We start from the raw sequence: 72,089 nt of genomic DNA on the forward strand, positions 1-72,089 counted from the left end.
GATGCAGTTTTGATCCCTGGGCTGGGAAGATCCCCTGGAGGAGGGTAGGGCAATGCACTCTAGTATTCTTCCCTGGAAAATCTCATGGACAGAGGAGTCTGGTGGGAGGCAAAGAGACACAACTGAAGTGACTTAACACACACATAAATACACACACACATCCACACACACATCCCTTCTCTCAACTTCTCCTTATTACACTTAGCTTTACTATCTTAATGTCCTTTCAAACACTTTTTCTTTTTCTTTTTCCTTCTGGAATCTAAGGCCACCCTTTCCCACAGGCTTCCCAGGGTTTATCTTCACCCTTCTTGGTCTATTTTCTACCAAACTTGCTTGTAGAACTCATGATTATGCCTCTCTGTTCAATGTGATTCCCCCTTTATTTTATTTTTAAATACTTTGTCTGTGTTTATGGTATTTTGTATGGAATTGTGTTTATAAAAATGTTCTTTTAGTGTGTTCTTTTAAAAGTAATTATAGTAGATGGAAAACTGTCTAAGCTTGCCATTTTGTACTTTGTTATAAAATTATACTACTTCAATACAAATCTAAATTTCTTAGTGTTCCAAACATGCTTCTTTATTTTTTAACCCAGGTATAAAATATATCACAAACCATTTCTTTGATAGGAAGCCTTTCAACATTTTATTTGATATTTCACTTGGAAAGGGAACAGCTCATATATTTTCCTTTTCAAAAAAGATCCTATAGATCCTAGAGCAGTTTAAAATTTTATACTTTAAAATAAGTTGCAAATATCCATTGCTGCTTATGCATACTAAAGAAAGTTAGAAGACTGTGCTTACACATTTTGCACATTAGCTGCATATGGGATACAGAATTGGTTTGTTGTCTCCATCTTCCTTCTTCAGCTTTTTGTCTGTGTAGATTTCATCATCTGCCATTGGTTTAGCCACCTGGTCATCCTTCTTTATGTTTATTATATATAATTGCTTTAGCTTCTGTTACAGATTGAAAAATGTTTTCTTTTTCTAGAAAAATTAATTTATTTATTTTAATTGGAGGCTAATTACTTTACAATATTGTAGTGGTTTTTGCCATACATTGACATGAATCAGCCATGAGTGTACATGTGTCCCCCATGCTGAATCCTCCTCCCACCTCCCTTCCCATCCCATCTCTCAGGGTTGTCGCAGTGCACTGGCCCTGAGCACCCCATCTCATGCATCTAACATAGACTGGTGATCTATTTCACATATGATAATATACATGTTTCAATGCTATTCTCTCAAATCATTCCATCCTCACCTTCTCCCACAGATTCCAAAAATCTGTTCTTTATCTCTGTGTCTCTTTTGCTGTCTTGCATATAGGGTCATCATTACCATCTTTCTAAATTCCATATATACACATTAATATACTGTGTTGAAGTTTTTCTTTCTGACTTACTTCACTCTGTATGATAGGCTCCAGTTTCATCCACCTCATTAGAACTGATTCAAATGCATTCTTTTTAATAGCTGAGTAATATATTGTGTATATGTACCACAACATTCTTATCCATTCATCTGCCAGTGGACATCTAGGTTGCTTTCATGTCCTAGCTATTGTAAATAGTGCTGCAGTGAACACTGGGGTACACATGTCTTTTTCAGTTCTGTTTTCCTCGGTGTGTATGCCCAGCAGTGGGATTGCTGGGTTGTGTGGCAGTTCTGTTTCCACTTTTTTAAGGAATCATCACACTGTTCTCCATAGTGGTTGTACTAGTTTGCATTCCCACCAACATGGTAAGAGGATTCCTTTTCCTCTGCACCCTTTCTAACATTTATTGTTTGTAGACTTTTTGATAGCATCCATTCTGACTGGTGTGATATGGTACCTCATTGTGGATTTGATTTGAATTTCTCTGATAATAAGTGATGTCGAACATCTTTTCACATGTTCGTTAGCCATTTATATGTCTTCTTTGGAGAAATGTCTGTTTAATTCTTTGGCCCATTTTATGATTGGGTTGTTTATTTTTCTGGAATTGAGCTGCAGGAGCTGCTTGTATATTTTTGACATTAATTCTTTGTCAGTTGCTTCATTTGCTATTATTTTCTCCCATTCTGAAGGCTGTCTTTTCACCTTGCTTATAGTTTCCTTTGTTGTGCAAAAGCTTTTAAGTTTAATTAGGTCCCATTTATTTATTTTTCTTTTATATCCATTACTCTGGAAGATGGGTGATAGAGGATCCTGCTGTGATTTATGTCAGAGAGTGTTTTGCCTATGATTTCCTCTAGGAGTTTTATAGTTTCTGGCCTTACATTTAGATCTTTAATCCATTTTGAGTTTATATTTGTGTATGGTGTTAGAAAGTGTCCTAGTTTCATTCTTTTACAAGTGGTTGACCAGTTTTCCCAGCACACTTGTTAAAGAGATTGTCTTTTCTTCATTGTATATTCTTGTTTCCTTTGTCAAAGATAAGGTGTCCATAGGTGCATGGATTTATCTCTGGGCTTTCTATTTTGATCCACTGATCTATATTTCTGTCTTTGTGCCAGTACCACACTGTCTTGATGACTATAGCTTTGTAGTATAGTCTGAAGTCAGGCAGGTTGATTCCTCCAGTTCTAGTCTTCTTTCTCAAGATTGCTTTGGCTATTCGAGGTTTTTGTATTTCCATAAAAATTGTGAAATTATTTCTTCTAGTTCTGTGAAAAATACCATTGGTAGCTTGATAAAGATTGCATTGAATCTATAGATTGCTTTTGGTATTATACTCATTTTCACTATATTTATTCTTCTTATCTATGAACATGGTGTATTTATTTCTCCATATATTTGTGTCATCTTTGATTTCATTCAGCAGTGTTTTACAGTTTCCTATATATAGGTCTGTTTTTTTCTTTAGGTAGATTTAAAGTATTTTATTCTTTTTGTTGCAATGGTGAATAGAATGGTTTCCTTAATTTCTCTTTCTGTTTTCTCATTGTTAGTGTATAGGAATGCAAGGGATTACTGTGTTAATCCCTTGTGGCTAAAACTTCCAAAACTATGTTGAATAGTAGCAGTGAGAGTGGGCACCCTTGTCTTGTTCCTGACTTTAGGGTAAATGCTTTCAGTTTTTCACCATTGAGGATAATGAATGCTGTGCGTTTGTCATATATGGCTTTTACTGTGTTGGGCTATTATTCCTCCTTTTGGAGGTTTTTTTTAATCATAAATGAATGTTGAATTTTGTCAAAGGCTTTCTCTGCATCTATTGAGATAATCATATGGTTTTTATCTATCAATTTGTTAATGTGGTGTATCACCTTGATTGATTTGCGAATATTAAAGAATCCTTGCATTCTTGGGATAAAACCCACTTGGTCATGATGTATGAACTTTTTAATATGTTGTTAGATTCTGTTTGGTAGAATTTAGTTGAGGATTTTTGCATCTAGGTTCATCAGTGATATTGGCCTATAGTTTTCTTTTTTTGTGGCATCTTTGTCTAGTTTTGGTATTAGGGTGATGGTGGCCTCATAGAATGTGTTAGGAAGTTTAACTTCCTCTACAATTTTCTGGAAGAGTTTGACTGGATAGGTGTTAGCTCGTCTCTAAATTTTTGGTAGAATTCACATGTGAAGCCATCTGGTCCTGGGCTTTTGTTTGTTGGAAGATTTTTTATTACAGTTTCAATTTCTGTGCTTGTGATAGGTCTGTTAAGATTTTCTATTTCTTCCTGGTTCAGTTTTGGAAGGTTATACTTTTCTAAGAATTCGTCCATTTCTTCCAAGTTGTCCATTCTATTGTCATACAGTTGCTGATGGTAGTCTCTTGTGATCCTTTGTATTTCTGTGTTGTCTGTTGTTATTTCTCCATTTTCATTTCTAATTTTGTTGATTTGATTCTTCTCTCTTTTTTTCTTGATGAGTCTGGCTAATGGTTTGTCTCATTTATCTTCTCAAAGAACCAGCTTTTAGTTTTGTTGATTTTTGCTATAGTCACCTTTGTTTCTTTTTCATTTATTTCTGCCCTAATTTTTTATGATTTCTTTTCTTCTACTAACCCTGGGTTTATTCATGTCTTCTTTTGCTAGTTGCTTTAGGTGTCAAGTTAGGTTATTTATTTGATTTTTCTCTTGTATCTTGAGGTAAGCTTGTATTGCTATGAACCTTCCCTTTAGCACTGCTTTTCCTGAATCCCACAGGTTTTGGGTTGTTGTGTTTTCATTTTCATTTGTTTCTATGCATATTTTGACTTCTTTTTTTATTTCTTCTGTGATTTGCTGCTTATTTAGAAGCATGTTGTTTAGCATCCATAGTTTTTTTTTTTTCCTGTTGAAATCTGATCTTACTGCATTGTGATCAGACAAGATGCTTGAAATGATTTCAGTATTTTTTTTTTTTTAATTTACCAAGAGTAGATTTATGGCCCAGGATGTGATCTATCCTGGAGAACATTCTGTGTGCACTTGAGAAAAAAAGTGAAGTTCATTGCTTTGGGGTGAAATGTCCTATAGATATCAATTAGGTCTAACTGGTCAATTGTGTCAATTAAAGTGTGTTTCCTTACTAATTTTCTATTCAGTTGTTCTAGTCCTAGGTGTGAGTGGGGTATTAATGTCTCCCACTATTGTGTTACTGTTAATATCCCCGTTTATACTCATTAGTATTTGCCTTACATATTGCAGTGTTTCTATGTTGGATGCATATATATTTATAATTGTTATATCTCCTTCTGGGATTGATCTTTTGATCATTATGTAGTGTCCTTCTTTGTCTCTTTTCACAGCCTTTATTTCAAAGTCTATTTTATCTGATATGAGTATTGCTTCTGCTGCTTTCTTTTGGTCTCCATTTGCATGAAATATCTTTTTCCAGCCCTTCACTTTCAGTCTGTATGTGTTCCTTAGTCTGAGGTGGGTCTCTTGTAGACAGCATTTATAGGGATCTTGTTTTTGTAACTGTTCAGCCAGTCTTTGTCTTTTGGTTGGGATATTCAACCCATTTACATTTAAGGTAATTATTGATAAGTATGATCCCATTGCCATTTACTTTTTATTTTGGGTTCAAGTTTATAAACCTTTTCTGTGTTTCCTGTCTAGAGAAGAGCCTTTAGCATTTGTTGAAAAGCTGGTTTGGTGGTGCTGAATTCTCTTAGCTTATGCTTGTCTGTAAAGCTTTTGATTTCTCCTTTATTTTTTTAAATATAAATTTATTTATTTTAATTGGAGGTTAAATACTTACAATATTGTATTGGTTTTGCCATACATCATGAATCCACCACAGGTATACACATGTTCCCATCCTGAATCCTTGCTGGGTACAGTAATCTGGGTTGTAGATTTTTCTCTTTCTTCACTTTAAGTATGTCCTGCCATTCCCTTCTGGCCTGAAGAGTTTCTATTGAAAGATCAGCTGTTATACTTATGGGAATCCCCTTGTGTGTTATTCATTGTTTTTCCCTTGCTGCTTTTAATATTTGCTCTTTGTATTGATCTTTGTTAATTTGTTTTATATGTAAAACATTTGGGATGTTTCATCTTGGGTTTATCCTGTTTGTGACTCTCTCACCTTCTTGGACTGGGGTAGCTATTTCCTTCCCCATTTTAGGGACCTTTTCAACTATTATCTCCTCAAGTATATTCTCATGGCCTTTTTTTGGTCTTCTTCTTCCGGGACTCCTATGATTCGAATGTTGGGGTGTTTAACATTGTCCCAGAAGTCTCTGAGGTTGTCCTCATTTCTTTTGATTCTTTTTTCTTTTTTCCTCTCTGCTTCATTTTTTCCCACCATTCTATCTTCCACCTCACTTATCCTATCTTCTCCCTCAGGTATTCTACTGTTGGTTCCCCCCAGAGTGCTTTTGATCTCAGTTATTGCATTATTCATTATATATTGACTCTTTTTTAAAAATTTCTTCTAGGCCCTTGTTAAACATTTCTTGCATCTTCTCAATCCCTGTCTCTAGTCTATTTATCTGTAACTCCATTTCTTATCAAGATTTTGATCATCTTTACTATTATTATTCTGAATTATTTTTCAGGTAGACTCCCTATCTCCTCCTCTTTTGTTTGGTTTGGTGGGAATTTATCATGTTCCTTTACCTTCTGAATATTTCTCTGCCTTTTCAGTTTGTTTAGATTGCTGTGTTTGGAGTGGCCTTTCTGTAGGCTGGAAATTTGTGGTTCCTCTTTATTGTGATGGCTGCTCCCTGTGGGTGGGGTTGGACTAGTGACTTGTCAAGGTTTCCTAGTTAGGAAGCTTGTGCCTGTGTTCTGGTGGGTGGAGCTGGATCTCTTCTCTCTGGAGTGCAATGAAGTGTCCAGTAGTGAGTTTTGGGGTGTCTATTGGTTTGGTGTGATTTTGGGCAGCCTGTATTTTAATACTCAGGGCTATGTTCCTGCTTTGCTGGAGAATTAGTGTGGTTTGTCTTGCTCTGGAACTTGTTGGTTCTTGGGTGGAGCTTGGTTTCAGTGTAGGTATGGAGGCTTTTGGATGAGCTCTTGTCAATTAATGTTCCCTGGAGTCAGTTTTCTGGTGTTCTCAAGTTTTGAATTTAAGCCTCCTGCCTCTGGCTTTCAGTCTTATTTTTTCAGTAGCCTCAAGACTTCTCCATCCATACAGCACAGATGATATACATCTAGGTCAATCATGAAAAGATTCTCCACACTGAGGGACACCCAGGGAGGTTCACAGAGTTGCACAGAGAAGAGAAGAGGGAGGAAGGAGATAGAGGTGACCTGGAGGAGAAGCGGGGGGGGGGGTCAAAAGGGGAGAAACAAATCTAGCCAGTAATCAGCTACCTAAGTATTCTCCACAGCCCAGAACACCCAGAGAGAGTCACAGAGTTATGTAGAGAAGAGGAGAGTGAGGGAGGAGATAGAGGTGACCTGGGGGAGAAAAGGGAGAATCAAAAGGACAGAGAGCAATCAAGCCAGCAATCACACCCCCTACGTAAAAATGGGTACTGAAGATTAGATTCTTTTTTTTTTTTTTGAAGATTAGATTCTTAAAGGTACAAAATTGATAACAAATACCAAAAAGCAAAGATAAAAAGTCTAAAGTAAAAATACAAAACAAAATCAATTTCAAAAATTATAAAAATACATATATATGAAATTTGCTTTAAAATAGGATCTATTTTTTGCAAGGTGATAGTAGGTTTTAAAAATGAAAATTAAAGGAGTATTAAAGAACTTAAAAATTTAAAAAAATGATAATAGTAAAAATATATCTAAGAATTTCTTTGGAGCTGTTGAGGGCATTGTGGGGTCAGTTCAGTTTCAGATAGTTTCTTGTTCCATCTGATACTTCTTCTCAAGGTCTATAGGCCCCTTCCAATGTTTAGTCAATGTTAACCACAGGGTTTTAATCTGTTGCACCTGTCACCTCCAGAGCAGTTCCCTCTTCTTTGTTTATTTTGGCTTCCACTGTTTGCAAGTCTCTTCAGTGTCCAATTTCTGCCCTGATATAAGGGGGTCAAGATGATCACTTATTTAGGCTCACTTGCTCAGCTGTGTTGTGGGGAGGGAGGAACACTGCAAACAAATATCACTGGAGTGTGTGGGGAGTTCTCGCAGTTTATGGACTACACTGAGTTTGCCCCAGATCACAGCAGCATGTGCTTTCCTGGTCTACACTGCTCAGGCTCCAGGTTGCTCTGCAGGGGTAATGTTCAAAATGGGCCCCGTGTTTCATGCACTTCCCAGGTCTAAGCTGCTCAGGTTCAGGTTCTTGGGTAGTCCATAAAGGCACAGACTTGGTTGGGCATGCTGTTGTACCCGTCCCAGGTCCAACCCACCCAAGTGACCATGAAAGCACTGTCCCAGGTGAGCTATTTGTCTTAATCACCTCCCTGGTCCCAGACACTTGGTTTCCTGGGTGCACCGCAAGAGCGCTCTCTCAGGAGTGCTGTGTGTCTCCTCTGGGGAGCTGATCTCTGACTGTGACCCTCCTGGAAGATATCAACTGTCCAGGTTCCCAGGAAGAATTGGTTAGCAACTGGGAGCCTGCTCACAGTTTGGTGGAGGATGCCATCTCTGGGGCTGAAATTGCCCCTTGCCTTCTGGCTCTGGCTGTTGCATGCCTGCTGCTCTGCCTCTGGCCGGGGGATGCCTGGTCTGCAGCCAGCTAGCTCTCCTCTGGTATTCGTTCAGTCCCTTGTTCTGTGAGTGGGCCAGGCTGTGCCTCATGTTAGAGCTTTGCATGGGAAAATTCTCTCTCTCTCCCTTTTTTTTAAATCTCTCTGGCTATCCCACATTTTGGGTTGCTATCTCGCATTAGCTCCCTCAGATTGTCCTCAGGGCATTTAGGCCTGGTCCTTGCCCTAAACATGCAATCCACCTCTCCCTGTCCAACCCTGCTCACTGGTGGTAGACGTGAGCATCTGGGCTACTTCTCCACTGGGAGTTGCAGTTAGGAGTGTATTCTGTGTTTGTTTGTTTGTTTTTTCTCCTGTTTATGCTGCCCTCTGAGATTCCAAGACTCCCCACAGACCTGCTGATGAGAGGGTTTCCTGCTGTTTGGAAACTTTTTCTTCACGACTCTCCCCAGGACAGGTCTCTGTTCCTAACCATTTGTCTCTCTTTCTGTCTTTTATATTTTGTCCTATCTCCTTTCAAGAGAATGGGCTGCCTTTCTGGGTGCCTGGTGTCCTCTGCCAGCGTTCAGAAGTTGTTTTGTGGAAGTTGTTCAGCATTTAAATGATCTTTTGATGAATTAGTTGGGGAGAAAGTGGTTTCCCCATCCTATTCCTCCACCATCTTCAAAAAAGGTTTTCTTGTATACTCGGACATATATATGTGTGTATATATATATATATATATATATATATATGGATCTATAGAAATTCATTTGAATCAGATTTATTTATTTATCAAGCACTCTGAGGGTGCCTAGATCTATTAAGAGTCTTTTACAAACATTAATATTAATTCTTACAATAGGACTATGGGTAGGTACTACTATTAGCCCCACTTTAAATATGAAGAAAGTAAAATGAAGATAAGTTCACTAGCTGAAAGACAAACTAGTAATGGCAGAGTTGAGACTTGAACTCAGGCTGTCCGATTCCACAGTCCAAGTTTTCAACCACTATGCTATGTTGTTTTTAAAAGACCTTTCCTTGAAATAAATCAATAAAAATCCCAGGAAAAAGTCTCTGAAGCAATGGAAATTCCATGTGCTATGAAATTTTATGTTTTCCATGCATGACTAATCTCTTTCTCTTACAATCCAGAACATTACTTTTATTTTATTTTTAGAGAGAAATGATTTGTTTAGAGTTCACATCAATCATTCACTGCTAGTGTGACAATAACTGTCTTTCAAAAGTCACAAAATACAAGGCTGATGCAGTCACCACCATGACATTTGTACACCATAGATTCACATGTCTTCTTCAACTGCCATCAAAAGAAATAATAAGCATATAGGAATCTTACATATTCTCTTTTATTCTTTAGTTAATTGATAATATCACTGGTTACAAGAACCCACATATCCTCTCTAAATGCAAAGGACCTAGGAAATGTAATCTTCTGTGTACCCAGAATGAAGTGAGAACTAAAGAATGTCCAATGAAGCCTCCTTCTTTTCATCAAAGAGCTCAGTCACTCTTCCTATCACATCGCAAATTGAAACACCCTCTTCCCATGAAAAACAAACAAAAACACACTAAGCTAAGACTTGTTTTTCTTTTCTTATTAAGGAAGGTCACATATGATCGCTCTGATCCTTTCCTGAGTGATAGAGATCAATTTCCATCTCTTTATCAGGTGGCCAGCAAGGATAGCAGCAGCTGCTGCTGCTGCTAAGTCACTTCAGTCGTGTCCGACTCTGTGTGACCCCATAAACGGAAGCCCACCAGGCTCCCCTGTCCCTGGGATTCTCCAGAGCATTGCTTTTAAAAGTCATGAGTGTTGGGGCATATGACTATCTTAATTATAAGTGATTTACCCACTTTATTTTATCAAAACCTATCCTTTTCTGTATTGAATAGTACACATTTTAAATAGTAAGAACTCCTATTATAAAGTACTTACCATAAATGGCTATCATTAAAAAGACAACAAATAGAAAGTGTTGACAAGAATGTGGAGAAAAGGAAATCCTTGTGAAGTGCTTGTGGGTTTGTAATTGGTGCAACAACTGTGAAAAAATGTATGAAATTTCTACAAAGATTAAAAATAGAACTTCCATAGACCCAGTAATTCCATTCTGGGTATTTAACTGAAGAAAACAACAACACTAATTAGAAATAATATATGGACACCAATGTTGATTGTAGCATTATTTACAATATCCAAGATATAAAAGCCATCTATGTTTTCATGGGTAGATGAATGGATAAAGAAAATGTGGCCAATACATACAATAGAACATTGTTATTGTCGCTCTTTAGTTGCTAAGTTGTAACCAACTCTTTTATGACCCATGGACTGCAGCCTGCAAGACTTCTCTGTCCATGGAATTTCCTAGGTAGGAATACTGGAGTGGGTTGCCATGTCCTTCTCCAGGGGATCTTCCTAAGCCAGGGAACAAACCCAGGAATACTGCATTGCAAGGAGATTCTTAACTGCTGAACCACCAGGGAAACCCCTACAATGGAATATTGTTGTTCCAACTCTTAGCAACTCCATGGACTGTAGCACACCAGGCTACCCTGTTCATCATCTCCCGGAGCTTGCTCAAACTCATGTCCATTGAGTTGGTGATGCCATCCAACCATCTCATCATCTGTCATCCCCTTCTCTTTGTGCCTTCAATATTTCCCAGCATCAGATCTTTTCCAGTGAATCAGCTATTAACATCAGGTGGCCAAAGTATTGGAGCTTCAGCTTCAACATCAGTCCCTCCAATGAATATTCAGGATTAATTTCCTTTAAGATTGACTGGCAGTATCTTCTTGCAGTCCAAGGGACTCTCAAGAGTCTTCTCCAGCACCGCAGTTAAATAGCATCAATTCATTGGTGCTCAGCCTTCTTTTTGGTCCAGTTCTCACATCCATATATGACTACTGGAAAAACCATAGCTTTGACTAGCTGGACCTTTGTCAACATAGCAATGTCTCTGCTTTTTAATATGCTATCTAGTTTCATCATAACTTTTCTTTCAAGGAGCAAATGTCTTTTAATTTCATGGCTACAGTCACCATCTTGTGATTTTGGAGCCCAAGAAAATAAAATCTGCCACTGTTTCCATTGTTTCCCCATCTATTTGCTAGGAAATGATGGGACCAGATGTCGTGATCTTAGTTTTTTGAATTTTGAGTTTTCAGCCAGCTTTTTCACTCTCTTCTTTCACCTTCATCAAGGGGCTCTTCAGTTCCTCTTTGCTTTCTGCCATAAGGGCAGTGTCTTCTACATAACTGAGATTATTGATATTTCTCCTGGCAACCTTGATTCTGGCTTGTGCTTCATCCAGGCTGGCATTATGTATAACGTACTATACATATAAGTCAAATAAGCAGGGTGACTATATACAGCCTTGAGGTACTCATTTCCCAATTTTTAGCCAGTTAGTTGTTCCATGTTAGGTTCTAACTGTTGCTTCTTGACTTGCATACAGGTTTAGCAGGAGGCAGGTCAGGTGTTCTCGTATTCCCACCTCTTTAATAATTTTTGACAGTTTGTTGCAAGCCACACAGTCAAAGGCTTTGGCATAGTCAATAAAGCAAAATTAGATGTTTTTCTGGAATTCTTTTGCTTTTTCTAGGATCCAATGGATGTTGGCAATTTGATCTCTCACCCTCTCCCTTTTCTAAATCCAGCTTGAACATCTGAATGTTCTTAGTTCCCATACTGATGAAGACTCCCTTTGAGAATTTTGAGCATTACTTTGCTAGCATGTGAAATGAGTTCAGTTGTGTGGTAGTTTGGGCATTCTTTGGTATTTACCTTCTTTGGGATTTGAGTGAAAACTGACCTTTCCCAGTCCTGTGACCATTGTTGAATTTTCCAAATTTGCTGGCATACTGAGTGCAGCATTTTCATGGCATCATCTTTCAGGATTTGAAATAGCTCAGCTTAAATTCCATCACCTCCACTAGGTTTGTTTGTAGTGATGCTTTCTAAGGCCCACTTGACTTTTCACTCCAAGCTGCATGGCTCTAGGTGAGAGATCATACCATCGTGGTTATCTGGGTCATTAAGTTCTCTTTTTTTGTATAATTCTTCTGTTTCTTGCCACCTCTTCTTAATATCTTCTGCTTCTGCTAGGTCCATACCATCTCTGTCCTTTATTGTGCCCATCTTTGCATGAAATGTTCCCTTGGTATCTCTAATTTCCTTGAAGACATCTCAGCCTTTACCATTCTATCATTTTCCTCTATTTCTTTGCATTGTTTACTGCAGAAGGCTTTCTTATCTCTTCTTGCTATTCTTTGGAACTCTGCATTCAAGTGGGTATATCTTTTCTTTTCTCCTTTGCATTTCACATCTCTGCTTTTCTCAGATATTTGTAAGGCCTCCTCAGACAACCATTTTGCCATTTTGCATTTTTTCCCCTTGGGAATGGTTTTGATCACCACTTCCTGTACAGTGTTATGAACCTCCCTCCATATTTCATTAGGCAGTCTGTCCATCAGATCGAATCCCTTGAATCTATTTGTTACTGCCACCATATAATTGTAAGGGATTTGAGTTAGGTCTTACCTGAATGGCCTAGTCATTTTACCTACTTTCTTCAACTTATGTCTGAATTTGGCAAGAAAGAGTTCATAATCTGAGTGACAGTCAGTTCCCAGTTTTGTTTTTGCTGACTGTATAGAGCTTCTCCATTTTCAGTTGCAAAGAATAGAATCAATCTCATTTTGGTACTGACCACTTGGGGATATTCATGTGTAGAGTTGTCTCTTGTGTTGTTGGAAAAGGGTGTTTGCTATGACTAGTGCATTCTTTTGGCAAAGCTCTGTTAGCCTTTGCTCTGCTTCATTTTGTACTCCAAGGCCAAACTTGCTTGTTATTCCAGGTATCTTTTGACTTCCTACTTTTGCATTCCAGTCCCCTATAATGAAAAGGACTTTTTTGTTGTTGTTGTTGTTGTTATTTCTAGGTCTTGTAGGTCTTCATAGAACCATTTAACTTCAGCTTCTTTGTCATTAGTGGTTGGGCATAGGCTTAGATTACTATGATATTGAGTGGTTTGCCTTGGAAGTAAACTGAGATCATTCTGTCATTTTTGAGATTGCACCCAAGTACTGCATTTCAGACTCTCCTGTTGACTAGGAGGGCTACTCCATTTCTACTAATGGAGTCTTGCCCTCAGTAGTAGATGCAATGATCACCTGAATTAAATTAGCCCATTCTGGTCCATTTTAGTTCAGTTCAGTTCACTCAGTTGCATCCAAGTCTTTGTGAGCTCAGGGACTGCAGCACAACAGGGTTCCCTGTCCATCACTAACTCCTGGAACTTGCTCAAACTCAAGTTCACTGATTCCTGAAATGTCGATGTTCACTCTTGCCATCTTCTGTTTGACTACTTCCATTACCTTGATTCATGGACCTAACATTCCAGGTTCCTGTGCAATAATGTTCTTTACAGCATCAGACTTTATTTTCACCACCAGACACATCCACAACTATGTATTGTTTCTGCCTTGGCTTAACCTCTTCATTCCTTCTGATGCTATTTCTCTGCTGTTTTCCAGTAGCATGTTGGGCCAATACTGACCTGGGGAGTTCCTCTTTAAATGCCATTTCCTTTTGCTTTTCATACTATTCATGCAGTTCTCAAGACAAGCATGCTGAAGTGCTTTGCCATTCCCTTCTCCAGTGTACCACGTTTTGTCAGAATGCTTTACCATGATCCATGTGTCTTATGTGGCCCTACATTGCATGGCTCATAGTTTCACTGAGTTAGTCATGGCTGTGATCCATGTGATAAGTTTGGTTAGTTTTCTGTGATTGTGCTTTTCATTCTGTCTGCCCTCTGATGGATGAAGATAAGAGGCTTGTGGAAGCTTCCTGATGGGAGGGACTGGCTCTGGGAAAATCTAGATCTTGCTCTGGTGTGCAAGTCAATGCTCAGTAAGTCTTTAATCCAATTATCTGCTGATGAGTGGGGCTGTGTTTCCCTCCTTGTAGCTTGGCCTGAGTCCAAACTATGGTAGATGTAATGGTGACTTCCTTCAAAAGGACAATGGGATATTACTAATCCATAAAAAAATGGAAATCTTGATATCTTCAACAATAGGAATGAATCTCAAGAGTATTATGTGAAGTGAAATAGACAGACAGAGGAAGATAAATACTGCATATTCTCACTTATATTTGCAATCTATAAAAACAAAACAGCAACAGATTCATGTATGCAGAAAGCAAAGAGGTTGCCCTTAAGGGAAAGGAAGTTGGGTGTGGGCAAAATAGGTGAAGGGAATTGAGAGTTACAAGCTTCCAGATATATGATAAAGAAGTCATGGTAATGTAATATACAATATAAGGAATATGGTTTATAATAATGTTTATAATATAATAATAACTTTGTATAGGTTTCCCTGGTTGTTCAGCTGGTAAAGAATCCACCTGCAATGCAAGAGACCTGGGTCAATCCGTGGGTTGTGAAGATCCCCTGGAGAAGGGAAAGACTACCTACTCCGGGATTCTGGCCTGGAGAATCCCATGGACTATATAGAGTCAGACACAACTGAGAGAATTTCACTTCACTTTTGTATTGGAATGAAGAGTTACTAGACTTATAGAGGTGATCATTGCATAATATATGCAAATATCATATCATTATGTAGTATGCCTGACATTAACATAGTATTATTGTCAACTATATTTCAGTAAAAGACAAGAAATTTTAAATAAAAATATATTTTATATATAATAATAGTTTTAAGAGCAAAAAGCTTGAGAGCATCTCCCCTAAATAAGACAGTGGGGGCTCATAAACTATAAGAATTTGATATTTTTGCAGTCAAAAAGCTACCTTAACAACATGACCAAGATATCACTTAGTAATGCATAGATGCCTAAGTAAGGGTTTAAATAGATAGTATATGGTTAAAATATCATGAACATGCTACATATTAAGTATAGAGAAATCTAGTCAATAGCTAAAATAATTCTCTCAGTGATTAGTAAATCTGCTTAACGAAATCTAAATTGAAAGGGGCCAATGATAATTCCTACTTTTGTTATAATCATGAAGAGAATATCCCAATTATTCTTAAATCAGTACAAAAGTACTGGTAGTCCCAGAACATTTTCCTTGTTTTGCTGACCTAGACAATATTGAGTGATTTCATAAGTGATAATTTCACTACAATTGGAGATAAGAAGTAAAGGCTGAGTTGGCTTATCTCATCCTCACTTCTCTCTAACTACTCTTTCACACTTGCCCTTTCTAACTCTTCCAAGCCTTCCCCACCTCCTGGTCTACAAATCTATACTGGATTATTTGGAATATATAATATTATTCCTCTTTTCAACACAATGCAGTTCTCTGTAATGAAACCAACACCATCAAAATCTGTTTCTATATTCAAATCAGAGAAAGTTTAATTTAAAAATATTACTTCAGAGATGCTTAGGTCCAGTAGAGTATTCTGGGAACTAGAAAGGAAATATAAGAGATTTTAAAAGATCACCCTTAGAAAGATCAGATGAATCTGATGAAAAAGTAGGAAATGATAAATTTCTGGGAAAAATATCTATTGAGTTTTTTTTCTCTTTAGGTATCCTAAGATGAGAAAAAATTCTGAAAGGTGAATAAAGTTATATAGTGAAAATGGTACTCAAATCAGGAAAATAGTCAAAGATTATAAACTTCTTTTAAGTTGTGAACCTACAAGATTGCTTGCAGAAGTTACTTTGAAATAGTAATAATCAATTGGGTTCACCTTTAAGGGGAAAAGTATTCTTTAATGTATTTGTAAGGTTGGTGTTAGAAGAAAAAAGGTCAGTGGTTAACAAAATTATGAACCTAGTGTTACATCTTATCTCATGTTTTAATATAAAGGAAGACATTTTGTTTGGCCTCTTCTGATACAAAAAAAAAAAAAAAAAAAAAAAAAAAAAAAAAAAAACTTTGATTCTCCTTGGTGCTGGTTTTTCTTTTCAAAAGGATACTGCCTAGTGAAATTCTTAAATTTCTTTTTCCTCACCTTATTCTTTGAAATGTTCTTTATATGTTAGAAATGCTCCTCTAATATTCTAAATCTGTTATTTTAAACATCCCAATTATGATTGTAATCTGTAGTTTTATTGCAATAAAATTTAATTTCTAAAGAAGGGGACTCACAAATTTGTAAAGTTTAAGATGCTGGCAAGAGCCTTAGTTTGCTAACACTTTTTGAAAACTCATTTTATTATATTACTGCTATTATGTAATTCTAGGGAAAATCCAAATCCCAGGTTTGGACTTTCCGCCAGCAATGCAGGAAACCACAGTTCGATTCCTGGGTTGGGAAGATTCCCTGGAGAAAGATAGGCTACCCACTGCAGTATTCTTGGGCTTCTCTGATGGCTCAGCTGGTAAAGAATCTGCTTGCAATGTGAGAGACCTGGGTTCGATCCCTAGATTTCCTATGGACCCTGCCTTATGAAAAAGTTTAGGGCTTCCCTAGTAGCTCAGTGGGTAAAGCAATTGCAGCTCAGTCTGCCTGCAATGCAGGAGACCTGGGTTCATTCCCTGATTCGGAAAGATCCCCTGGGGAAGGAAATGATAACCCACTCCCGTATCCTTGCCTGGAAATTTCCATGGACAGAAAAGCCTGGCAGGCTATAGTCCATGGGGACACAAAGAGCTGGACACGACTGAGCGACTAACGTACACACAGGGAAAATCCAAAATTTAGGGAAGTTGTTGGGATTAAACTTTATTTAAAATTCTGGGAAAATATATTACATATAGTCAGAAATTTTAATCCTTTCAATAAGGCAACGTTAGTAAGTGCTCTCACGTTTAAGCTATTCTAAACATCATACTGAAGTCAATTCTAAGGACCTGTCTAAGACATTTTCATTAAGTGGGACTAGAGCAGATTCCAGATTTTTATTTAGAAGAGAATTTGACATAAATGACCCACAAATTCACTTTAAGAGGAAATAATGGCAGATAGAGGCCAGTGATTCTCTGAAGGAGAGCAATATATCTGCAGCATTTTAAGGGTTTTCAAGCTATACTCACCTTGGCTTCTACCATTCTGAGACAGATAGAATCTAGGGTGGTCACCCACCTGACATTCATGGCTTTGTGGAAAATCCTTCCTTTGAGGCTGGGTGAAACCTGGTATTTGATTTTGACCAATGACAGAAGTGTTTGTATTTCACTTCCGTGATTATTGTACATTATATAAGACTCTATTTTGCTAGCCAGCTGGCTCCATGCACTCTTGCTATCCTAGAAGTAGTAAGCAATCATGTTGGGAGGACCACAGGGCAAGGAATGGACGGTGATGTGTAGGTGATGGCTAGCAAGAAGCCTAGGCTCTTAGCCCTTAAGGAAATATATATTACAAACCACCTAGTCTTCTTGAAAGTTTGCAGTCAGGACTCCAGATGAGAACAGAACCCAGAAGATACCTTGATGGTAGCCTGATGAGACCCTCAGCTGAGGACCCACTAACCTATTCTTGTACCTCTGATCCAGGGAAACTTTGATGTAATGAGTGTGCTGTTTTAATCCTTTAACTTTGTGGTAGTTTGTTACTTCACACTAGATTACTAGTATATATATACGTACAACCCCATCTTAATTTAAAAATATTTCTTAGTGAAAGTTTGGGTACAGTCCTTGAAAATGTTTTATTTAAATACACCCAATAGATTCTTATTATAAAAAAGTAATGCTCCACATATCGTTCGAAAACTTGTAAAATGATTGCCCCTTCCTCATGAATAGACAGTGAGGCTAGAGTGGATTTTAATACATTATGCTTCCCTAAAGCACTTTATTACCATATCAAATTCTTATATTTTTGCTACCAGAATTTTTTGTATCTCCCAATGCAATATATTGCTCTAGGGGTTTGAGATCACATTTAGACAGAGAAAGAGGAGAGAGAATCAAAATAAGGAATGAACTTTGGCTAATGAGATTAAGCCATCATAAAATGTATAAAATTTGTACATAAAATTTATCCTGTTCAAACTGGATCAACTGAACTGTATGAGAAGCAGTGAAGTAAAATTTGTTCACTCATGTCCGACTGTTTGCGACCCCACAGACTGTAGCCCACCAGGCTCCTCTGTCTGTGGAATTCTCCACGTAAGAATCCTGGAGTGGCTTGCCATTTCCTTCTCCAGGAGATCTTCCTGACCTAGGGATTGAACCCAGGCATCCTGCATTGCAGGTAGATTCTTTACCATCTGAGCCACCAGGGAAGCCCATATGAGTGGGTATGTGTGTACTGTTGTCATTAAGAAAAAAAAAAAAAGAATTTCTGTCAACTAAGGAGTTTATTTCAAAGGGAGTATATTTCCTTTTGGAAATTAGTAACTTTGATTAGGAATCAGGATGCTATAAATTTTATTCTTCCACGAAAACAGAATTTTGTATGCACAACTGTCATAAAAGAGGAATCAGATTGCTTTAAAACTAGTGATAAATATTCATGGGAATAATCTAGACAGATAAGAAAATAACTAGCTTTGTATGTAAGCTTATTTATCCCTTTATTTTAGAAGGGATTATTTTAGTATTGTGTTTAGAATAGTTAAAATATCTTGAACCAGAGTTGAAGAAAGAAAATACAAAGTTAGTAAGCATTAGAATTGCGGACTGTGTTGAATCTCTCTTGAGCTCTGAAGGTAATCCAGACCCTCAAACAATGCCACTCTTTCCAGGAGGCCGGATGTTCTGTGAACAGCCTCTTTTTAGTTTCAAGTTTTAACAAATATGGAATTTAATAATTTTGTTTAATCACCCAGTTGAATTTTTTTTCTTTTCATCTTCCAAACTTTGTAACTGAGGCTCCTTAAAGTTCACCTCCAGGTTCAGTCCATGACTCCTGGGAAATGTAAGAAAGACTTGAGCAATACTTCAAGGGCATGAGATGCATGGGCCTGTCTACGCTGATTTTTTGGCTTCATGCCCTAATTTCAGGCTGCTTTGGATAGAGTTCTAGCTCTGTATTTATTAGGTTGATAATCTTATGGACTTTCTTAACCTTTCCAGCTATATTTTTCTGCTCTCCAAAATGGAGATTATGATGACTCTCACTTCATAGTAACGCTCTGAGAATTAAATGAGACACTCCATATAAAGTACCTAGAACAAATATACTCTACAGTGTCAATAAAAGTTGGTAATGATGTTTTTTTTCCCCCGACAACTAGGTTCTTTTGTTACCTTTTCCTAGGGCCAAATATGCTTCTCAGTTCAGCCTTTTTCTGCTTTGGTTCCCTGGCTGTATGTTTCCTTTGGTTAAACATCCTGTTTCCTAACATTCTGCTATTGAGTCTTCCTAGATGGTCTGCCCTTCCTTTAATTCCCTAAGGTTGTATTCAGTTTCAGTCCCTTGCCATGGGTCTTTGGATATGTCTCTGCCATTCTCTGTACATATATTTTAGCCTCAATATTGTCCCTATTTGACTTTATTGTAGCAGACAATTTATTAGATTGGATGTCAAGTATCCTCAGTTTTAATGCTGTCTATGCCACTAATAAATTGCATATTTTTAAATGATTGATTCTTAATCTTGACTAGATATTAGAGCTGCCTATTGCTGTTTGTTTTTGTTTAGTCACTCAGTTGTGTCCAACTCTTTGTGAACCTGTGTACTATAGCCTGTCAGGTTCCTCTGTCCATTGGACTTCCCAGGCAAGAATACTAAAGTGGGCTGCCATTTCCTTCTCCAGGGGCTCTTCCCAACCCAGGGATCAAACCCATGTCTCCTGCATTGGCAGGTAGATTCTTTACTGCTGAGCCACCTGCTGCTGCTGCTAAGTCACTTCAGTCCTGACTGACTCTGTGCGACCCAATAGACGGCAGCCCACTAGGCTCTGCCGTCCCTGGGATTCTCCAGGTAAGAACACTGGCGTGGGTTGCCATTTCCTTCTCCAATGCATGAAAGTGAAAAGTGAAAGTGAAGTCGCTCAGTTGTGTCCGACTCTTAGCGACCCCATGGACTGCAGCCCACCAGGCTCTTCTGTCCATGAGATTTTCCAGGCAAGAGTACTGGAGTGGGGTGCCATTGCCTTCTCCTGAGCCACCAGGGACGCCCAAATGAAAGTAATTAATGGTTGACATGAGGATGAGCTCCAAGCCTAGAATGATGATCATTCCAGGCAAACCGAGCCAGAAATGCAGTCGGTTTAATACTCATAAATCAAGCAGTATACTATACCCTGTTTATAAAATGAGGGAGAAAATTAAATGATCATTTAAATAGATGCAGTAAAAGTGTTTTTTAAGATTCAAAGCTTATTTTGAATAAAAGTCTTAGTGGCCAAAGATAAGAAGGGGACATCTCTGATCTGATCAAAGGAACTGTGGTGAGCTGAGTTGGGGCCCCAGAGATATTTACACCCTAACCCCAGCCTGTGACTGTGTTATCTCATATGGAAAGGGGACTTCATAGATGTGGTTAAGGACCTTGAGATGGGAAGATGGTCCTCTATTGTGCACGTGAGCCAATATAACCCAAGGATCCCTATTGAGGGAGCTTGAGAGGAGGAGTGGCTGCATATGCAGGGCTGGGATGGTGTCAGAGACTGGAAGGTGCTGCTCCTGGGGTTGAATAGATTTTGCTAAATATTAAAAACATGGCAGTCATTAACCCAAAAATTATGGTTAGTAACTTTGGAGTGTGCCTAAGCTTATAAGAGTTTTGTTTTGTTGTTCATTTTTAAGCATACCTATGAGAGATACTGATTCATAGCCAGAATTAAAAACTACTTCTTTATTCATTTAAAATTTATTCAACCAACTTTCATTGACATCATAAAGCTAGTAGGACTTGAATGTACAATATCTAATACCACACAATCCTTACCTTCATCCTGCCTAGAGAGATAACAAGTTGGGGCTTTGTCTATTTTCTAGTAAAATTTTTGGCATATAGTAGATGCTTAAAATAATATTCACCAAAGATTTATAATAGCTCCATTTTCTCATCTATAAAATGATTTTAGATTCAGTTCAGTTCAGTAGCTCAGTCATGTCTGATTCTTTGGGACCCCATGAATTGCAGCACGCCAGGCCTCCCTGTCCATCACCAACTCCCCAAGTTCACTCATACTCACGTCCATCGAGTCAGGGATGCCATCCAGCCATCTCATCCTCTGTTGCCCCCTTCTCCTCCTGCCCCCAATCCTTCCCAGCATCAGAGTCTTTTCCAATGAGACAACTCTTTGCATAAGGTGGCCAAAGTACTGGAGTTTCAGCTTTAGCATCATTCCTTCCAAAGAAATCCCAGGGCTGATCTCCTTTAGAATGGACTGGTTGGATGTCCTTGCAGTCCAAGGGACTCTCAAGAGTCTTCTCCAACACCACAGTTCAAAAGCATCAATTCTTCGGCACTTAGCTTTCTTCACAGTCCAACTCTCACATCCATACATGACTACTGGAAAAACCATAGCCTTGACTAGACAGATCTTTGTTGGCAAAATAATGTCTCTGCTTTTGAATATGCTATCTAGGTTGGTCATAACTGATTAGTATGTCTCAAACACAAGTTTTAGGTATACTAATAAATGCTTATAATAGAATGGTGTTTTAATGAAAAGAACAAGCAAAACAACAAATCAGGAAAATAAAACTTTGAGAAATATAAATGCTGGCACTAGTGATAAAGAGCCTGCCTGCCAATGCAAGAGATATAAGAGACACGAGTTTGATCCCTGCGTTGGGAAGATCCCCTGGAGGAGGAAGTGGCAACCCAATCCAGTATTCTTGCCTGGAAAATCCCTTGGATAGAGGAGTCTGGCAAGCTATAGTCCATAGGGTCACAAAGAGTTGGACATGACTGAGGTGACAACATTAATTCATTTTTAAGAAAGTCACAGTGTATGTGAACATATTAAAAGTTCTAAGGAATCAGATAAGATTAAATAAATCTGTTCAATATTTCATAAGGTTCCCAAGTCCAGAAAACCTTTTAATAGTTAAATATCCTACAGGATAATATTTTATAAATTATTATTATCATTATTTTGCATGTACATTGAACATTTATTACAACTAATTGTCAATGTGGTAAGACAGTGCTCATGTGGACTGAATATTGGTCACAATCTCAGCAAAGCTTAATCCGCCCAGCAGATACAAATTAAAGTTGTAAACTGTGAAAACATTTACATACATGGAAGTATGTCTAAAAATGACATTGAAACAACTGTATATCCTTTAAAAATATTGTGCCCACTAATGCCATTTTACTTCATTCAACTCACACTTTCATGAGAGGTGGTGTCTGCTTTTATGTTTAGGACTTCCAGTAACTAGGCAGTGCCATGGAAGGGAAGGAAGCTGCCCTAAAGTTTGCTGCACTTCTAAGTGGAGGGAAGCAACAGGGGAGTAAAATAAACTTGGCTGTAACAAGCACCCCAGAAGGAATATTCATGCTTTAAACAATGACTTATTCAACACTTTGTGAAAAGAGCAACACATTTTCCATAAGATACTGTTTTTAAGAAGCCCTGGTAAGTTAACATTTCCATTTTATTTGGGAGGCATCAAAAATATCCAACTAAGTGACTAAATGGTTATGACCACAAAAAATTTATCTCAGGAATCAAATGTTGCTTGGCCTTAAAAATAGCATGTTTACTATTATGAAACAGCTGATCTCTGTTCCTCGTACCAGGAATGCCTATGAAATATTTTTTAGTGTAAAACAGCATCATTCCATTAGTCTTTTGTGTATTCCTTTTGTTTTTAGGTGTTTACTTTCTAATAAGGGTCTTTGATATAATTTAAGTTTTAACATAGAGTGAAATTTTCATTCATTTAATATGTGACTATGTCAATTCCCTTTATTTGCATATATACTGAAATGCAGTGGTCTTTGCTTTCATAAAACCAGGTTTCACAAGATTTTTTTGCCAAAGAGAATAATAAATGTATATTGCCTGATTGTGTCATACTCATAGATACACATAATCGAGGTAGTGATAATAACCTATTCAAGAGAAACAGACCTATAAACTTCAAAACAGCCAGAAAAAGTAACTTTTTTTTTCTTGCATTCATTCTAATTCATGCTTAAGTCCCTTGTTATCACCTGATTAACCAAAGTTCCCTTTAGTTAATTTAGTTAATAATAATTGTGTAGGCCTGAATGAAGCAGCTTTGCAAAACAGTAATACCGACAAGACATCATCTTACACCATTAGCTAACATGGGCATGAAGGCAATGACCATCTACAGCGTGTGAAATCCCACAAGAAGTCTTCAACAGGGAAGGAGAGTTATGTCAGTCCAATTTCTTCAAGAACAGTACGTGGGGTTTCAGCTTCCTCCTGTAGTAGATCAGCCTGCTAAATTGCTTTAAAGACATTCTTCTTGGATATTTCCTGAACTTCTCCTCCCCAAAGAAACTCATCCAAAATAAAATAAGCCTTCTCAAAATTAAAAATGGTATCAGGGTCACACACACTGCCAAAATACTTGCCAAGTAATTCCACATAAAGATGAACTATTTCCAGGGTAATTAGTTCATTGTCCTGATCCTCAATAGCATAGGAAAAATACAGACTGGCATATCTTTTGTAAACAATCTTCAGATCTCACCACTCAAGAAAGCTGCACATTTTAGGTTTCCGTGCTAAAATGGTTTGAAGAAGTTCTCTTGTGATCTTTTCTTCTATTTGTCTGATAATGGGACACCCCATCTCTGCAATCTAAGCTTTCCCTAACCACTAAAGAGCAACATAAACTGCATGGCAGCCGCGGGATGCGGGCGGGGCAGGGCTTGGCCGCTGGCGGCAGGGGCGACTTGAGGGGCAGCCCCTATCGCTGAGCTGAGGAAGAGAAGCCATTTTGCTGTCGCTTCATAGATTATTTTTGGGAAATACAGAGTACTTAAAGTCACTTGTATTTTTAGATGACTGTGTTTCTAAGTCTTCAGGAAAGACCTTTGTACTGTTGGAAAGGTCAGCTATTAGAATGCTTGGTGCTCCCATTGCTACATCTGAAGGAATAGCCCTTAACCAACTGAATGTACAATGAATAAGCTGGTATGTTAAATATGTGACAATAACCCTTCTGTGCTGATTGACTAGATAAGAATAGGCATGTGACTCAAGGGGTTCCCTGTCATAATCCATTTGGTCAATTAGTTTCATTCTCTAAGGAATTTGAGTTAAAGAATATTGGGTAAATATTTACAGCTGAAACACAGAGATCATTACATAAAGCGGAGTTGGCCAAGTGGTGCAGAGCATGTTTAAAAATCATAGTTGACTGTTTATGGAGCATGCCATGTCCAAGTGACTAGAACTCCCCACTCCCTAGCTTATATCATTTACTTTATTCATTTAAAGTAGATTTCTGACCTCCATATACATTTGTTTGCATTCCATGAAGCGGAGGACATCTGAGATGGCTGGGCTGCCATATGCAGCCTTTTGAAATTAAAGAAGTGGTTAAACATTGGTATTTGGGCTGGCTTTCTGGTCATTCACCTGAACACCAGAAGAAAGAAAAAGGCAGTTGCCAGGAAAAGACATTAAAATGAAATGAGCTTAATTTTGTATGAAGGATATATTGGCTCTCTTTGCTTTTGGTCAGATCAAAAGCAGTTATCCACTTTATCAGAGAATTAAAAACCCTTCAGGCAAGGTTCTAACTGTTGGTACCTTACTTGAGTCCAACTCCCATGCTTTTTCCAGGGAAATGCTGAACTCCGGTGTGATACCTGAGTGGCATGAGGTTGGGCACTGCTGAGAGCAAGTGAGAGAGAGAGAGACAGAGACAAAGAAACAGAGAGAGACAGACTGGGGGGTAACATGATAGTCACCGCTACTTGTTCACATAGAAAAGTCATTCTTCCTCAAGTGCCTCAGGTTCCCATTTTTTAAATTAATATGACCTGCTCAGAAACAGCCAGCACATCATGTTGTTTCTCCTCTGCCAATGACAGCTTGCAGTCCAGAGCCTGGTGAAAAGAGTTGAACTCTGCATGCTACAAGTACTCATTTTCTTTGAATTACTCCTTTAACTTGACCAAACAGGCTTTGGGTACCAATTGTTGCATTTCCTTTTTTTTCTTATAATAGCTAAATTTGCTCACTCCCTTTAGGCACTTTCTTTTTCCTTTTTTTTTTTTTTTAAATTTGGTGAAGGAACAGTGGTTATAATTTCAAATGAAGTTATTCAGTGGCACTTTTGTTGACTCTTGACCGAATCTTTTTTAGAAATAAAAGGTGGCATTGAAAGTACACTTCCACTTCATCAACCACAGGTTACTCAATCCTAAAAAGGCTTTTTGAAATGCGGCTACTTCTTGGGGAAGCTAATTTTCTATATTTTGGTTAATTCTGAGAATGAAAGAATGGTATTATTCAAGGTATTCATTTCAGAAATGCCACAAAACAAATACTTCTTAAATCTTTACTTTTGGCATTATTGTTAAGGACCGAGTGAAGAAAAGCCAATAAGCAGAGTTTCTGATTGCAAAGAGAGAAAATCATACCTCTTCTACATAGACTGTTCAAGGTATCACTACTGTAAGGAGGACTTCAGCCAGAGGCAAAACCCAAAATATATAAATCCTTTCCCAACCTGAATTATAAAAATATTCCTGTATTACTTGCTTCAGAGATTATCAAAAAAGTTTTTAATATACATTTATTTATTTTAATTGGAGGTTAATTACTTTACAATATTGTATTGGTTTTGCCATACATCAACATGAATCCTCCACAGGTATACACGTGTTCCCCATCCTGAACCCTCCTCCCACCTCCTCCCCATACCATCCCTCTGGGTCATCCCAGTGCACCAGCCCCAAGCATCCAGTATCATGCATCGAACCTGGACTGGTGATTCATTTCATATATGATATTATACATGTTTCAATGCCTATCTCCCAAATCATCCCACTCTCTCCCTCTCCCAAAGAGTCCAAAAGTCTGTTCTATACATCTGTGTATCTTTTGCTATCTTGCATACAGGGTTATTGTTACCATCTTTCTAAATTCCATATATATGTATTAGTATACTGTATTGGTGTTTTTCTTTCTGGTTTACTTCACTCTGTATAATAGGCTCCAGTTTCATTCACCTCATTAGAACTGATTCAAATATATTCTTTTTTTAATGGCTGAGTAATACTCCATTGTGTATATGTACCACAGCTTTCTTACCCATTCATCTGCTGAGGGCCATCTAGGTTGTTTCCATGTCCTGGCTATTATAAACAGTGCTACAATGAACCTTGGGGTACACGTGTCTCTTTCAATTCTGGTTTCCTCAGTGTGTATGCCCAGCAGTGGGATTGCTGGGACATAAGGCAGTTCTATTTCCAGTTTTTTAAGGAATCTCCACACTGTTCTCCATAGTGGCTGTACTAGTTTGCATTCCACCAACAGTGTAAGAGGGTTCCCTTTTCTCCACACCTTCTCCAGCATTTATTGCTTGTAGACTTTTGGATTGCAGCCATTCTGACTGGCATGCAATGGTATCTCATTGTGGTTTTGATTTGCATTTCTCTGATAATGAGTGATGTTGAGCATCTTTTCATGTGTTTGTTAGCCATCTGTATGTCTTCTTTGGGTAAATGTCTGTTTAGTTCTTTGGCCCATTTTTTGACTGGGTCATTTATTTTTCTGGAATTGAGCTGCAGGAGTTGCTTGTATATTTTTGAGATTAGTTGTTTGTCAGTTGCTTCATTAGCTATTATTTTCTCCCATTCAGAAAGCTGTCTTTTCACCTTGCTTATAGTTTCCTTTGTTGTGCAGAAGCTTTTAAGTTTAATTAGGTCCCATTTGTTTATTTTTGCTTTTGTTTCCAATATTCTGAGAGGGGGTCATGGAGGATCCTGCTGTGATGTATGTCAGAGAGTGTTTTGCCTATGTTCTCCTCTAGGATTTTTATAGTTTCTGGTCTTACATTTAGATCTTTAACCCATTTTGAGTATACTTTTGTGTATGGTGTTAGAAAGTGTTCTAGTTTCATTCTTTTGCAAGTGGTTGACCAGTTTTCCCAGCACCACTTGTTAAAGAGATTGTCTTTAACCTATTGTATATTCTTGCCTCCTTTGTCAAAGATAAGGTGTCCATAGGTACATGGATTTATCTCTGGGCTTTCTATTTTGTTTCATTGATCTATATTTCTGTCTTTGTGCCAGTACCATACTGTCTTGATGACTGTGGCTTTGCAGTAGAGCCTGAATTCAGGCAGGTTGATTCCTCCAGTTCCATTCTTCTTTCTCAAGATTGTTTTGACTATTTGAGGTTTTTGGAATTTCCATACAAATTGAGAAATTATTTGTTCTAGCTCTTTGAAAAATACTGCTGGTAGCTTGATAGGGATTGCATAGAATCTACAGATTGCTTTGGGTAGTATACTCATTTTCACTATACTGATTCTTCCGATCCATGAACATGGTATATTTCTCCATCTATTAGTGTCCTCTTTGATTACTTTCACCAGTGTTTTAGAGTTTTCTATATATAGATCTTTAGTTTCTTTAGGTAGATATATTCCTAAGTATTTTATTCTGTTCGGCTAGAATTTTGTTAAGGGTTTTTGCATCTATGTTCATCAGTGATATTGGCCTGTAGTTTTCTTTTTTTTTTGGTGGCATCTTTGTCAGGTTTTGGTATTAGGGTGATGGTGGCCTCATAGAATGAGTTTGGAAGTTTACCTTCCTCTGCAATTTTCTGGAAGAGTTTGAGTAGGATAGATGTTAGCTCTTCTCTAAATATTTGGTAGAATTCAGCTGTGAAGCCATCTGGACCTGGGCTTTTGTTTGCTGGAAGATTTCTGATTACAGTTCCAATTTCTGTGCTTATAATGAGTCTGTTAAGATTTTCTATTTCTTCCTGGCTCAGTTTTGGAAGTTGTACTTTTGTAAGAATTTGTCCATTTCTTCCACGTTGTCCATTTTATTGGCATATAATTGCTGATAGTAGTCTCTTATGATCCTTTGTATTTCTGTGTTGTCTGTTGTGATCTCTCCATGTTCATTTCTAATTTTATTGATTTGATTCTTCTCCCGTTGTTTCTTGATGAGTCTGGCTAATGGTTTGTCAATTTTATTTATCCTTTCAAAGAACCAGCTTTTGGCTTTGTTTATTTTTGCTATGGTCTCTTTTGTTTCTTTTGCATTTATTTCTGCCCTAAATTTTAAGATTTCTTTCCTTCTACTAACTCTGAGGTTCTCCATTTCTTCATTTTCTAGTTGCTTTGGGTGTAGAGTTAGGTTATTTATTTGACTTTTTTCTTGTTTCTTGAGGTATGCCTGTATTGAACTTTCCCCTTAGCACTGCTTTTACAGTGTCCCACAGGTTTTGGGTTGTTGTGTTTTCATTTTCATTCATTTCTATGCATATTTTGATTTCTTTTTTGATTTCTGCTGTGATTTGTTGGTTGTTCAGCAGCGTGTTGTTCAGTCTCCATATGTTGGAATTTTTAATAGTTTTTCTCCTGTAATTGAGATCTAATCTTACTGCATTGTGGTCAGAAAAGATTCATGGAATGATTTCTTTTTTTTTTTTTTTTTGAATTTACCAAGGCTAGATTTATGGCCCAGGATGTGATCTATCCTGGAGAGGGTTCCGTGTGCAATTGAGAAAAAGCTGAAATTCATTGTTTTGGGGTGAAATGTCCTATAGATATCAATTAGGTCTAACTGGTCTATTGTATCATTTAAAGTTCATGTTTCTTTGTTAATTTTTTGTTTAGTTGATCTATCCATAGGTGTGAGTGGGGGTATTAAAGTCTCCCACTATTACTGTGTTATTGTTAATTTCCCCTTTCATACTTGTTAGCATTTGTCTTACATATTGTGGTGCTCCTATGTTGGGTGCATATATATTTATAACTGTTGTATCTTCTTCTTGGATTGATCCTTTGATCATTATGTAGTGTCCTTCTTTGTCTCTTTTCACAGCCTTTGCTTTAAAGTCTATTTTATCTGATATGAGTATTGCTACTCCTGCCTTCTTTTGGTCTCTGTTTGCATGGAATATCTTTTTCCAGCCCTTCACTTTCAGTCTGTATGTGTCCCCTGTTTTGAGGTGGATCTCTTATGGACAACATATATAGGGGTCTTGTTTTTGTATCCATTCAGCCAGTCTTTGTCTTTTGGTTGGGGCATTCAACCCATTTACGTTTAAGGTAATTATTTATAAGTATGATCCCTTTGCCATTTACTTTATTGTTTTGGGTTTGAGTTTATACATCCTTTCTGCATTTCTTGTCTAGAGAATATCCTTTAGCATTTGTTGGAGAGCTGGTTTGGTGGTGCTGAATTCGCTCAGCTTTTGCTTGTCTGTAAGGCTTTTGATTTCTTCTTCATATTTGAATGAGATTGTTGCTGGGTACAGTAATCTGGGCTGTAGGCTATATTCTTTCATCACTTTAAGTATGTCTTGCCATTCCCTCCTGGCCTGAAGAGTTTCTATTGAAAGGTCAGCTGTTATCCTTATGGGAATCCCCTTGTGTGTTATTTGTTGTTTTTCTCTTGCTGCTTTTAATACGTGTTCTTTGTGTCTGATCTTTCTTAATTTGATTAATATGTGTCTTGTAGTGTTTCGCCTTGGGTTTATCCTATTTGGGACTCTCTGGGTGTCTTGGACTTGGGTGATTATTTCCTTCCCCATTTTAGGGAAGTTTTCAACTATTATCTCCTCAAGTATTTTCTCATGGTCTTTCTTTTTATCTTCTTCTTCTGGGACTCCTATGATTTGAATGTTGGGGTGTTTAACACTATCCTGGAGGTCTCTGAGATTGTCCTCATTTCTTTTTATTTCTTTTTCTTTTTTCCTCTCTGATTCATTTATTTTTACCATTCTGTCTTCTATTTCACTAATCCTATCTTCTCCCTCCATTATTCTACTATTTGTTGCCTCCAGAGTGTTTTTGATCTCATTTATTGCTTTATTCATTATATATTGACTCTTTTTTATTTCTTCTAGATCCTTGTTAAACCTTTCTTGCATCTTCTCAATCCTTGTCTCCAGGCTATTTATCTGTGATTCCGTTTTTATTTCAAGATCTTGGATCATTTTCACTATCATTATTTGGAATTCTTTATAAGGTAGATTCCCTATCTCTTCCTCTTTTGTTTGGTTTGGTGGGCATTTATCCTATTCCTTTACCTGCTGGGTATTCCTCTGTCTCTTCATCTTGTTTATATTGCTGAATTTGGGGTGGCCTTTCTGTATTCTGGCAGTCTGTGGAGTTCTCTTTATTATGGAGTTTCCTCACTGTGGGTGGGGTTGTACAGGTGGCTTGTCAAGGTTTCTTAGTTAGGGAAGCTTGTGTTGGAGTTCTGGTGGGTGGAGCTGGAGTTCTGGTGGGTGGAGCTGGATTTCTTCTCTCTGGAGTGCAATGAAGTGTCCAGTAATGAGTTATGAGATGTCAATAGTTTTGGAGTAACTTTGGGCAGCCAGTATATTGGAGCTCAGGGCTGTGTTCCTGTGTTGCTGGAGAATTTGTGTCGTATGTCTTGCTCTGTAACTTGTTGGCCCTTGGGTAGTGCTTAGTTTCAGTGTAGGTATGGAGGCATTTGATGAGCTCCTGTCATTAATGTTCCCTGGATTCAGGAGTTCTCTGGTGTTCTCAAGGTTTGGACTTAAGCCTCCTGCTTCTGGTTTTCAGTCTTATTTTTACAGTAATCTCAAGACTTTTCCTTCAATACAGCACTGTTGATAAAACATCTAGGTTAAAGACGAAAAGTTTCTCCATGGTAAGGGACACCTAGAGAGGTTTACAGAGTTACATGGAGAAGAGAAGAGGGAGGAGAGTGTTAGAGGTGACCCGAATGAGATGACGTAGAATCAATAGAGGAGAAAGCAAGCTAGCCAGTAATCAATTCCTTATGTGCACTCCACAACTGAACTGCTCAGAGATCTTCATGGAGTTATACAGAGAAGAGAAGAGGGAGGAAGGAAATAGAGGTGACCAGGAGGATAAAAGGGGGGGAATGAAAAGGAGAGAGAGAGATCCAGCCAATAATCAGTTCCCTAAGTGTTCTCCACTGTCTGGAACACACAGAGATTCACAGAGTTGGGTAGAGAAAAGAGGTGGGTAGGGAGGAGACAGAGGCGACCTGGTGGAGAAAAAGGAGAGTCCAAAGAGGGAGAGAGCAGTCAAGCCAGTAATCTCGCTCCCAAGTAAAAATGGGTACTGAATATTGGGTTCTTAAAGTACAAAATTGATAACAAATACCAAAAAGCAAAGATTAAAAATCTAGAGTAGAGTTTGGAATTTCAAAAATATAATATTAAAGAAAAGAAGAAAAAAAAAAAAGAAGGTTAAAAAAAACCCAAAGTCACAAATATTATATATATTATATATATATATATATATATATATATATATATATATATATGAAGTTTGCTTTTATTTCCAAAGTAATAGTAGGTTATAAAAGTGAAAATTAAAGGAGTAATAGAGGACTTAAAAATTTTAAAAGTTTAAAAAAAAAGAGTGATCATAAAAATAGTAAAAATATATCTAGGACTTTCTCTGGTGTTGTGGGTAGTGTGGGGTCAGTTCATTTTCAGATAGTTCCTTGTTCCAGTTTATATTTCTCAAGATCTATAAGCCCCTTTCTATGTAGTCGGTACTAACTACAGAGTTTTAATCTATTGTACCTGTCACTTCCAAGGTGGTTCCCTCTGTTTTAGCTTCTTCTGTTTGCTGGTCTCTTCAGTGTCTGATTTCTGCCCTAACACAAGGGGGGCGGTGGTGGACACTTTTTTTAGGCTCACTTGTTCAGTGGCACTGTGGGGAGGCAGGGACGCTGCAAACAAATAACACTAGCATGTGCTCACAGTGTCTCAGCCACACTGGGCCTGCCTCCACTCACGGTGCGTGTGCCCTCCCTGCCCACAGTGCTCAGGCTCTAGGTTGCTCCGCTGGGAATCATCTGAGGCCAGCCCTGGGCTGCATGCACCTCCCAGGTCTAAGCTGCTCAGGTTCAGGCACTCAGGTAGTCCTCAGAGGTGCAGACTCGGTTGGGCCTGTGTTTTGTGCCCTTCCCAGGTCCCAGCAGCTCAGGTACTGAGGTGTTTGGTGAGCATGGTCGCTGCAACTTATTGCCTCCCCTGTCCCTGGTGCTCAGTTTTCTGGGTGTACAACTGGCGCACCTTCTCAGGCGGATGTTGACTGTCCAGAACTCTAAGAAGTCTTAACTAAGCCTGCTTGCAGTTTGGTAGATAATGTCTCTCTGGGGCTGCCATTGCCCCATTCTGGCTCTGGCTGCCTGTCATCGGAGGGGGATGGTCTGCAGCCAGCTATCTCTGTTCAGTCCTTTGTTCTGTGCACAGGCCTGGAGGTATCTTACCTAGGGCTGGCGTTTTGCTTGGTAGTTATCCCACAGTCTGGTTTGCTAGCCCAAGTTAGTTAGCTCAGATTGCCCTCAGGCAGTCAGGCCAGATCCTTACTCTAAGCAATGCAGCCAGCGCCTCCCTGCCCACCCCCCGCTTGCTAGTGGCGGGTGCAGGCATCTGCGCTGCTTCTCCACTGGGGGAGTTACCGTTGAGCTTGTAATCTGTGAGTTTTAATTAATTATTTATCTTTCCTCCCAGTTATGTTGCCCTCTGTGCTTCCAAGGCTCGCCACAGATTTGGCAGTGAGAGTGTTTTCTGGTGTTTGGAAACTTCTCTCTTTTTAAGACTCCCTTCCTGAGACAGAGCTCCATCCCTGCCTCTTTTGTCTCTTTTTTTGTGTTTTATATTTTTTCCTACATCCTTTTGAAGACAATGGGCTGCTTTTCTGGGTGCTTGATGTCCTCTGCCGGCATTCAGAAGTTGTTTTGTGCAATTTACTCAGCGTTTAAATGTTCTTTTGATGAATTTGCGGGGCAGAAAGTGGTCTTCCCCTCCTATTCCTCCACCATCTTCTCAAAATTGTAATATGAGAAAAAATTATCACAAATATTTACAATTCTGCTTTCCATATTACCAAACTAGAGTTCTTTAAACTGTGCCAGTGTCCTTTCTCACCTGTCACTAGACAGCGTTTAAATGCCTCCAAACAGTTGATGGGGAAGCTTCATTTAATAATTCTATTTCTCTGTACTACTGGAAAAAATTACTGTGCCAGAGAACCATATACCATAGCTTTGTCCTTTATAAAATGATTGCGTATGTATCAAAATTGGTTCCAGTTGAACAATTTTATATCTGAATTTTATATCAATCTAGCACCAGCATTAGGACCCTGAGTTTAGTAGTGAACGAAATTTGGGTTCAAATCATGACTTGTAAGTGCTTCCCAGGTAGCTCGGTGGTTAAGAATCTACTTGCCAATGCAGGAGCAATAGGAGACATGGCTTCCATCCCTGGGTTAGGAAGATCCCTGGGAGGAAGAAATGACAACCCACTCCAGTGTTCTTGCCAGGATAATCCCATGGACAGAGGAGCCTGGTGGACTATAGTCCATGGGGTTGCAAAAGAGTCAGACATGACTGAGCATTCACACATGCACATGACATGTAAATTTCTAGTTGTCTGTAGGTGAGTTAACTTGATCTCTCTGCCTCACGTGCCTGTAATGAATGTTGGGTATATATTTATAATGTCTACTATAAGTAGCATTTGTAATTTTTAACTGTATAACAAAATTAGTATGTTTATGAAACATCTGAGTATAAAGGAGAGAAATTCTAGTTTTTTGTAATCTGAAGATAACAATGAGCTGAAAGCAAATAGATTTTTGAGGTTATTTTTCATATCTAATTCATCAAATAGCTTTTTGTGCACTTTTTAAGATCCTTTAACTTATCCAAGGTCATAGGCTATATAAATAAAAATAAAACTGAAATTTAGTACTCAATAGGCAGAGGATTGAACATAGAGTTATTAACTTAAAATATAGGTTATTAGAAAATATTCAGAATTTAGTACATAGAGAGATAATATGAAGAACGCAAAGCAAATTGTGAGCAATCTGAGGCATGAGGACTAGGGTGTATCCAATTATTTACCCCTGACCTATCAAAAGGAAAGAGAGAGAGGAAAAAAAAAAAAAAAAACAAAGAAGGAAGGGAGGGAAAGAAACACAGAGTATGGATAATAAAACAAATTATGAGATCATAAATTTAAGCCTTAATATATCAATATTTACTCCATATTTAAACTGATTAAACTTTGAATAAAAATAAATTAATTAAAGTTCAGATAATGTGGGCAGAAGATTTAAACTGGAATTTCAAGTAACCAAGAAGCATATGAAATGATTTTCATTATCTGCTTAGTCATAAGAGAAATATAAACACACATGAATATCAGATATCATTAAGTAACAGATTGCTAGAATTGAAAACATTCCATTATCAAGTGTTGGAGAATGTGGAGCAATTGGAATTCATCTCAAGTTAATTGATTACTTTGGAAAGGAGAGGAGGAGCAGTACCTGGAATGAATTATGGAAGACCTCCAGTATGCTGATAATATTTTATTTACAGATCTCAGTAGTAATTGTGTGGGTTGTTAATGAAAAGCATTAATCTGTGTACTTATGGTATGCATATTTCTAAAGATATTTGATAGAAATAATCAATTCTTTTTACTGGTAAGCTTAATATTCCCACTAGGAAATCTAGTAAAACTATAATTTACAGATTTATTGCAACATACACTATTGGAAACTTTACACACTATTACAAACTTAAGATTGAGGTTGCAAATTTGAATTCCTTTAAATATTTCTGGAAAGGATAAAATTGTGGTAAATGACTAAAAAAAGTTGAAATGAATATGAAAAGACCTATTCAAGGAATTTATGCTGTTGTTTAATGTAGTAGGTGGTATTGAATTTTATTTTTATGTGCCAGGTAGGTAAATGCCAGAAAAAAATGATTACCTAAAACTCCAAAAAGTTTTGTTACCTTGAACTTCAAAATCTGTTCTGGTTATGTGACCTTTCAAAATTCTATCACGTCCTAATGTTAGAGAAAATAAAATTTGTGAATAACCTCTCAGTACATTTGCAACAATTCTTTCTTATGAATACAATGCCACTCCTTTTTTATCATTCAGATCTTAAACTTAGTCCTTTCATCCAGAATAACCTTATTCTGTCTCCTAAGTGTATAATCCTACTTTTGCATTTGTTCCAAAAACTAATTGTCATAGTGCTGCACTCAATATGCCAGCAAATTTGGAAAACTCAGCAGTGGCCACAGGAAGGGAAAAGGTCAGCTTTCATTCCAATTCCAAAGAGAGGCAATACCAAAGAATGCTCAAACTACTGCACAATTACACTCATCTCACATGCTAGTAAAGTAATGCTCAAAATTCTCCAAGCTAGCCTTCAGCAATACGTGAACCATGAACTCCCTGATATTCAAGCTGGTTTTAGAAAAGGCAGAGGGACCAGAGATCAAATTGCCAACATCTGCTGGATCATCAGAAAAGCAAGAGAGTTCCAGAAATACATCTATTTCTGCTTTATTGACTATGCCAAAGCCTTTGACTGTGGATCACAATAAACTGTGGAAAATTCTGAAAGGGATGGGAATACCAGACCACCTAACCTGCCTCCTGAGAAATCTGTATGCAGGTCAGGAAGCAACAGTTAGAACTGGACATGGAACAACAGACTGCTTCCAAATAGGAAAAGGAGTACATCAAGGCTGTATATTGTCACCCTGCTTAATTAAATTCTATGCAGAGTACATCATGAGAAACGCTGGACTGGAAGAAACACAAGCTGGAATCAAGATTGCTGGGAGAAATATCAATAACCTCAGATATGCAGATGATACCACCCTTATGGCAGAAAGTGAAGAGGAGCTAAAAAGCCTCTTGATGAAAGTGAAAGAGGAGAGTGAAAAAGTTGGCTTAAAGCTCAACATTCAGAAAATGAAGATCATGGTATCTGGTCCCATCACTTCATGGGAAATAGATGGGGAAACAGTGGAAACACTGTCAGACTTTATTTTTCTGGGCTCCAAAATCACTGCAGATGGTGACTGCAGCCATGAAATTAAAAGACGCTTACTCCTTGGAAGAAAATTTATGACCAACCTAGATAGCATATTCAAAAGCAGAGACATTACTTTGCCGACTAAGGTCCGCCTAGTCAAGGCTATGGTTTTTCCCGTGGTCATGTATGGATGTGAGAGCTGGACTGTCAAGAAGGCTGAGCGCTGAAGAATTGATAGTTTTGAACTGTGGTGTTGGAGCAGACTCTTGAGAGTCCCTTGGACTGCAAGGAGATCCAACCAGTCCATTCTGAAGGAGATCAACCCTGGGATTTCTTTGGAAAGAATGATGCTAAAACTGAAGCTCCAGTACTTCGGCCACTTCATGTGAAGAGTTGACTCATTGGAAAACAGTCTGATGCTGGGAGGGATTGGGGGCAGGAGGAGAAGGGGACGACAGAGGATGAGATGGCTGGATGGCATCACGCACTCGATGGACGTGAGTCTGAGTGCACTCCGGGAGATGGTGATGGACAGGGAGGCCTGGCGTGCTGCGATTCATGGGATCACGAGGAGTCGGACATGACTGAGCGATTGAACTGAACTGAACTGAATGCTTTTTATGGGTTCGTTTGTTTTCCCCAAACAGTAAAGTCTTTGAAAACAGGGATTGCATCAACCATGAATACAGTTTTAATCCCTATGATTAGAGTGGGATACATATACATATCCCAAATATATGTATTGAACAGTGAATAAATGAATCACGATGATGTTAACCTCTGGCTATAAATGAGATAGTGGAGTTTCTAAATTGCGAAAGCAGTTTCAGTAAATATCTCCACTGAGACCATATTTACAAATAACAATCAAATTGTTCCTGTTGGTTAGTTGCTAAGTCATTTATGATTCTTTTGTGACTCCATGGATGTTAGCCCAGCATTCTCCTCTGTCCATGGAATTTCCCAGGCAAGTATATTGTAGTGGGTTGCCATTTCTGAAGTAACAGCTTTTACTGGAAGTGAAAATATGAAGTGTTCAAGTCCATGTAATGTAAGTGTAATATAAATATCTTTGAAAACAGCTTTGATAGAGTTACTTTTTCTTTTTCTTTTTTTTAACTTCCAGGATTAACACTTCAGTTTAGTTACTTCTTTCACAGCAAATAGTTTTAACATATATTCAGATTTTTCCAATCAGACTTTTCTCTTCCCAAGTCAGTTTTTGGTACAGAAAGGCACAAACCATCTTTGTTTAGTTTATTAAAAGTGCCAAAATTTCAAAGCATGTTTAGATTGGATAGTTTTTGCAGACTCCTCTCTGCAATACTTTTGTTTCTTTTTCCTGATTATCATAATGTATTTAGTTTATCCCTAAATAATAACTTCTCACATTTTCTTGTTTAGTAAATACATACCATTGTTTTTTAATATACCATAATGGTTAGAGCTCCTAATTACCAGTGAATGTTTTGATATTACATATCACATCCTTAGAATTTAGGTATTTAAGTATCTATTTCCACTTAAAGAGGCCAGTGGGGCTCACATTACATATTTTTGCTCTCTTTCTTTCCATTTTTCCTATATAGGAATACGCACACACTTACATTTCTGTCTGTCTACCTATAATTTCTCCCAAAGAAGGCAAAGTTATTATAAAAACTAAATTTTCCTGAATGTATCATTAAAACTGGAGAGGCCATTCTTGAAAATGTACTCAAGAATGTCCCAAAAGTATGAATGATTGTTCTTCTAGGGAGTGTATTCCTCGGATGCAGCAATAATTTGCCTTCCAACTCTAATTGTTTGTTTGGATTTTATTTCTTTCCATAAATGAGGTAATGAGATTTAGAGACTGAAGGACAGAAATTTAATTGACAATGCAATAAACAGACATCTAAAGTAAGTTTTCACAAAATGACACCACCACTCATTGGAAATTTTAACTATATTCAGAAGAAACGTAAGTGGTTACCTTTTGCAATAGTCTGTGAAATTTAGTACCCTCTGAGAATTCCTTTCAATCAGTATTAAGCAAAAGATTCTTTTAAAAGAAGTGAAGATTAGCAATTATGTTCTGTGATTTCCCAATACTGCTTTAGCACTTCTCCTGTGGGCCAGATGATGTATCTGCACACTTCAGGGTAAATTCACAGAATGTAATACAGACTGGCTAAGTTTCATTAGAGCAGAACAGGGCAGATTTTTTTTGTTTTGAAAGCAAAATATATTTTAGTTTAACACATGCACTATTTTGCCAGAGAAATGCTGTCATTGATGCGGTAGTGCAATTCTAATTCAGATAATATATTTGGTTATATTTTATCTCCAGGTGTTTATATTCCCTGCAACTTAATATTAAAAAGTGATGAGAAGTTTTATACTACTATGATTCAGTGACCACAGAGGCTATTATTACGAAAGCTGTCCAGTTAAAAAAGTACCATGCCCCAGTATGTGGTACAATATCTCTTGAAACAATTACTTGATACAAAACATCTTGCGGTTCCTTGAGATTTGCTAATAAAAAATTTGAGCTATAGAAATAACTGTATTGCAAAAGAGAACAAATTTGCTAATTTATATGTTTCTTTCAAATTTAAAATTTTTAGCATTGTTTTTCTTGGTCTTAGTATGCCACTAAACTTTTCCAATATACATGTATATATAATATACTATTATATTTTGATATGATATTTATTATTTATTACATTAATCTTTAGTGTAGATTCTTTTAAAATCATTTGATTGATTATTTAAATAGAATTTTACTTTAGGGGCCAAATGATTCAGAAAGGAACATGTTGGGCTTCCAGGTGGCGCTAGTGGTAAAGAACCTGCCTGCCTATACAGGAGAGGTAAGAGATTAGGGTTCAATCCATGGGTTGGGAAAATGCCCTGGAGTGGAAAATGGCAATCCACTCCAGCATTCTTGCCTAGAAAATTCAATGAATAGAGGAGCCTGGAGGGCAACAGTCTATTAGGCTTGCAACAAGTCAGACATTACTGAAGCAACTTAGCACAATCATGACTACATCTTATAATAATTTTGTCACACACATCATTTAAGTTTTATTTTTCTTTTATCTCTGTCTCAATTTCAGTTTTCGTATATTTTTTTCTGGAGATCTGCCATCTCTTGAGCCAGATGGCACTTTACCCTTTGGCTTCACTAGATCATTTTTTTTTTTTTTTTTTTTACCCTTGAACAGGGACCATTTTAAATGATTAAATGATGTACACCATTGTCTCATTTTGCTTCAGATTTTCATACCCATCTAGTAACTGGCTCATCTGCAAAGTTGGCCAGAGTTATTCAATAGAGCTCATATGAAATGTGTTGATGATCTTAGTGTCTGTGGGAATGGATACAACCCTTTGGACTAACCGTAATTCTCCACATTAGCATGATTTCCATAGACCTAGAATTACTAATCACTTCTCATAGAATTTTTTGTACATGACTATAATTAGTCACATTGTAAGTTATGATAGAAACTATTAGATAGTGGTTTTGCTTCTGAAACATAGATATACAATCAGTGAAGCTGGATACTACCTCTTTAATTGGGTATTTAACTACTTTTCAGAGGAAATAAAACAGACAAAAACCGTTATTTTATCACCTTAAATATTTTAGGTGTTGGCACTGCCAAAAGTGTAATAAAGTACAGTAGAAAATTACTTTACAAAATTGTTCTATAAATCTTTGATTTTATTTAAATACATCAATAATACTTTTTAATTTATTGTAAATAGTATATTTTTATCCCTCCCCTAAATTTTTTGCTAATATTTAAGGCAGGACTATGTATGTATATAAATTTTGCTAGGACTTATAGAAGCACCAGTGATAAATGAGACTGAAACAATAATTAGAATGGGAAATTCTATTCTTGTAATCCAAAAAAATTTACCATTGTTCCTCAAACAAATATTATTTTGTAGTCTTCTAGTCAGGATTCCCATTTGGCTCTACTATGTTAAAATAACAAATCCCCTCATGCAGAAAAATGGCTCAGTAGCATTTATGTTTAGTTATAATTTGTTGAAAGACTATTGTTTTCCTGATGTTTTATCATATACAAGTGGGATACTGTTGGTATGAGCAACAATGGAAAGCCAATATCACACTCCAGGATCTTGCTGCCTGTAGAATGTTAAACAATAGAGACTACGCATTTGATTCTTGCAGTCTTTGAAAACTACATTGGAGAATTTCTGTAGCATTATGTACTATAAGCTTCAGTGAAACCACAAACTAAAAAGTGATTTTCATAGGCTTATTGTATTCAAAATTTATTGTATGTTATTAAAATAACAAACTTTTATGTTGATATTTGTGAAATCTCTAATGACAAGATAATGCAATATGGAGTAAAGTCACTACAATTATACAGGAGAAGTGTAGCCTACTGACAGGCTTACTAGGTAAAATATAGGATCATAAAACTTAATAATAAGGAAGCTGAATTATAACAGGACCTAGAATGCTGCTGCATAGCACAATTTTCTGGACTGTTCCCTGTATAGGGAACACACCTAATTTATTAGCATAAACACACCTAATTTATTAGCATCTGCTTTCATGATGGTCATCCGATAAAATACCCCCATTCAGCCTTTTTTGAAAAACACTTTAAGACAGTTGCTGCTCACCATTGGAACTGCCTCTTGTCCCATACAAGGATCCACCTGATCTTAATGTACTGGACATTCCCTGGCATAGAAATGGCCTTCTCAGGCCTTCCTTGTAACAAACGGATAAGAAGGGATTGGCAAAACAGAAGGAAACACGTCATGCCCCTGCATCTGCCAAGAAGAAGCCCAAAGGATTATGCTGGCAGTGAGTATCATCTTCCAGAGTAAAGTTACAGCGTGGTAAATAGTGGCATGCATTTTACTGCTGAAGAGAATTATTTTTAGAGGAGTTTTAGCAGCTTATACAAACTGTTTTACATTCTGTGAGGTGAATGATTTATTTCAAAGGTTAGCTAAGGTAGGGTGAATGACGATGCTTATTGAATGTTTGTAGTAGACCAAACATTGTCTTAGGAATGAACATAGATTTTTCAGTAATGCTTATCTCAGCTCGGCCAGGAAGGCATTTTCCTTCCATTTTACCAATGAGGATATCTACTTCTATCAACTTGCATTACTCTCTGTAGCTCAGGATAATACATCTTCATCTTATTCCGATGGCTTCCCTCGTGTCTCAGTGGTAAAGAACTTGTCTGCCAATGCAGGAGACACAGGTTCAATCTCTGGATGGGAAAGATACCCTGGAGAAAGAAATGGCTGCCCACTGCAGTCTTCTTGCCTGGGAAATCCCATGGACAGAAGAGGCTGGTGGGCTATAGTCCATGGGGTTGCAAGAGTTGGGCATGACTTCGCATCTAAACCCCCACCACATTGTGATAGATGTGAGGTGGCATCTCACGTAGATTTGACTTGCATTTCTGTGATGATTAGTGATGTTGAGTATGTTTCATATTGCTGTTTAACATCTATATGTCTTCTTGAGAAAAAATTCCTATTCATGTCCTCTTCCCATTTTAAATGGGGTTGTTTGTTTGTTGATATTAACTTGTATGAATTCTTTGTATATTTTGGATATTAACCTTTTACAGACATATTGCTTGCAAATATCTTCTCACATTCAATTAGCTGTCTTTTCTTTTTATCAATGGTTTACTTCACTGTGCAAAATATTTTTTCATTTCATGTAGTTCAACTTGTATAATTTGCTTTTGTTTCCGTTGCCTGAGGAGACAGATCCAAAAATATTATTATAACTAATATCACAGAACATACTGTTTATGTTTGCTTCAAGGAGCTTTATAGTTTCAGATCTTAAATCAAAAATTTTAATTCACCTTGAGTTTATTGCTTATATGGTATGAAAACTAATCCAGTTTAATTTTTTTTGCATGTAACTGTCAAATTTTCCCTGTACTATTTATTGAAGAGCCCTTTTCCCACATTATATATATTTTGCCTCCTTTGTCATAAAGTAATTGGCCACATATATGTGATTTTATTTCCTGCGCTCTTTATTTTGCTCTCTTGATCTATGTGTCTTTTTTTGTGACAGTACTATTCTGTTTTGGCGACTATAGCTTTGTATTATAGTAGCATGATGCCTCCAGCTTCATTCTTTCTTTGTAAGATTCTGTTGCCTATTTGGGGGCTTTTGTGTTTCTACTCAAATTCTAGAATTATTTGTTCTAGTTCTGTGACATATACCTTGGGAAATTTTATGGGAATCACAATGAATCTGTAGATAGCTTTGGATTGTATAGCGATTTTAACAGCAATTCTTCTGATCCCTGAGCACAGTGTATCTTTCCATTTATTTGTATTGTCTTCATTTTCTTTCCTCAATATCCTACAATTTTCAGAGCAAGGGCTTTCACCTTCTTAGATTTATTGCTAAGATTTTTCTTTTTGATGCAACTGCTTTCTTAACTTCTCTTTCTGATAGCTCATTCAGTTCTGATCAGTTGAGTTCAGTCACTCAGTCGTGTCCGATTCTTTGCGACCCCATGAATTGCAGCATGCCAGGCCTCCCTGTCCATCACCACTCCCAGAGTTCACCCAAACTCATGTCCATCAAGTCGGTGATGCCATCCAGCCATCTCATCCTCTGTTGTCCCCTTCTCCTCCTGCCCCTAATCCCTGCCAGCATCATAGTCTTTTCCAATGAGTCAACTCTTTGCATCAGGTGGCCAAAGTATTGGAGTTTCAGCTTCAGCATCAGTCCTTCCAATGAACACCCAGGACTGGTCTCCGTCAGAATGGACTGGTTGGATCTCCTTGCTGTCCAAGGGACTCTCAAGAGTCTTCTCCAACACCACAGTTCAAAAGCATCAATTCTTCAGCACTCAGCTTTCTTCACAGTCTAATTCTCACATCCATACATGACCACAGGAAAAACCATAGCCTTGACTAGATGGACCTTTCTTGGTAAAGTAATGTTTCTGATTTTTAATATGTTGTCTAGGTTGGTCATAACTTTTCTTCCAAGGAGTAAGCGTCTTTTAATTTCATGGCTGCAGTCACCATCTGCAATGATTTTGGAGCCCCCCAAAATAAAGTGTGACACTGTTTCCACTGTTTCCCTATTTATTTTCCATGAAGTGATGGGACCAGATGCCATGATCTTCGTTTTCTGAATGTTGAGCTTTAAGCCAACTTTTTCACTCTCCTCTTTCACTTTCATCAAGAGACTTTTTAGTTCCTCTTCACTTTCTGCCATAAGTGTGGTGTCATCTGCATATCTGAGGTTATTGATATTTCTCCCGGCATTCTTGATTCTAGCTTGTGTTTATTCCAGCCTAGTGTTTCTCATGATGTACTCTGCATATAAGTTAAATAAGCAGGGTGGCAATATACAGCCTTGACATATTCCTTTTCCTATTTGGAACCAGTCTGTTCCATGTCCAGTTCTAACTGTTGCTTCCTGAATTGCATATAGGTTTCTCAAGAGGCAGGTCGGGTGGTCTGGTATTCCCATCACTTTCAGAATTTTCCACAGTTTATTGTGATCCACATAGTCAAAGGCTTTGGCATAGTCAATAAAGCAGAAATAGATGTTTTTCTAGAACTCGCTTGCTTTTTTGATGATCCAGCAGACACTGGCAATTTAATCTCTGGTTCCTCTGCCTTTTCTAGAACCAGCTTGAACGTCTGGAAGTTCATGGTTCATGTAATGCTGAAGCCTGGCTTGGAGGATTTTGAGCATTATTTTACTAGCATGTGAGATGAGTGCAATTGTGCGATAGTTTGAGCATTCTTTGGCATTGCGTTTCTTTGGGATTGGAATGAAAACTGATCTTTTCCAGTCCTTTGGCCCCTGCTGAGTTTTCCAACTTCGCTGGCATATTTACTGCAGCACTTTTACAGCATCATCTTTCAGGATTTGAAATAGCTCAACTAGAATTTCATCACATCCACTAGCTTTGTTCATAGTGATGCTTTCTAAGGCCCACTTGGCTTCACATTCCAAGATGTCTGACTCTAGGTGAGCGATCACACCATCGTGATTATCTTGGTCGTGAAGATATTTTCTGTACAGTTCTTCTGTGTATTCTTGCCACCTCTTCTTAATATCTTCTGCTTCTGTTAGGTCATATCATTTCTGTATTTATCGAGCCCATCTTTGCATGAAATGTTCCCTTGGTATCTCTAATTTTCTTGAAGAGATCTCCAGTCATTCCCATTCTGTTATTTTCCTCTATCTCCTTGCACTGATTGCTAAGGAAGGCTTTCTTATCTCTCCTTGCTATTCTTTGGAACACTGCATTCAGATGCTTATATCTTTCCTCTTCTCCTTTGCCTTTCGCGTCTCTTCTTTTCACAGATATTTGTAAGCCCTACTCAGACAACCATTTTGCTTTTTTGCATTTCTTTTCCACGGGAATGGTCTTGATCCCTGTCTCCTGTAGAATGTCATGAATCTCTGTCCATAGTTAATCAGGCACTCTATCAGATCTAGTCCCTTAAATCTATTTCTCACTTCTACTATATAATCATAAGGAATATGATTTAGGTCACACCTGAATGGTCTAGAGGTTTTCCCTGCTTTCTTCAATTTAAGTCTGAATTTTGTAATAAGGAGCTTATGATCTGAGCTACAGTCAGCTCCCAGTCTTTTTTTTGCTGACTGTACAGAGTTTCTCCATCTTTGGCTGCAAAGAATATAATCAATCTGATTCTGGTGTTGACTATCTGGTGATGTCCATGTGTAGAGTCTTCTCTTGTGTTGTTGGAAGAGGGTTTTTGCTATGACCAGTGCATTCTCTTGGCTAAACTCTATTAGCCTTTGCCCTGCTTCATTCTGTACTCCAAGGCCAAATTTACCTTTTACTCCAGGTGTTTCTTGACCTCCTACTTTTGCATTCTAGTCCCCTATAATGACAAGGACATCTTTTTTGTGTGTTAGTTCTAAAAGGTCTTGTAGGTCTTCATAGAACCATACAACTTCAGCTTCTTCAGTGTTACTGGTTGGGGCATAGGCTCAGATCTCTATGATATTGAATGATTTGCCTTGGAAATGAACAGAGATCATTCAGTCGTTTTTCAGACTGCAACCAAGTACTGCATTTTGGACTCTTTTGTTGACCATGATGGCTACTCCATTTCTTCTAAGGGATTCCTGCTCATTAGTGTGTAAAAATGCAACAGATTTCTGTGTATTGATTTTGTACAAAGCATCTTTACTGAATTCATTTCATTTATTCATTCTAACAGTTTTCGGTATTATCCATATATCAGTTCAGTTCAGTTGCTCAGTCGTGTCCGACTCTTTGCGACCCCATGAATCGCAGAACGCCAGGCCTCCCTGTTCATCACCATCTCCCGGAGTTCACTCAGACTCATGTCCATCGAGTCCGTGATGCCATCCAGCCATCTCATCCTCGGTCGTCCCTTTCTCCTCCTGCCCTCAATCCCTCCCAGCATCAGAGTCTTTTCCAATGAGTCAACTCTTCGCATGAGGTGGCCAAAGTATTGGAGTTTCAGCTTCAGCATCATTGCCTCCAAAGAAATCCCAGGGTTGATCTCCTTCAGAATGGACTGGTTGGATGTCCTTGCAGTCCAAAGGACTCTCAAGAGTCTTCTCCAACACCACAGTTCAAAAGCATCAATTCTTTGGCGCTCAGCCTTCTTCACAGTCCAACTCTCACATCCATACATGACCACAGGAAAAACCATAGCCTTGACTAGATGGACCTTAGTCGGTAAATTAATGACTCTGCTTTTGAATATGCTTTCTAGGTTGGTCATAACTTTCCTTCCAAGGAGTAAGCGTCTTTTAATTTCATGGCTGCAGTCACCATCTGCAGTGATTTTGGAGCCCCCAAAAATAAAGTCTGACACTGTTTCCACTGTTTCCCCATCTATTTGCCATGAAGTGATGGGACCAGATGCCATGATCTTTGTTTTCTGAATGTTGAGCTTTAAGCCAACTTTTTCACTCTCTTCTTTCACTTTCATCAAGAGGCTTTTTAGCTTCTCTTTACTTTCTGCCATAAGGGTGGTATCATCTGCATATCTGAGGTTATTGATATTTCTCCTGGCAATCTTGATTTCACCTTGTGTTTCTTCCAGTCCAGCATTTCTCATGATGTACTCTGCATAGAAGTTAAGTAAGCAGGATGACATTATACTGCCTTGATGTACTCCTTTTCCTATTTGGAAGTAGTCTGTTGTTCCATGTCCAGTTCTAACTGTTGCTTCCTGACGTGCATACAGATTTCTCAGGAGGCAGGTTAGGTGGTCTGGTATGCCCATCTCTTTCAGAATTTTCCACAGTTTATTGTGATCCACACAGTCAAAGGCTTTGGCATAGTCAATAAAGCAGAAATAGATGTTTTATGGGAACTCTCTTGCTTTTTCCATGATCCAGCGGATGTTGGCAATTTGATCTCTGGTTCCTCTGCCTTTTCTAAAACCAGCTTGAACATGAGGAAGTTCACCGTTCATGTATTGCTGAAGCCTGGCTTGGAGAATTTTGAGCATTACTTAACTAGCATGTGAGATGAGTGCAATGGTGCGGTAGTTTGAGCATTCTTTGGCATTGCCTTTCTTTGGAATTGGAATGAAAACTGACCTTTTCTAGTCCTGTGGCCACTGCTGAGTTTTCCAAATTTGCTGGCATATTGAGTGCAGTACTTTCACAGCATCATCTTTCAGGATTTGAAACAGTTCCACTGGAATTCCATCACCTCCACTAGCTTTGTTTGTAGTGATGCTTTCTAAGGCCCACTTGACTTCACATTCCAGGATGTCTGGCTCTAGATGAGTGATCACATCATCATGATTATCTGGGTCGTGAAGATGTTTTTTGTACAGTTCTTCTGTGTATTCTTGCCACCTCTTCTTAATATCTTCTGCTTCTGTTAGGTCCATACCATTTTTGTTCGTTATCAAGCCCATCTTTGCATGAAATTTTCCTTTGGTATCTCCAATTTTCTTGAAGAGATCTCTAGTCTTTCCCATTCTGTTGTTTTCCTCTATTTCTTTGCATTGATCGCTGAAGAAGGCTTTCTTATCTTTTCTTGCTATTCTTTGGAACTCTGCATTCAGATGCTTATATCTTTCCTTTTCTCCTTTGCTTTTTGCCTCTCTCCTTTTCACAGCTATTTGTAAGGCCTCCCCAGACAGCCTTTCTGCTTTTTTGCATTTCTTTTCCATGGGGATGGTCTTGATCCCTGTCTCCTGTACAATGTCACGAACCTCATTCCATAGTTCATCAGGCATTCTGTCTATCAGATCTAAGCCCTTAAATCTATTTCTCACTTCCGCTGTATAATCATAAAGGATTTGATTTAGGTCATACCTGAATGGTCTAGCAGTTTTCCCTACTTTCTTCAATTTGAGTCTGAATTTGGTAATAAGTAGTCCTTGATCTGAGCTACAGTCAGCTCCTGGTCTTGTTTTTGTTGGCTGTATACAGCTTCTCCATCTTTGGCTGCAGAGAATATAATCTATCTGATTTCAGTGTTGACCATCTGGTGATGTAATCTGCAAAAAATGACTGATTACTTCTTCCTTTACAATTTGGATTCTTTTTTTTCCTCTTCTTGTGTGATTTCTGTGGTGAGGACTTCCAAAGCTATGTTTATTAAAAGTGCAGGAGTGGGCCTCCTATCTGTTTTCTAATCTTATAGGTAATGCTTTCACCTTTTTGCTCTTGAATATGATGTCAGGTATAAGTTTGTCACATACGGGCTTTATTTCATTGTAGTATGTTTCATCTGTACCTGCTTTATTGAGAGTCGTGTTTTTTCTTTTTTTTTTTTAATCATGAATGGATGTTAATTTTATCAAAAGCTTTTTGTTCATCTATTCAGATTATCATATGATATTTATTCTTCAATTTGTTAATTGATTGAATTCTGGATATTAATGAATCCTTGCATCTCTGGGATAAATTCCACTTGATACTGATGTATATTAATGAATTCAGTTTGTAAGATTTTGTTGAGGATATTTGTATCTATGTTCATCAGGGATATTAGCCTGTAATTTTCTTTTTTGTAGTGTTTCTGTTAGGTTATTAGTGTGATGCTGGCCTCATAGAATATTTAGAGGGATTTGTTTAGTAGGAGAGATGTTAATTCTTTAAATATTTGGTAGAATTCACCTGTGAAACCATCTGGTCCTAGACTTTTGTTTGTTGGGAGTTTTTGTTTTTGATTTCTGATCCAATTTTATTACTGATAATCATTGTTCATAATTTTAATTTCTTTCTGATTTAACTTAGAATATTATACACTTCCAGGAATTTATTCATTTCTTTTAGGTTATTAATTTTACTGACACTATTCATCCATAGTAATTTCTTATGATCCTTTGAGTTTCTGTGATGTCAGTTGCAATTTCTCCTCTTTAGTTTCTGATTTTGTTTATGTGGGGCTCTCTTTTGTTTTTGATGTATATAGATAAAAGTTTATCAGTTTTGTTAATCTTTTTAAAAACCAGCTTTCAGTTTCAGTGATCTTTTCTGCTGTTTTGTAGTCTATATTTTATGTCCACTCTGATGCTTATTATTTGTTTACTTCTATTAACTTTGGGTGTTGTTCATTCTTCTTTTCCTAGTTCTTATACTTGTAAGGTTAGATTGTTTATGTGAGCTGTTTCTTGCTTCCTGAGGTAGGCTTATATTGCTATAAACATTCCTTTAAGAACTGCTTTGCTGCATCCCATAGGTTTTGGATCATTGTGTTTCCATTTTCATTTGTATTCATTATTTTTTAATTTCCTCTTTGATTTCTTCAGTGGACCTATATGTTGTTTGGTAGTGTGTTGTTTAGACTTGATGCATTTTTGTTCCATGCAGTTTTTTTCCAGTAGTTAGTTAACTTCTAGTCTCATAGCATTGTGTTCAGAAAAGATTCTTGATATAATTTCAGTCTTCATGTATTGAATATTTATTGAGATTTTTTTGTGACCTAGCATGTGCTCTATCCTGGAAAATGTTCCCCATGCACTTGAAAAGAATATGTATTCTGTTGTTTTTGAATGAAATGGTCTGTACTTATGTATTAACTTCACCTGGCCTAATATGTCATTGAAGGCTATTGTTTCCTTACTGCTTTCCTGTCTGTATAATCTGTCCTTTGATGTAAGTGGAATGCTGAAGTCTTCTACTATTATTGTATTACTATCACTTTCTCCCTTTATGTATTTTTATTTGTTTTATATATTTAGATGCTTCAGTGTTCAGTACATATATATTTACAATTGTTGCATCTTCATGTGGGACAAATCTCTTTATCATTATGTAATGACCTTCTTTGTCTCTTGTTACAGTTTTTGCTTTAAAGTCTATTTTGTCTTTTTAATTATAATACATGATTATAAAATTATAATTTTATAATTCATAATTATAATGTATATAATTATTTTAAGTTGATGATCTCTTAAGTTGAATGCATTCTAATCACCCTATATTTTTCCTCTTTCATATGTTAATATTTCTTGACATCTTAATTTATATCTTTCTATTTTATGTATTCCTTAATTAATTAGTGTGAATATAGATGATTTTATTTGCTTTGTGTTTTAACCTTCCTACAAACTTTATAAGTGGTTGATCCACTGCTTTTACTGTATATTTGCCTTAACTAGTGAGATTTTTTCCTTTCATAGTTTTATATTTCTTATTGTTCAGTTGGCAAGTCATGTCCAACTCTTTGCAGCCCCATGAACTGCAACATGGCAGGCTTCCCTGTCCTTCACTATATCCCTGAGTTTATTCTAACTCATGCCCATTGAATCAGTGATGTTATCTAACTGTCTCATCTTCTGCTGCCCCCTTCTCATTTTGCCTTCAATCTTTCCCAGAAGCTGGGTCTTATCCAGTGAGTCACCTCTTTACATCAGGTGGCCAAATATTGGAGCTTCAGCTTCAGTATTTGTGCTTCCAATGAATATCTAGGGTTGATTTCCTTTAGGATTGACTGGTTTGATCTCCTTGCAGTCCAAGGGACTCACAAGAGTCTTCTCCAACACCACAATTCAAACTCATCTAATCTTTGGTGCTCAGTCTTCTTTATGGTCCAACTCTCACATCTGTACATGACTACTGGAAAAAACCATAGTGATTTCTTTTTTGCTTATAGAAGTCCATTGAGCAACTCTTGTAAAGCAGGTTTGTGGTACTAAAGACTTTTAGCTTTTGCTTGTTTGTAAAATACTATTTCTTCTTCAATTTTGAATAATAAAACATTGCCATCTGCAGTAATTCTTGATTATAGATTCTTCTGTTTAATCACTTTGAATATTTTGTTCTATTCTCTTCTGGTCTGCAAAGCTTGTGAAAAGTCAGCTGAAAGTCTTATGGGATTTCCCTTGCATGTAACTATTTGCCTTTCTCATTCTGTTTTTAAATATCTCCTTTACCTTCTTCTCTTTTTTTTTTTTTTTCCATTTTAATTATACTGTAGATTGGTGTGGACCTCTTTGGGTTAATTTTATTTGGAACTGCCTGTATTCTCTGAATCTGGATATATGTTTAGAAAAGTTTTCAGCTGTTACTTTTTCAAACAAGTTCTCTGCCCTTTTCTCTCTCTCTTCTTTTCCTGAGATCCCAGCAGCATAAGTGTTAGTACACTTGATATTGTCTCAGATCGCTTAAACTAGCCTCAACTTTTTAAATTCATTTCCTTTGTTCTGTTCATTTTGGGTGATTTTTACTACTCTTTCAGATTGCTTTTCCATTCCTTTCTATTATCTAATCTACTGTTGATTTTTTCTAGTTTTTTTTTTAATTTCATTTATTGTATTCTTTATCTCTGGTTCTATTTTGTATTTTCTAACTTTTTAAAAAAAGTCTCATTTGCTCATTCATTATTCTTATAATTCACTGACTATCTTTTCGATCATTACTTTGAATTTTTTATTGGGTGGATTGCTTTATTGCACTTTAGTGCTTTTTCTTATTATAAGAAAGTTTGTCTTATTCCTTCATATTTAACGTTTCTGTCTTCTCATTTTGCCTAACTCTTTATGTTTATTTCCATTTTTTAGGTAGGTTTCTTACATTCCTTGAGCTTGGAAAAGTTGTCTAACACAAGCTTCTTTCAAGCTTCTGTATTGGGACTCAGAGCATATGAAATTTTGCGTGTATCCTTTAACATATCATTGACTGGGGGATTTCACAGGAACTAATAAAATGCCTGTGGCTGGCAGTTTATTACATAAGTGAATACTGAAACATCTCTGATCAAAAACATCTGGGTGACAAAAGATGTATTAATAAATCTCTAGTCAATAATTTGCTAAGAGTGAAATCTGTGTTTCAGGTAACCCTCTGGATCTTCAAAACATGAACCTTGTTGGTTTTCAAAGCTGGATGTTCTTTTGGTTCATTTTCACAGTGCAGCACCCCTGGACTTGGGAGTCCAGTGTGAGACTTGGAGCCCTCACTTCTTGAGGTGTACCTTTGCTATTGTGATACTCCTTCTATCTGTGGGTCATCAGCCCAGGGGTGTGGGTGCTCACTAGATTGCATCTCAAGCTCTCCTATCTCTCTAATGGCTCTTTCTTTATGTCTTTGGTAATGGAAAATATTTTCTGCTAGTCTTTGTGTTGTTTCATAGATAGTTGCTCTGTAAGCAGTTGTAATTTTGGTATGTCTGTGACAGGGAGTAATTTCAGAGTCTTCATACTCTGCAATCTTGGTCACCTCCGAGATTTCTTGGTCTTATGGTAAATGTATGTTTAACATTATGAGAACTGCCAAACTCTTCCTAAGAGATTGTACTGTGTTGCATTCCCACCAGAAATAAGTTATAGTTGCTCCAACTCCTTGTCAGCCTTTGACATTGTAAATTTATGTATGGCTGTGTGCACGCATGTGCTTTTGTTCATGTTTTCCCTATTCTAATGGCAGTCAGTGGTGTTTCATTAAGTCTGGATGAATATCTAATTTTTTTCCCCAAATTTTGTTGGTTCTGTTTGTATTTTTTTTTCTGTATTATGAGATTGTGTTATATAATCTCAGTGCTAATCATTGTCATACATTTTGCAAGTATTTTCTTCTAGTCTGGGTTTTTCTTTAAATTTCTTTTGAAGAGCAAAATGTTTTACGTTGATGAAGTCCATTATTTTTTATGATTAGTGCTTTTCATATCTTTTCAAAGAAACATTTACCTAAACAAGTCACAAAATTTTTCTCATTTTTTGACAACAAATTTTATAGCTTAAGTGTAACATTTATGTTTATCATCCATTTTTTTAGCATATAATAGAAAATATGAACCATGAGCAGAATTCTGAAGGATAAGATATGTTCTGTTTAATACTTGGATCTTATATATTTCTTATATAAAACAATAAAAATAATAGCACCTTTCATATTAAACTATGAAAGCAACCTGAAATTAATTAATCTAGATGTATTGGTGATTCATCAGGGCTTTTTGCATATTGGTTTGGAGTTTTTAACTTAACATATATGAAAGACAATGCCATTTCTTTATAAATTTAGCAAAGTCCTAACTAGCTTATGTATACTTCCAGAATGATTTCTTTAGTTACCTTTAAATTGATTTGACTTTAAATTAGTTTTACCCTGCTCTGGAAATTTTAAAAACATAGTTCTAAGTAAAAGGATATTTGAGCTAATTTTGCCACTGACCCTATAATTGGTGTGTAAGTGGAATATTAAACACTGTTTCAATTTTTTAACCAGCAAAATAGAGACGTTGAATGGAAGAAGTGAAACATTGTGTAAGAAAGCATCTCAAAGAGTATAAAATGCTCTAATGATAATGATGACTATGATGATGACAATAATCTTGTTTAAACTCCAACTATTCTGTCATTCTAAGCATGTCTTCTGGAACAATCTTCCAGGTTGAAGCTTTAAGCCACTCCATAATTCACTGCCTTCCAATAAGTATCAAGTTCTCAACAGATGTCCACAGACTAAAGCCACCTGGTCTCTCTTCTGCTGTACCCTTTTATAGCTTACTGTATTCACACCTAAATACATTTCTTCTTTTCCTCCTTCTTTTCATTGTTGGTATCCTCAAGCAGTTGTCACTCTTTAATTATACTGTGAGCTTTTCCAGGCAATCAAACTGTAAGAACCTGTGGAATGGAAGTAGTAGAACTTTATACATTTCTTACAGTGGTCTGGAGAGTGAAATTCCTACTACAACTGATGAAGCTAAAGAGAATTTTGATTGTTACTGATACTTTCAACCTTTTAACTGATTTATAATTTTTGTGTCTATTTGTTTCCATGTCTTTAGATATGGGTTAATAATTGTGTTTTGGAAATGTTTTGATAGCCTTTGGTAAAGAGTTGTATATAAGTACAAAGTAGTTCTGTCTTTCTGTTGATTGCATCGTAGAATTTTGCACAGCTTGAGAAAATATGTCCTTTCAAGGCATTTTATCCTGAGCAGAGTGCTTTTCTGTACCCTGGTATTGAAGAAAAGCCTTCATTTTCAACAGTAGCTCTTTGAAGAAAATATGGACTAAAAAGAAAAAAAAAAAGGAACAGTAGTTTATCAGAAAGTATTATATTCCCAGTTGAAAACGATTTGGAGCAGGACACATAAATATTTCAATCACTTAAAATACCACATTGAAAACTGTCTGTGAGATCAATGCCTATTGAAAGAATCCAGCAAGTTCTTTGTGTGTGAGTCATCATTTCCTCCACATATTTTAAGATATTGTCCACAGAAACTTGTGTCTAGTGCTTACAAAGTTCCAATGGGTATAGATTTTATGTCAAATGAAAGTAGCATTGATGTTGCCAAAGTGTAATAGAATGTTGTTCTGTTAGCAAGAAAAGCAAGAATAGAATGAATATAATCCTTTGACATAGGTAAAAGAAATTAACTGCTTTATTTTTAAATCATTCTCAGATCTTATCTTACATATTATTTTCTTTTTTATCTTATAACTTGTTCTGTTCTCTTTTCTTTAGTCTTAGTTTTTCATTCTTTCTCCTCACTGTTTTATTCACTTTTTCATGAATAAAGTTAATTAAAATTCAAACTTTCTATGTTTGAATCCTAAGCTGCTTAATGAGCTTTCAGTAAGTACTTTTAGAGCAGTTGTTTTCCTCATTGTTTATAAAAGAATTAAGCTATTAATTTTTCAGAACATTTTGAGGTATTTTTATAAAATTAAGCACAATATATAATGTAATCTCTATATTGAACTTATGAGAGAGAAAAAAAGAGAAATCATAGTCAATCTTAATCAGTTGCTATTGAGATTTTAAGGTTTTTAGTTTGATTTCACTTGCTTTATTCTATATCTTTCCTCAAAGGTGCTGCATTTTTTTTTCCCAAGGAAAAGACCTTGATACTTTTCTTTTTTCATTTAAAACACAAGCGGAACTTACATTTTTTGGATTGTCACCCTACCTGAATGTAGAAATCCTTGAGATACAGTCATGAAAATGGAGGCTGAACTATCCATTTCTCACAATGCAAAAGAGCAAGTGGAAAAATACCCCTTATTTTGTTTTGCTGTGTAAATGCAAAATCTAACTAGAAAAGAAAGTCATGCTCTGTTAGGGATGTTGCTCCATTTAGTTAGAAGCTAAGAAAATGGAGTACTTATTTTATACTAGAAACTAGTAATTATAAAATGCTTTAACCAGTGTGGGTCAACTTGAGAATAATGGAATGATGATAAAAGGAAGCTCTATAATTTCCTTCTCTGTAGATCTATTTGAATTTTTTACTTCACTCTTCAAATACACCTCCAGTAAAATATGGTTTAACATGCCAGAAATAGATCTGTGCCTTCAATGGACTAATGCTATTCATTATATTATTGTTATTGAGCACTTACTAACCTGGTGATATGTTAGACATTAAAGAGACGAAGACTCAAAGTCTCCCCGCCTTTAAAGAGCTCATAGTCTATATTGAGAGAGTTAGGCAAACCAATGATCTCTACACAGTGAAGTAATTATTATAAAATAATATCCCCATGAAGCCATAGCATGATGAATTCTATCCTGGTATGATGAAGTCAGAGATGTGATATAATATTCAGTTCACAAGTGGAAATATTATCTCCCTGTGCTGATGGCCTGGTTTATCTATAAAGGTTTGGAATTCACCAGATTATGGCTAAAGCTATATGAAAGAAAGGAATTATTGAGATAATGATTAAACCAAGATTAAAGGAAGACAGAAAACATTAGTCATTTTGGGAAATTAAGAGGATAATGGAAAAGTAACAACAAACATGAAGAAACAGACATTGAATACTAATGATCAGAAAGAGTGGGAGAACTGTTAGATATGAAAGGAGAAAATTTTTATTGTTGTTGCTAAAAAGGAGAAAAAAGACAAATGGAGAAAAAGCAGTGCATGGGAGAAGTAATCAATAAAGTTAGTGATGCATAAGTCAATTAGGATATACTCTGAAAGGCAATCAGTGGATTTATCATTTGGAAAGGCATATGTGGCCTTAAAATGAGCAATTCTGCAGATAACAAGGACTGAAAATGGTTTAAGATAGAGAATTAAAAAGTACAGCTGTAGGAAACTCGCTTTCACTGATGATATAAACAAAGACCAATAATACATAATTACAAAGGCAGTGGAGATATTGGCCAAAGAAACATTAAGAATTATCACAGCCAAGTAAGACAAGAGGAGATTACAAGAAGGAGGTATTGACTATATCAGTGCTACTGATAAAGTAGAACTATCTTGAAAATAATCCCATGGATTTGGCAATTAGATAGCTTTTAATTATATACTGATTAGTCAGTAATTATTTGGTTAATGTTTATTTTCTCCATCAGATGGTAAGGTACAAACTCATCTTTTTTTTTTTTTTTTTTTTTTTAAGGAGGGCATGGTACAAGATTTTTTGTATGGTTTATGAAAGGGGTTCTAAGACAAGAGAGGCTTGGTACCAATGACAGGCAAGAGAAAGTATAAAATAGAAAAGAAAAGATTGGAGACAGAGAAAAGTAATGACTCATAATAATGCCTTGGAGAACAATGCCTTGAGTCAGAGTGGAAGATGGGCTTTAAAACACTGTGACAGGATTAGGCTGGGACAGGAAGACATGCCCAATGATACATGTATTTGTGTTACTATTTTAAATATCATTCTTTAGTTTATTTTGACTTTAAATATATTTTAGCCAGTAAGCTGAATCTTCAGAGAAGGCAATGGCACCCCACTCCAGCACTCTTGCCTGGAAAATCCCATGGATGGAGGAGCCTGGTAGGCTGCAGTCCACGGGGTCGCTAAGAGTCGGGCATGACTGATCAACTTCACTTTCGCTTTTCACTTTCATGCATTGGATAAGAAATGGCAACCCACTCCAGTGTTCTTGCCTGGAGAATCCCACGGATGGGGGAGCCTAGTAGGCTGCTGTCTGTGGGGTCGCGCAGATTCGGACACGACTGAAGCGACTCAGCAGCAGCAGCAGCAGCAGCAAGCTGAATCTTAAATGATTATTGACTGATTGTGAAATTGGAAATGGCAGAAAGTGAAGAGGAACAAAAAAGCCTTTTGATGAAAGTGAAAGTGGAGAGTGAAAAAGTTGGGCTAAAGCTCAACATTCATAAAACAAAGATCATGGCATCTGGTCCCATCACTTGATAGGAAATAGATAGGGAAACAGTGGAAACAGTGTAAGACTTTATTTATTTTTTTGGGGGCTCCAAAATCACTGCAGATGGTGATTGCAGCCATGAAATTAAAAGACACTTACTCCTTGGAAGAAAAGTTATGACCAACCTAGATAGTATATTCAAAAGCAGAGACATTACTTTGCTGACTAAGGCCCATCTAGTCAAGGCTATGGTTTTTCCTGTGGTCATGTATGGATATGAGAGTTGGACTGTGAAGAAGGTTGAGTGCCAAAGAATTGATTCTTTTGAACTGTGGAAGACTCTTGAGAGTCCCTTGGACTGCAAGGAGATCCAACCAGTCCATTCTGAAGGAGATCAACCCTGGGATTTCTTTGGAAGAAATGATGCTAAAGCTGAAACTCCAGTACTTTGGCCACCTCATGTGAAGAGTTCAGTAATTGGAAAAGACTCAGATGCTGGGAGGGATTAGGGGCAGGAGGAGAAGGGGATGACAGAGGATGAGATGGCTGGATGGCATCACGGACTCGATGGACATGAGTCTGAGTGAACACCGGGAGATGGTGATGGACAGGGAGGCCTGGCGTGCTGCGATTCATAGGGTCGCAAAGAGTCAGACGTAACTGAGCGACTGAACTGAACTGAACTGAAATTGGAAAATCCACTTCATCAGGTGAAAATACACTTCTTCACATGTCAAAAATAATTTTAGGTCCCTTTCCCTTAAGTTTGTATATTTTATAAGCTTGTTAACTTTTTATTGTTGTTGCTGTTGATTTGTCTTGTTTTTGGAGCCAAGTCATTTTAGCATGTTCAAAAGCAAGTACACACGATTACACTAACTCTTCATGTCACTGGGAAAAATTTAAAGATTGAAATATCAGTCCTTAAACCATTTAAAAATGTCATTGCTGCCTACCTCACTTATTCTATAACTGAGAAAACATGTGCCAGGTGTGTGTGTGTGTGCTTAGTTGCTCAGTCATGTCTGATTCTTTGCAACTCCATGGATAGTAACCTCCCAGGCTCCTCTGTCCATGGGGATTCACCAGGTAAGAATACTGGAGTGAGTTGTCAGGTCCTACTCCAGGGATCGAACCCAGGCCTCCCACATTGCAGGTGGATTCTTTACTGTCTGAACCACCAGGGAAGCATAAGAATACTGGAGTGGGTAGCCTATCCCTTCTCCAGGGGAGAATGTGATGTTTATTGTGACATATAGACATTCAGACAAAACATTGGCTTCCTACAGCAAGGAATAAGATGAAACTATCAATAATATGAAGTGATTGTATTTTGTTGTAGTTGTTCAGTCTAAGTCATGTCAGATCCTGGGCAGCCCTATGGACTGCAGCACACCCGTCTTCCCTGTCCTTCACTATCTGCTGGAGTTTGCTCAAACTCATGTCCATTGAGTTGGTGATGACATCGAACCATCTCATCCTCTGTCATCCTCTTCTCCTCCTGCCCTCAGTCTTTCCCAGCATCAGGGTCTTTTCTGATGAGTTGGCTCTTCACATCAAGTGGCCAAAGTATAGTGTGTACTATTCACTATATAATTCTTTGAATTCCTTATTTCATAATTAATTGTTTAAAACACAAGTTTTTGATAGAGTTCTTAAGTGGTAGATGATCTGTAATGTTAAAATTTGGGCTTAGTGATAGCTCTTATTATCTAAGAGAAATATTAGGTATGATATAGTGCAGATCAGAGTATTTGTGACTCTCAAACATATGGGAGGGAAGAGACAGTGAATATGTACTCTAAGTTCTTCCAGTATTTTTTTTAAGTTGACATTTCAAAGGAATTTACATTTCTAAAAATAACTTTCTGAAAGTCATATATTTGCCTCTAGTAATGATCTAGAGGCAAATATAAAGTAATAAAAAGGAGAGTGAAAAAGTTGGCTTAAAGCTCAACATTCAAAAAACAAAGATCATGGCATCTGGTCCCATCACTTCATGGGAAATAGATGGGAAAACAGTAGAAACAGTGTCAGACTTTATTTTTTGGGGCTCCAAAATCACTGCAGATGGTGACTGCAGCCATGAAATTAAAAGACGCTTACTCCTTGGAAGAAAAGTTATGACCAACCTAGATAGCATATTCAAAAGCAGAGACGTTATTTGCCGACTAAGGTCCATCTAGTCAAGGCTATGGTTTTTCCTGTGGTCGTGTATGGATGTGAGAGTTGTACTGTGAAGAAGGCTGAGCGCCAAAGAATTGATGCTTTTGAACCGTGGTGTTGGAGAAGACTCTTGAGAGTCCCTTGGACTGCAAGGAGATCCAACCAGTCCATTCTGAAGGAGATCAACCCTGGGATTTCTTTGGAAAGAATGATGCTAAAGCTGAAGCTCCAGTACTTTGGCCACCTCATGTGAAGAGTTGACTCATTGGAAAAGGCTCTGATGCTGGGAGGGATTGGGGGCAGGAGGAGAAGGGGACGACAGAGGATGAGATGGCTGGATGGTATCACAGACTCGATGGATGTGAGTCTGGGTGAGCTCCGGGAGATGGTGATGGACAGGGAGGCCTGGCGTGCTGCGATTCATGGGGTCGAAAAGAGTCAGACACAACTGAGCGACTGAACTGAACTGAACTGAGTAATGATCTCATTGAAAAATGACTTAAGATTGCTTTGGCTATTTGAGGTTTTTTGTATTTCCATACAAATTGTGAAATTATTTGTTCTAGCTCTGTGAAAAATACCACTGGTAGATTGATAGAGATTGCATTGAATCTGTAGATTGCTTTGGGTAGTATACTCATGATCCATGAACATGGTATATTTCTCCATCTATTAGTGTCCTCTTTGATTTCTTTCACCAGTGTTATATAGTTTTTTATATATAGGTCTTTAGTTTCTCTAGGTAGGTATATTCCTAAGTATTTTATTCTTTTCGTTGCAATGGTGAATGGAGTTGTTTCCTTAATTTTTTTTTCTGCTTTCTCATTATTAGTGTACAGGAATGCAAGGGATTTCTGTGTGTTGATTTTATATCCTGCAACTTTACTATATTCATTGATTAACTCTAGTAATTTTCTGGTGGCGTCTTTAGGGTTTTCTATGTAGAGGATCATGTCATCTGCAAACAGTGACAGTTTTACTTCTTCTTTTCCAATTTGGATTCCTTTTATTTCTTTTTGTTCTCTGATTGCTATGGCCAAAACTTCCAGAACTATGATGAATAGTAGCAGTGAAAGTGGGCACCCTTGTCTTCTTGCTGACTTTAGGGGAAATGCTTTCAATTTTTCACTATTGAGGATAATGTTTGCTGTGGGTTTGTCATATATAGCTTTTATTACGTTGAGGTATGTTCCTTCTATTCCTGCTTTATGGAGAGTTTTTATCATAAATCGATGTTGAGCAGCACTGTTTATAATAGCCAGAACATGGAAACAACCTAGATGTCCATCAGCAGATGAATGGACACGAAAGCTGTGGTACATATACACAATGGAGTATTACTCAGCCATTAAAAAGAATACATTGGAATCAGTTCTAATGAGGTGGATGAAACTGGAGCCTATTATACAGAGTGAAGTAAGCCAGAAAGAAAAACACCAATACAGTATACTAACACTTATATATGGAATTTAGAAAGATGGTAATGATAACCCTGTATGTGAGACAGCAAAAGAGACACAGATGTATAGAACAGACTTTGGGACTGTGAGGTAGAGGGTGGGATGATTTGGGAGAATGGCATTGAAACATGTATACTATCATGTAAGAAATGAATCACCAGTCTATGTTCAATACAGGATATAGGATGCTTGGGGTTGGTGCATGGGGAAGATCCAGAGAGATGATACGGGGTGGGAGGTGGGAGGGGGGCTCAATATTGGTAACTCATGTACATCCGTGGCTGATTCATTTCAATGTATGGCAAAACCAATACAGTATTGTAAAGCAAAATAAAGTAAAAATAAAAATTTTTTAAAAATGACTCAATTTGATACACAGAATTCCTCAGCACAGTTATAAATAGACTCATTTAGGTTATCAATCTCCTGGTGAAATAATTATGATAATAGCATAACGATCTTTCCTTATCATATCTTTTAGAAAAAGTAAGCATGTTTTACTGAAATCATGTACACAACTGTGATTTGAATGGCAATATTTATCTTACCTCTTTGAAGGCTGATTTTCCTGACCTTTACCTCAGCACACTGAGTTAAACATGTAGGGGACCTAGTTAGTATATTTAAGATGAGATGCACAATGGGTATTACTCAGCTGAGTAAAATGTGGCACCTACCCTGGACTGCTTCAATCTAGTGAGAGAAGGGATTTCAATGTGAACAACTCTTCTCTGACACTAACCATATTAAGGGCACTAGAAGAGCTGTGGTAGACGGCTCCCCATGTTTCTCTCTTTGTCTAAACCACCTGCCTCAAGCAGCCACTGTCCCTGAACAATTAGAGTTATTCAGTGTTTTCATTCTCTTAGATCCTGAATTTTATCTCCCAGTTGGAAATCACTAACGCTGGCCTGGAAAAGAAATGCAAAAAAGCAAAATGGCTATCTGAGGAGACCTTACAAATAGCTGTGAAAAGAAGAGAAGTAAAAAGGAAAGATATAAGCATCTCAATGCAGAGTTCCAAAGAATAGTAAGAAGAGATAAGAAAGCCTTCCTCAGTGATCAATGCAAAGAAATAGAGGAAAACAAAAGAATGAGAAAGACTAGAGATCTCTTCAAGAAAATTAGAGATACCAAGGGAATATTTCATGCAAAGATGGGGTTGATAAAGGACAGAAATGGTATGGACCTAACAGAAATAGAAGATATTAAGAAGAGGTGGCAAAATACACAGAAGAAATGTACAAAAAAGATCTTCATGACCAAGATAATCATAATGGTGTGATCACTCACCTAGAGCCAGACATCCTGGAATGCGAAGTCAAGTGGATCTTAGAAAGCATCACTATGAACAAAACTAGTGGAGGTGATGGCATTAAAGTTGAGCTATTTCAAATCCTGAAAGATGATGCTGTGAAAGTGTTGCACTCAATATGCCAACAAATTTGAAAAATTCAGCAGTGGACAGAGGACTGGAAAAGGTCAGTTTTCATTCCAATCCCAAAGAAAGGCAATACCAAAAAATGCTCAAACTACTGCACTATTGCACTCATCTCACACGCTAGTAAAGTAATACTCTAAATTCTCCAAACCAGGTTTCAGCAATACGTGAACCATGAACTTCCAGATGTTCAAGATAGTTTTAGAAAAGACAGAGGAACCAGAGATCAAATTGTCAACGTCTGCTGGATCATGAAAAAAGCAAGAGAGTTCCAGAAAATCAACTGTTTCTGCTTTATTGACTATGCTAAAGCCTTTGACTGTGTGGATCACAATAAACTGTGGAAAATTTGAAAGAGATGGGAATACCAGACCACCTGACCTGCCTGTTGAGAAACCTATATGCAGTTTAGGAAGTAACAGTTAGAACTTGACATGGAACAACAGAATGGTTCAAGATAGGGAAAGGAGTATGTCAAGGCTGTATATTGTCACCCTGCTTATTTAACATGTATTCAGAGTACATCATGAGAAACACTGGGCTGGAAGAAGCACAAGCTGGAATCAGATTGCAGGGAGAAATATCAATAACCTCAGATATGCAGATGACACCACCCTTATGGCAGAAAGTGAAGAGGAACTAAAAAGCCTCTTGATGAAAGTGAAAGTGGAGAGTGAAAAACTTGGCTTAAATCTCAGCATTCAGAAAACTAAGATCATGGCATCTGGTCCCATTTCTTCGTGGGAAATAGATGGGGAAACAGTGGAAACAGTGTCAGACTTTACTTTTCTGGGCTCCAAAATTACTGCAGATGGTGACTGCAGCCATGAAATTAAAGGAAGCTTACTCCTTGGAAGAAAAGTTATGACCAACCTAGATAGCATATTCAAAAGCAGAGACATTACTTTGCCAACGAAAGTCCCTCTAGTCTAGGCTATGGTTTTTCCTGTGGTCATGTATGGATGTGAGAGTTGGACTGTGAAGAAAGCTGAGTGCCGAAGAATTGATGCTTTTGATCTGTGGTGTTGGAGAAGACTCTTGAGAGTCCCTTGGACTGCAAGGACATCCAACCAGTCCATTCTAAAGGAGATCAGCCCTGGGATTTCTTTGGAAGGAATGATGCTACAGCTGAAACTCCAGTACTTTGGCCACCTCATGAGAGGATCTGATTCATTGGAAAAGACTCTGATGGTGGGAGGGATTTGGGGCAGGAGGAGAAGGGGACGACAGAGGATGAGATGGCTGGATGGCATCAGTGACTCGATGGATGCGAGTCTGAGTGAACTCTGGGAGTTGATGATGGACAGGGAGGCCTGGCGTGCTGCAGTACATGGGGTTGCAAAGAGTCGGACATGACTGAGCAACTGAACTGAACTGAACTGAATGCTGGCCTAAAATCGTGATTATGCATTGCTTAGTGAGTGACTTGGAAGTCTTCTCTTGTTTCTGTTTCCTGGATCTGAGTAATACTGGCATAATGACTTGAGAAAAAGGCACACAATTCATTTCCCCAACATGATAGCCAGAATCAGGAAAAAAAAAAAAAAATCCCCTAAAACTGCTTGAGAAAACATTGTTCATTATTTTCTCCAACTATGTACTCTGAAAAAATAAAAAAAAAGAAAGTAGGTTGTCAAATCATAGAGCAAATCTGCTGTAATTTACACGAAGAATAAGTCTTCCTCTTTGTGGTTACCATCTCTATTTTTAACTTCTAGTCTTAGACTAAATGGAAGGTTACCAAGGCCCATTATTGCAGTATTCTCAGATATAGAGCTTTGCCAACTAGGTCTGTAGAGTCAAAATTCTGATTTTTTCCAGTAGTCATGTATAGATGTGAGAGTTGGACCATAAAGAAGGCTGAGTGCCAAAGAATTGACGCTTTTGGACTGTGGTGTTGAAGAAGACTCTTGAGAGTCCCTTGGACGGCAAGGAACTCAAACTAATCAATCCTAAGGGAAATCAACCCTGAATATTCATTGGAAGGACTGATGCTGAAGCTGAAGCTCCAATACTTTGGCCACCTGATTTGAAGAACTGACTCATTAGGAAAGACCCCTGATGCTGGGCAAGATTGAAGGCAGGAGGAGAATGGGACGACAAAGGATGAGATGGTTTGATGGCATCATCAACTTGATGGGTATGAGTTTGAGCAAGCTCCAGGAAATGGTGAAGGATAGGGAAGCCTGGCATGATACAGTTCATGGGGTTGCAAAGAGATGGACATGACTGAGCAACTGAACAACAACAGATGTAGAAGACTAAGATGTCTCTTGTAGGAAATATCTTTTTTCTTGTTACATATAAGACTATTTTGCTTAGAAGCATTTTCCTTTAGCATAAGTTCCAAAAATGTTCTACCTAAATATTGGAATATCTCTGTGCTAAAGTATTTATAGAACTCTAAGTTTCTTTTAGAATAACTGAGTCAATAGAAAGGAAAGGAGGACTTAACCACACAACCACTAGGATTATCATTATTGCTATAATTGAAAAATAAAATTTAATTTTGAGAATTCTGGAAATCAGGACACAAGTTAAAGTAAGATAACAGTAAGAAATAAATGTATCAATTACCAAAGGAACATATTACATTTCTAGCCACATGCCAAAAATCTTTTCTTGCGGAGTATTCTATGAGAATCAATGGTCATTCACAATTTTATTGCAAATGAAAAAGCAGTTTCACTTGGCAATTTTTGGATAAAAATTTAAGACAGCAAGTCTTAGGTACTTAAGAGTACTTAAGAGTCAAAGTACACTTAAAAGTCTAATGATCAAAACTAATAATTTGTGCCACTTTCCTTTTCTATGACATACTAATTATCTGAAAACAAAACAATACAAAAAATTTATGCATCTCCCTTCACTATCACATACATCCATAAATATGAAAATTTTCAAACTGTGGTCTGTTTTCAGTAGAAAATTAACCTTTCTGAAATTTCTAAATCAATTGATTAATTGAATAATTGCTATTATTAATAATAACAAATGAATATAAAAATATCCTCAATCATTGTAGTAAATGTTACAGTGATCCCCTCAGTAGTCTTAAATACTCTTAGAATTTTAAGTCATATTACAAATTTTTAAGAGTCTCCAGAAGAATCAAACCTCAGTTGCTTCTAGTAGACATCTGGTCTTTTCCACACCCTAAAATGACTTTCTTTTTCTCTCTCAATTTTCCATTCTCCCCTAGTAAGTCTTGCAATTATCTCTCTAAAGAAGTATTTATACGCAAATCCTAGTCTCAGTACCTACATTCAAATCCTGGTCTCAATGGCTACTTTTGGAGATGCTAATGTAACATAATCATTAAATAAATAATAAATTACACTTTTGCCAAAATATGTTTTATGGAAAGAAAGATATGTGAACTAATAAAATTTACATAGATTAAAAAAAATCCTCAGAAGGAATTTGGAGTATCAAGTAATTTTTTTTTTTTATGAATGTCAATTTGCCATATCTTGCCTCTTATTTTTGACATTTTACTTATGAATCTAGTTTATGTTTTCTCTTAGTTATCTCAACTCTGGTAAAATTGATCTGAATTGCCATCACTGTTGTGTAGAGAAAGACAGGTGGATAAATTGATATACTATTACAGAGCAGGAAACAATTTAACTTTGAATATCTTTCTCATAACTACACAATCCTTAAGGTAGCCTTAAAGGAAAAAATAGTGATCCCATTCTTGGAAAAGTGTCAGTAATTCAAGCTTCCACAAATAGTATCATTATTATCAACTCTGAGACTATTGGAAGGAAAATATGGTCCCATAACTCTCCCACATACCAGATTAGCAAATAGAATTTATTCTGAGCAAATATGTTTGGACTTTTCTGTGATACAGATTGGTGAAGAGTGAGAATTTTCTTTTACAGATTCTGACATATCTATAAATGACATTTTTCTCCTCTTTGTTTTCATTGCTTGTGAATGGCAGGTAGCTCATCACACAAGAGTACCTTCCAGGTCCAGTTGCTAATTACATAGATCTGCCTTTAAAAGGATCAGGGAATTAGCCAGAGATTATATTACTGTGTATTATATAACTATGAACATTTTGAGTAGATACACATGATTTCCACAGCTGCCTTGACAGAAAGCATAAATTTCTCAAGAAAGGAACAGTGAATTAATTTTTTGTATATATCTCAAGACATTTTTTCCTACTGAATGCTAAACATCACTTTGATCATATTAGGTAGTAGAAGTTAATATATTTTGATATTTTTCCTTTAAAAAAAGCTACTGCTGATTTAAAATAATTTTTAATACTTTTACTGACATCCAAATTGAATTACAGGATACCCAGTAAATTTACACACCCATCCCCAAACAACCAAGGAAGAGAAAATTACAAAAGAAAAAATGATATTTATGTATGTATGTATGTAAGACAATGAAAAGTTGTGATTTTAGGGAGAGAGGAAACTAAAAGTGAAATCCTATAATTTTACCTTGAAAGAATTTTCCAGGCAAAGATTTCTGGAATTGAGAAGATGAATTGAGAAGATGAATTGAGATTATGTGGCAACAAAAGCAAGTAGAATTTTATGGAAGCATTGCCAGGTAGGAGAAAGTTGAGAATTCTGGAACCATGAGGAGAATCCTGCTGGCATAGTCAGCTTGATACTGTTCAGCACATATCTTTGAGGAAACTACCTAAGGAAACTGTCTCTCCTCCTTTTTTATTTCCCTGTTTCTCTATGCTACTGCTGCTAAGTTGCTTCAGTCGTGTCTGACTCTGTGGGACCCCATAGACGGCAGCCCAGGAGGCTCCGCCGTCCCTGGGATTCTCCAGGCAAGAACACTGGAGTGGGTTGCCAATTCCTTCTCTGTGTCTCTGTCTTTCTCTGTGTGTATCTTGCAAAGGCTTTGCCAATTATTATTATTATTTTGGCTGTTTCAATTTTTCTCTACTTTCCTGGTTCATTATTTTCCATTTATTAAGTTTCTGGAGCCTCATTTGCTCTTCTTTTTGTTTCTTCTTAAGATTTATGCTGAGATCATGAATTTTATTGCCTTTTTCTTTTTGCTGTTGCTGTTTCTTCAGTATATGCATTTAGGGCACAGCTTTGTCTATACTCTCTGAGTATAGATTTGACTGCATCTCATGAGTTTTATGTGTCAGATATTCAGTACTATTCAGTTCAAAATATTTCTAATTGTTGTGATTTCTCCTTAGTTCCACTGGTCATGTGAAACTCTGTACTCTAATTGCCAAACTGATTCAGGTTTCTTAAAATTACCTTTGATAATTATTTCTTCATTAACGCCACCAAAATCAAATAATATCCTTTTCTATTATCAGTCCTTTTAACTTTACTGAGCACTACTTTATGGCCTTACATATGATCAGTTTTGGTAAATGCTATGTATACACTTGAAAAGAATGGTCATCTGCAGTTGCTGGGTATGGTTTTCTATAAATAGAAAATCTAGATTTTTGTGTGTGTTTTTTTTTAATTTTTTCTGCTTATGTAAGTTATTGAAAAAATATATTAAAGATTTCTATTATTTCTATGGATGTGTGAATTTCATTTATAGAAATTAATTTTGTGTGTGTGTTTTAAGGATATGATTTTAGGTATATAAAATATAATGCTGTTAATGGTCTCTTCATTATTACAAAATTCTCTTTTTTGTTTTATGTAGTAATTTTCCTTATAGTCTTCACTGTCTAATTACAGCTCTTTTAGGACATCCTTTAATACCCTGTGCTCTTGTTTTTTCTGTGTCTACCCTTATAATTAAATAATACATATTTTAATATATTTATATATATTATTTTTCTTTCAGCAGAAATAGTTGCATCCATTCTAATGATCTCACTTAGCCTGTCAATTTTAGTATTTAATATATAATAATTTCTTACATATTTGGGTTTATATAATCTTACCATTTATTTTTTGTGTCCCTTCTGCTCTTTGTTCCATTTTTATTGTTTAGTTTTTTAAACATGTTATTTCTTATTCTTTTAATGCTTTAAATGCTTACCCTACATATTACAATATGCTTCTTTCACTGATTACAGTATATCTTTATTAATTCACATTTTCTGATCAATGAAAGTATTTAAAAATTTCCCTCCTACCTTTTACATTATTAATATCATGAACATTAATTCTTTGTATATTTAACTACACACACAGATATATATGTATACATTATTATATTATACTAGCATTCAATATTTACTTTTAAAAAAAAATTTATTTTTACTTTATTTTACTTTACAATACTGTATTGGTTTTGCCATACATTGACATGAATCCACCACGGGTGTACATGCGATCCCAAACATGAACCCCCCTCCCACCTCCCTCCCCATAACATCCCTCTGGGTCATCCCTGTGCTCCAGCCCCAAGCATGCTGTATCCTGCATCAGACTGGTGATTCGATTCTTACATGATAGTATACATGTTTCAATGCCATTTTCCCAAATCATCCCACCCTCTCCCTCTCCCTCTGAGTCCAAAAGTCCGCTACACACATCTGTGTGTTTTTTGCTGTCTTGCATACAGGGTCATCATTGCCTTCTTTCTAAATTCCATATATATGTGTTAGTATACTGTATTGGTGTTTTTCTTTCTGGCTTACTTCACTCTGTATAATCGGCTCCAGTTTCATCCATCTCATCAGAACTGATTCAAATGTATTCTTTTTAACAGCTGAGTAATACTCCGTTGTGTATATGTACCACAGCTTTCTTATCCATTCATCTGCTGATTTTTATATGGTCTAGTATTTCCCCTTTCAGAACTTTTAATTCTTTCTACACAGTTTTATTATAGTTTAATCCAGGATTATTTTCTTTCTGTATGAAGAATTAAATTTGGTATTTCTTTTAGAACAAGAATCATGGCCTAAAATTCTCTGAGATTTCGTTTTTCAAAAAACCCTTTACTTAGCTTTCATTTTTGAAGAATATTTTGTCCTAAGTACAGATTCAATTATTTTCTTTCAAACCTGTAAATGCCTCTGTCTCTTTTTTCAGCCTTACTGTTGTTCTTTTCAAACCAATGTGCCTTTTTTGTTTGTATGTTTTAAAGATTTTATTTTTTCTAATTTTTAGCAGTTTTTTATGATGTGCCTAAGTGTTATTTTCATGTAGCCACATTGTGCTTCATAGAGCTTCCTGAATGCTTCAAATAGCTCGATGTTTTTCATCAGTTTTGGAGAAATGCTCAGCCAGTATTTCTCCCCATACTTATCTCTTTCTCTCTTCTTCTTGGAATTCAGTTATAGATATGTGAGGCTTTTTGATCCTGCTCCATGTGTCTCTTAGTTTCTTCTCCATTTCTTTCTCTTGCTTGCTTCAGCTATATACTTTCCATGTGTATTTGTATGTGATTCTATAGGTATACATTTTCTCTCTGCTACTGTATTAAATGTGTCTATATCTTAAATTCAGTTTTTTGTAATGTACTTGATTTCTACCTTATTTTAAAACTACATTCCAAATTTCTGGTGAAAATATTTCATCTTTGTGTATTGCCAGCAACTCAAAAATCTGACGCTTCTGTTTGTTTCCTTTTGCTTTCTTACCCTTGTGTTTCTCAGTCATTTGGTCCTGTTTTCCAGAAAGTCTGGTAATTTTTGACTGAATGACAGAAGCTATGAATAGGAAAGGGTCGTAACTTTGTATGACGTTGTCTCTCTTCTTGTAGGTCATTAAACTATGTGCATATCACCGTGTCTCCATAAGTGATGATTTGCTTCTGCTCCATGGGTATTGCCCATTTAGGAGTCTCCACTGAAATTCTGAGGTTTTTTTTTTTTTTTTTTAAGCCAGTCTTCTGTAGTGGTTCTGAACTCCAGTTTTTGTCTCCCAGGCACCTTAAAACTGCTGGAATAGCTGCTTAAAACATAATGTCTCAGCAGCTATTCTCTGCTTTTTTTTCTTTTTTTCTTAGAATTTGTTCTTTGAATTTTATGACTCAGCTAGTGACTTAAAGAGAAATTTTTGCCAGAATGCCATGCCCACTCGTCTAAAGTTCTCTTTTACTTGAAAGATCTCAATCCCTCAAATTCTTACTGTTCTGACAGCCATGAGTTCCAATAATGTTCCCCACTGGATATTGTCTCCACAGATAGCCATAAATTCTAGGATCCATGCCTCATGTTTTCTTTTTTCTAATCAGCCAAAGCCCTAAGGGAAAAGTGGGCTAGCCAGTTTGTGGCATGTACTTAGGCAGTGATAGTTTATGGTGGATGTTGTCAGATTCATGATCTCCAAAACAGAAAAATTCACTCTGGGACCAAAGACACAGCCTCATTCACTCAGAGCTTTATGTAGGAGAGATTTTATTAAAGTGAAAGGATAGAGAAAAGCTTCCAGTGGAAGCTGGAAGCAGGTAGAAGAATATGTACACTGGCTAGTTTAGGTGGGGCGTTATATACTTTTTAGCAGACTGTTAAATATAGATAAAAGAAATACCTAGCTCCTCTCTTACAACATACATATTGAGATAACATCAAAATAAGATTAACCAAGGGGAACATATCTGGAGAAAATTTCTCTGGGTGGGATATATTGTAGTCATATAATCAAAGTCATAGTTTTGAAGAAAAGCAGGTTCTCGAGTAAGATATATTGTTCTGTTGTGTAAACATTAGCTCTGGATTTAGAGAAAGTTAGTCTTAGGTGAAATAGAACATTGTCATAGTAACTCAGAGCTTAAGGAAAAAAAGTCTTATGTGACTAAGGTGAAAGAGTGTACAAAATATTTGCCTCCTCCTCCTCAAGGGCCTTGGACTCCCTATCAACCTACCTAAGAATTAATTCTCTCAGTAGAATATTGCACATTAATAAAATAGATTTGTTCTAACCTATTAGACTCCCCCCATTTCACTTTTATACCTTTCCAAAATTTTCTTTTTAAAAATTATTATTATGATAATATTTTTAAGATGAGAATTTTAAGGACATTTGTGTAATTTAACATTAAAAAGTGGAACACATATCTTATTTTACCTTTATTCAGTTATTTATCTTATTCATGATTCAATACATTTAGGCTATGAGTTAGACATATCCATCCAAATTTTTTTAAAGAAAATTTTCCTTTAAATTTTTTCAGTAGATTTAGTCTCTCATTTTAGTTTTGATGCTGTGAGAGCCTTACTGCATAAAAGTTTCAAAAAAGAATAAAAGCCCTCAGGAAGCATGATTAAAATTTTTTAAATTTTATCCTACTTGTGTATAATTCTTAATATGACATAATTGTGACTTAATGAGGTCCTGTACTTTACAGTTCTTGAGATAATCCACAACTTAAACAAACATAACTATAAAGTATTATGTGAATTGTCAAAGGAAATAAGCATTTTTCATAATTATTTTGAAAAAATTGCAATATGAATTTATGGAATGTGATGTCAACTAGATTTATCCTGGTGTTTCCAAAATATTTATTTTCTCTATTTCCATTTCAATTACTGTTGTCATTTATTATGACTATTTTGTGTGTAAGATTTTAGCAACATAGATATTTATTTGTTTTTTCTGTCATTTTCAGTGAAAGTTCCAAAGCAGCTCTTAGCAGCATATATTTAGAGCCAAAGGTTAATATCACTTATATATAAGAGGATTGAGGGGAGGATAATTTGAATCACAAAATGCTTGTGTTGAAATGTACTCTATGAAACAATGGGAGCAGGAAAACAATACCAACATGGTGTGCACAGAGGAAAGAACAAAGCCCAGTTCTAAACAGAGGTTGCTAAACAAATCAGTCACTATGCAATTAGATGGAAAAGCACTTAGCAGCAAGTGAAACTGAAAGACTAGCTGATAATCAAGTACAATAAAGGATGACCTGGAGTCTCAAACGTTTGTATACTCTGTACTGTTGCATTCAATTCCACATAGAGTTAGTTCACATAAGGCTTGATCATATGGAATTACATGTATTGAAGGAAGAATAAATCATTTCTGGATTTCTGATATAAAATTAATACCAATCTGTCCTTTAATAAAAGAACCCCAACTCTCTAAACATTTATTAATTAATCCTTAGTGAAATTTCTCTTAAAAATCTTAAGGACTGATACCTTTTGGCATTGTTATAAAATTGGCATATTAAAATTTTTGGTTTGTTAAATATTTCTTGTTCCATTGTTCTTTTTAAAACATCATATTTCAGATATCAAACTTCTCTGGATCTAAAACAACATGATTAAATATGAATATATATTTCACTGCCTCCCCATTCTTTGTATTTCTTTTGATGTAACACTGTTATTTCAGTTTTACAGGCTTACATCTATGAATTTTTAATCTTGAGTGTTTGTGTGTATGTGTATATGACACACAGAGAGAGACAGCGAAAGAGAGAGACAAAAAGACAGAGAGAAACAGCAGAGAGATCAAAACAAATCACGCTGTTCAGAGCCCAGAGCAAAAAAAAAAAAAAAAAAAAAGCAGCAAAAAAATATGCAGGACTTTTGTTGTTAAATGTCGACTTAAAAAATATTCACAACCTAGAAGTTGAGAGTTATGTTTTATTTGGT

At 36.8% G+C, this 72,089-nt stretch overlaps 1 pseudogene; it reads right to left on the reverse strand.

Annotated features, from left to right (window-relative positions):
- Positions 23,295-23,767, reverse strand: LOC102172595 (annotated as a pseudogene).

Source organism: Capra hircus, chromosome 4 (genome assembly GCF_001704415.2).
Source record: "Capra hircus breed San Clemente chromosome 4, ASM170441v1, whole genome shotgun sequence".
Classification (NCBI taxonomy): Eukaryota; Metazoa; Chordata; class Mammalia; order Artiodactyla; family Bovidae; genus Capra; species Capra hircus.